This window comes from Thalassophryne amazonica, unplaced genomic scaffold, assembly GCF_902500255.1.
Source record: "Thalassophryne amazonica unplaced genomic scaffold, fThaAma1.1, whole genome shotgun sequence".
Taxonomy (NCBI): Eukaryota; Metazoa; Chordata; class Actinopteri; order Batrachoidiformes; family Batrachoididae; genus Thalassophryne; species Thalassophryne amazonica.
The window spans coordinates 1-56132 of NW_022986390.1; the positions used below are offsets into that span (position 1 = coordinate 1).

The 56132-nt window shown below is 41.6% G+C and overlaps 1 protein-coding gene across 1 annotated transcript; it reads left to right on the forward strand.

Annotated features, from left to right (window-relative positions):
* Nucleotides 1–19453: 19453 nt before the first annotated feature.
* Nucleotides 19454–40586, forward strand: cmtm3 (CKLF-like MARVEL transmembrane domain containing 3; the record flags this gene model as incomplete). Its single annotated transcript, XM_034165658.1, has 4 exons — nucleotides 19454–19801; nucleotides 40017–40172; nucleotides 40273–40368; nucleotides 40469–40586. Coding segments are annotated over exons 1-4 (487 nt in total), but the record flags the coding sequence as incomplete, so codon positions are not given.
* Between the last annotated feature and the right edge of the window lie 15546 nt (nucleotides 40587–56132).

Here is a 56132-nt window from a genome sequence, read left to right on the forward strand (position 1 = left end):
ACACACACACACACATTCTCTCTCTCTCACTCACACACACACACACACACACACATTTTCTCTTTCTCTCTCTCTCTCTCTCTCTCTCTCTCTCTCTCTCTCTCTCTCTCTCTCTCTCTCTCTCTCTCTCTCTCACACTCACACTCACACACATACACACACACACAAACATTTTCTCTCTCTCTCACTCACTCACACACACATTCTCTCTCTCTCTCTCTCTGAAGGTGGTGTGAACATTGTAATATGTACATAATGTTCTTTTGTCAATTGAAGAATTTTTTCCACGTTTTTAAAGAGTGTAAATTTGGTGATATTTTCTGTTTTGTTAAGGTCGGTGTCATTGTGAACCCCAGGATCTGTTTGTCTGAAGATAATGGCAGTTCAGTACAGTTTGGTGTACTATGTGTGTAATTGGTGTCAAATGGTGAAATGTTCTTTGCTCAAGAACTTGAGTGTTGTATTTGATAATGTTCCTTTCCAAAGTAGAAATGGGGCCTAATATAGCTGTAAATGGTTAACTTTATCTGTAAAACTGCTGATTTTGAGAAGGACATGAAATGATTATTGTGGAATTGTAGTAATTTTCCGACTGTTCACTTGAATGCCTGTACTGGACAAGGCAAGGGAATCTATTGGCACAGCAGCCCCACCAAGACTGTTTTTCACCAGCCGCCACTGGGTGTCTCTCATTCTCATAGGCTGAGGACAGAGACATGAATGTCCCTGCTGAGATAAGGGAATGTCTCTACAAGTTCAACACAAAGTGTTCGCTCACTGTCACAGATAGAATTAGTCCTTTTCCACCTCAAATCAGACTTAAGTCTGAAGTCCTTGTTGAGGGGTAGCCTGTCTGTTACGCACCCCCACCCCACCCGGTCCCGCGCACCAATGAGCCACTTGGAGATAGCTTTCTCGGCATCTTTACGAGTGATTTGGCTGTCATGGCGTTTTTCTTCAAGCCTCCTGCAAGGAACACACAGAATGGTCACTTACTTCATATGTGCCAACACAACTCTCAGCCAGGACTGTAAAGGCAACTATGTTAAGAAAAGCACTATGGGCAATTCCATATCAGTTCTACACCAAAATCTTGATTTTGACACCATAGTCCTCAGTTTTTTGTCCAAACATTCCTGCATGTCTTATCAGAATTAAACCAAAATTTCAGTTTCATATACGAGGGCTGTCAATAAAGTATAGGTCCTTTTTATTTTTTTCAAAAACTATATGGATTTCATTCATATGTTTTTACGTCAGACATGCTTGAACCCTTGTGTGCATGCGTGAGTTTTTCCACGCCTGTCGGTGACGTCATTCGCCTGTGAGCACTCCTTGTGGGAGGAGTCGTCCAGCCCCTCGTCGGAATTCCTTTGTCTGAGAAGTTGCTGAGAGACTGGCGCTTTGTTTGATCAAACTTTTTTCTAAACCTGTGAGACGCATCGAAGTGGACACGGTTCGAAAAATTAAGCTGGTTTTCTGTGAAAATTTTAACGGCTGATGAGAGATTTTGAGGTGACACTGTCGCTTTAAGGACTTCCAACACAGCGAGACATCGTGCAGCGCTCTCAGGCGCCGTCGTCAGCCTGTTTCAAGCTGAAAACCTCCACATTTCAGGCTCTATTGATCCAGGACGTCGTGAGAGAACAGAGAAGTTTCAGAAGAAGTCGGTTTCAGCATTTTATCCGGATATTCCACTGTTAAAGGAGATTTTTTTAATGAAAGACATGCGGACGGGTCCGCGCGTCGGGACGCAGCCGGCGCGGTGCGGCGGCACAGGAAAAACACCGTGTTGATAACCATTTGTAAAATCCAGGCGGCTTTTGATGGCTTTCAGTGGAGTGAGTATATGAGAAATTGTTTAACAGCTGGACATGTTCCAACTTGTCCTTAAGGCTTCCAACAGAGGTGTTTTTCCTGTGGCGGAGTGTCGCGGCGGCTGCGAGCCGACGCTGCAATCCGCCCGCACGTCTTTCATTAAAAAAATCTCCTTTAACAGTGGAATATCCGGATAACATGCTGAAACCGACTTCTTCTGAAACTTCTCTGTTCTCTCACGACGTCCTGGATCAATAGAGCCTGAAATGTGGAGGTTTTCAGCTTGAAACAGGCTGACTACGGCACCTGGGAGCGCTGCACGACGTCTCGCTCCGTGGGAAGTCCTTAAAGCGACAGTATCACCTCAAAATCTCAAAACATATGAATGAAATCCATATAGTTTTTGAAAAAAATAAAAAGGACCTATACTTTATTGACAGACCTCGTATTGTTTCGTTTGAGATGTGACTCTTCAAGAATGGATAAACATGTCCTAAAAAAAATTCTGAATGCTGAAAATTCCAGTATTTTCTCTTTTAATGCAACCATTTTTTCCTAAAAATTTGAACACTGGGGCAGTACCCTGTGTAGTTCCCACTACTTAAAGACTTATTCATCGAAACAAATCCATATTTTTTTTAAAGCAATAAAAAAAAACTTTGTTCTTATATGATAACAACTGTGGAGCACTCACATTTTCAAAACCCCCACCGACCACTGAAGGACACAAGGGGGCTCACTCCCAGCCGGGCGCATGCCAGTTTGTATTCCCCGTGCCCCACCTCGCTGGAGGAGTTTCAGTCATCCAGGAACAGTTTAGGGAGAAATCCAGATCAGTGTTGGAGGTTACAAATTGGCCGATTTTCGATTATGACTCGGGAATTCTCACGCTTGTCTTTACCGAGGGACTGGAAGTACGGAAGCACATTGTACGAAGTGATTACACACACACACACACACACACACACACACACACACACACACACACACACACACACACACACACACACACACACACACACACACACACACAATAAATTAAAAAAATAAAAAATAGCCTGATCTCATAATTACGAGATCCTGAAGACGTAATTATGAGATCTTTTCTCGGAATTACGAGATCAGCGGTCAAATGTTTTTTTTTATCCAGTGAATGCAATACGCTTCCATAACTGACAGCTGTGGACAAATTGTTTATCCCAATACTGAAAGAGCGCGCCGCGCATGCGTACTTGTAATGCTGAAGTGGCTTATTCACCGTTTATATCCACCAAATTAACACAAAAAACAAAACAGCTTTCTACTCTTTCTACTCTTGTTTCTCTCTCTTTAAAGCACACAGAAGATTGAGAACACACAAGATTTTTTGAACAAGATCAAGGACCTTCAGCTGGAGGCAGATGAACCTATGGTGTCATTTGATATGACATCGTTGTACACCTGCATCCCCACTGCTGAGGCCGTTGCAGCTGTGAGGCAGAGGCTGCTGGAGGATGTGTCTCTACTTGAAAGGACCAAAAGACACCAAACCACATCTGCCATCTCTTGGAGATCTGTCTTAACACTGTGTATTTCCTGTTTAGGGGGAATTACTACAGGCAGATCCATGGTTGTGCGATGGAGTCTCCGGTATCCCCCATTGTGGCCAAACTGTAGATGGAGCTAGTGGAGAACAGAGCCTTGGAGTCATTCACGGGCATCGCGCCCAGTCACTGGTTCAGATATGTCGATGACACATGGGTTAAAATCAAGCAGCAGGAAGTGGAGGCCTTTACAGAGCACATCAACTCGGTGGACTCCAATATCAAGTTCACACGTGAGGATGCCAGAAACAACCATTTAGCCTTCTTGGACTGTGATGTTATGATTGGAGAGAACAGACAGCTCCAGACAGGGGTTTACAGAAAACCCACTCACACTGACCAATATCTGCTCTTTGGCTCAAACCACCCCCTTGAACACAAGCTCGGGGTGATCAGGACTCTTCAACACAGAGCCCTGCAGGTGCCCACAACTACAGAGGGAAGGGCTAAAGAACAACAACATGTCTGGGAAGCCCTCACAGTATGTGGGTACCCACGATGGTCCCTGGATAAAGTACAGAAGTCCCAAAGAACAAAGAGACCAGACAGACAGGAGACAAAGCCAAGAAGAAGGGCAGGGTCTGTCCTTTATTTAATAGGAGTAGGGGAAAAACTGCAGAGGATCTTCAGACAGTACAAAATCCCAGTTTACTTTAAACCTGTTAACACCTTGAGACAGAAATTAGTTCACCCTAAGGACAGTATCCCTAGTTACAAACAGAGCACTGTAGTGTATTCTATCAGATGTCAGGAAAACTGTAATGAACACTACATAGGTGAGACTAAGCAGCCATTACACAAAAGGCATCTCCACCTTAAAGACACTAACCATACGTTTGAGGACAAGGAAGTTAAAATCTTAGCCAGAGAAAGGAAATGGTTTGAGAGAGGAGTGAAGGAGGCATTGTATGTGAAACAGTTGAAACCCAGCCTTAACCGGGGAGGGAGTCTGAGACATGCTTTGTCCCCTGTTTACAATGGGGTACTCGGGTCAAAGCAGTTTCAGTCTTTTGTTCATGTAATGAGTCATTCACGTCATCAGGAGAGTCGTCAGGAGAGGTGTCAGTCCAATCGTTAGGGGGGACAGCTGCCCTGTCTTTAGGAGGGTGCTAACTAGAGTACAATAGGTGCTAATTAGAGTAATTGTTTAGACACTAGCCTATAGCAGTCTGCCTCTCGGTAGGAGTTTTAGGTTTAAAACTCCAGCTTTTGTGGCTTCTGTTATTCTTCTCTACAAGAGTCAAGACAGAAGTCAGACCACCAGAGCAAGAATTTTAGCTGAGGAAGCTTCTGCGATTTGAAACGAAACGTCCTCGTGTCAAGCAACCCAGTCCAGTCGAAGATTCAAGCTTCTCTACTCTCTTTAAAGCAGTAACTCCAGTGCTCCTCTCTCTGCTCTGAAATGCCGCGCAGGAGAAATAAAGACAATCCGGTTGGCTGTGGATAGTCACATGGGTTACGATGCAACGTGACAAAATAAGAATAAAATAAGAAGAAAATAAGAGTCAGAGAGAGTGGCGACATGACGAGTCAAAAAAATCCATCACCTGACTCATGGTGCCATCTTGGATTCAAAATAGCATTCGCTGTTAATGTCTCTGCATGTAAGTCCAGCTATTTTATTTATTTATTCGCTGAAAATGATGGGTTGTTGTGCATTTGGATGCACAAATAGACACAACAAGGGCTTCAAGCTGTACAGATTCCCTTCAGATCCAAACAGAAGAAAAATTTGGGAAAATAAAGCCAGCCATGTGGGATGGAAGCCGACTTCATCGTCAAAGCTTTGAGAGGTAAATTTATTGTTCAGTCCATGTACAGTAAAACTCAACTAAACCGTTGTCATATAAATCAGATATTTGCAGTCACCGGACAAAAAAGTCACACCGTTTTTGTATTGTTTTCCATGTAATAAACATCGTATACAACTGATTTTGTACAGCGGATTTTTCACTCACATCCGATAAAATGTCCCGTCCAATCACAGTGTATTTCCAATAAACCCCTTGCATGTGAGACTGTAGACATTTATGTTATTAAAAGCCCGACCGTTTATTTTTTTCTCACCGTGCTCAGACTCGGAGCTGGAGCCTGACGTGCTCCTGTTAAATCTTCAGACACAGTTCACACTTTGCTGCTTTCAATCCTTTGTCTCTCATCATATTTTAATAGTTTTTAGCACGCAGATAATGGATAATGGATGGATGATAATGGATCAAATACATTTGGCAGAAAAAATTTCAGAGGAAATTTTGACCCGGTCATTAATGAGGCGCCCATCCCGATGAAGGATTCCCATAGCTGTTCGGCACCTCCTGACTGTAACTAATCCATCACATGCATATGGCTCACATCGGATATATGTCCTGTCCGATCACAATGTATTTCCATTAAAAACCCAGAGCAGTCTGGACATGCAGAGGTACAAATTAAATTTCAGCTCTGACAGTCGCCGATTTGTGGAAAGTGGGATCGGAGTCATTTCTGTGGTTAAAAGTCTGACCATTTATTTTTTTCAAACCGTGTTCAGAGGAAAAGAGGAAACTGTACAGTTTACCTTTGATTTGGAGGTGGTGATTGTAGAAAGAAAAGCTTGTTGAGGGTCAGATTAGTCCATAATAAGCATAATCCAGAGACGGAGAACTTTAAAACTGTCACACACGTCATAGCATGACACGGAATTACAGAGCAGCAGCTGCATAAATCAGGCTTTAAATTAATTAAATAAATCATCATAAATTGTAAATTTATGTAAATTTGATAGCTTAACTATGTTTATATTTATTTTGATAGTACCTGTACCTGGATGTGTTGCTGTATGTGGTTAAAAGATTAAAAAAATGTTGAAAACATTAAAGGTCCATTCAGTGTAGCTGAACCCAAAATGGCGCCATGTTCTGAGTTGACGCCACTCTCCAATCAAGGCACTCTGGGGGGGTTGCCATTTTAAATAATAGAATAAAAACAACATGAATTTATAAATTTTTAACCATGTAACTGCTTCAATTTCAATTTTCAATTTATTTTCATTTATATAGTGCCAAATCACAAAAGAGTTGCCTCAAGGCGCTTCACACAAGTAAGGTCTAACCTTACTAACCCCCAGAGCAGCAGTGTTAAGGAAAAACTCCCTCTGAGGAAGAAACCTCAAGCCTGTTCCAACTCCTGGTTCGCCCGCTCTGCCTGGCCGTTCGTCTGTGGGTGATACCCGGACGAGAGACTCACGGTGGCCCCCAGTTCCTTACAAAAACTCCTCCAGACCTGCGAGGAGAACTGGGGACCACGATCCGAAACAATGTCCGATGGTATCCCATGCAAACGCACGACGTGGTGGACCAGGAGGTCTGCTGTCTCCTGGGCCGTCGGGAGCTTCGGGAGGGCCACGAAGTGGGCCGCCTTGGAGAACCGGTCCACTATCGTGAGGATGATGGTGTTACCCTGGGACGACGGGAGGCCCGTGACGAAGTCCAGGCCGATGTGAGACCAGGGGCGATGAGGCACAGGCAGGGGCTGGAGGAGGCCCCTGATCTTGTGATGATCCGCCTTGCCCCTGGCACAGGTGGTGCAGGCCTGGACATAGTCCCGGACGTCGGCTTCCAGTGACGCCCACCAGAAGCGCTGCTGGACTACTGCCACGGTCCTACGCACTCCGGGATGACAGGAGAGCTTGGATCCGTGGCAGAAGTCCAAGACGGCAGCTCTGGCCTCTGGTGGGACGTAAAGTCTGTTCTTAGGACCGTTCCCCGGGTCCGGGTTCCTGGTCAGGGCCTCCCGGACGGTCTTCTCCACATCCCATGTGAGGGTGGCCACGACAGTGGACTCGGGAACGATGGTCTCGATGGGGTCTGACAACTCGGCCTTGGCTTCCTCTTCGTGCACCCGGGACAGTGCGTCGGATTGTTGGTTCCTAGTCCCAGGATGGTAGGTGATCCGGAAGTCAAAGCGTCCGAAGAACAGGGACCAGCGGGCTTGCCTGGGGTTCAGCCGCTTGGCGGTCCGGATGTACTCCAGGTTCCGATGGTCCGTGAAAACCGTGAAAGGCACCGTAGCTCCCTCCAACAGGTGTCTCCACTCTTCAAGAGCCTCCTTAACCGCGAGGAGTTCCCGATTGCCCACGTCATAGTTGCGTTCAGCGGGGGTCAACCTGCGGGAAAAGTAGGCACATGGATGGAGAACCTTGTTGGACTCCCCGCTCTGGGACAGAACGGCTCCTATCCCTGAGTCAGAGGCCCACCTCCACTATGAACTGGCGAGTAGGATCAGGCTGCACCAGAACTGGTGCAGACGAAAACCGGCGTTTCAACTCCCTAAACGTGGCTTCGCACCGATCCGACCAAGTGAAGGGGACTTTAGTGGAGGTCAGGGCAGTCAGGGGGCTAACAACCTGACTGTAACCTTTAATGAACCTCCGGTAGAAATTTGCAAAGCCGAGGAACTGTTGCAGTTTCCTACGGCTTGTTGGTTGGGGCCAATCTCTCACCGCCGCAACCTTGGCCGGATCCGGGGCGACGGAGTTGGAGGAGATGATGAACCCCAGGAAGGACGTGCGGTGGAACTCACACTTCTCGCCCTTCACAAACAACCGGTTTTCTAGTAACCGCTGCAGGACCTGATGTACATGCTGGACATGAGACTCAGGGTCCGGAGAAAAGATGAGTATATCATCCAGATATACGAAGACAAACCGGTGCAGGAAGTCCCACAAGACGTCATTAACCAATGCTTGGAACGTCGCGGGGGCATTAGTGAGGCCGAACGGCATGACCAGGTACTCAAAATGACCTAATGGGGTGTTAAATGCCGTCTTCCATTCGTCTCCCTTCCGGATCCGAACCAGGTGGTACGCATTCCTAAGATCAAGTTTGGTGAACATTTTGGCTCCATGCAGGGGCGTGAACACCGAATCTAACAGGGGCAACGGGTATCGATTGCGAACCGTAATCTCGTTCAGCCCTCTGTAGTCAATGCATGGACGGAGTCCGCCGTCTTTTTTACCCACAAAAAAGAAACCCGCACCCATCGGGGAGGTGGAGTTCCGAATCAACCCGGCGGCTAAGGAGTCCCGGATGTAGGTCTCCATCGATTCGTGTTCCGGACGTGAGAGGTTGTACAATCTACTGGACGGGTACTCAGCGCCCGGAATCAAATCGATGGCACAATCGTACGGTCGGTGCGGGGGAAGAGTGAGTGCCAGATCTTTGCTGAAGACGTCAGCAAGATCGTGGTACACCTCGGGCACCGCTGTCAGATTGGGGGGGACTATGACCTCCTCTTTAGCTGTAATTCCGGGTGGAACCGAGGATCCAAGACACTCCCGGTGGCAGGTTTCGCTCCACTGCGTCACCACCCCAGACGGCCAATCAATCCGGGGATTGTGCTTCACCATCCATGGAAATCCCAGAATCACTCGGGAGGTAGAAGGTGTCACAAAAAACACGATCTCCTCCCTGTGATTCCCAGACACAACCAAGGTTACTGGCTGTGTCTGATGTGTAATTAACGGGAGTAGAGTGCCATCTAGTGCTCGTACCTTCAATGGTGAAGGCAGGGCTACCAGAGGAAGCCCTACTTCCCTGGCCCATCTGCTGTCCAGCAGATTCCCTTCTGACCCCGTGTCTACCAGTGCTGGGGCGTGAAGGGTTAAATCCCCACTCAGGATCGTTACTGGGATTCGTGCTGATTTATGGGTTTTCCCTGTGTACATATTATGGCCCACCCTTAACCCAGTTCCTAAGGATGGGCGTTGGAGTTTGATCGTTTGGGGCAGTCTTTTAACATGTGCTCACAAGAGCCACAGAAAAAAACACTCCCCGCGGGCCAGCCTCTTTTGTCTGACATTTGATTTTAATTTGGCCCTGCTCGTGTCCATAGCTTCGTCAGCAGGGGGAGCTGTTGCCACACGGAGCCCTCTGGCAGTGGAACGTGGGGAAGACGACACCCTTTCGGACCCGGAGGAGAGAGGGACGGCTTGTGCCCGACCACGCCCCCCGGCCTGCTCCCGACGGTGTTCATTCAACCGGTTGTCTAAACGTATAACCAAACTGACAAGCCCATCGAAGTCTTGCGGTTCGTCCTTAGCCAGTAAATGCTCCTTCAGAACTGGAGACAGTCCGTTTATGAAGGCGGCGCGGAGCGCAACATTATTCCAGCCGGACCTCGCAGCCGCGATGCGGAAGTCGACTGCATAATCAGCTGCGCTGCGCTTCGGCGCCCCTGTCTCATTGACAGCAGCACGCTCGAGGCGGTCTCGCCTCTGTTGGGATGATCAAACACCTGTTTGAATTCCCGTACAAACCCAGCACATGACGTCAGGAGCCACGAATTCTGTTCCCAAAGTGCCGTAGCCCAAGCGCGTGCCTCACCTCGAAGCAAATTAATCACATAAGCCACCCGGCTGGCATCTGATGCGTACATAACTGGACGCTGTGAAAAAATGAGGGAACACTGCATTAAGAAGTCTGCGCACGTTTCGACACAGCCTCCGTACGGTTCTGGAGGGCTTATGTAAGCTTCAGGGGACGGTGGGGGGTTTGTTGAACGGCCAGTGGAACGTCTATCTGTGGCCCAGAGCCAGCAGGAGGAGTCACTGCAGCAGCGCTCGAGTCGCGCGCTTCCACTCTGGCGGTGAGAGCCTCCACTCTCCGATTGAGGACTGCATTCTGCTCAGTTACCAGATTTAACTGAGCGGTGAAAGCGGTAAGGATTTGCTGCAGATCACTTTCCACGCCTCCTGCTGACGCCTGCGCTCCTTGTTCTCCCATTGGCTGTTCAAGCTGTGGTTGACGCCCCTCGGGATCCATGACGAATGGCCGAGAAATCCTGTTGGGAAAGGGTCGAAACACGGACCCGCAACAGGGGGCGCAAATGAACGGACAATGAATAAGACAAAGAGTAACAATTTAATGTTGTGAAACGCACAACTAGATACAGACACAGATAATGCCAATTGTACACAAGGTGACGTGCGGGCAGGCTCGAAGATAGGAGACCTCTGGCGATCGGAGAGCCGGGACCCACACAGCTTCCACCACCAACGGCCTGAAGAACACCGGAGCCGCCAAGTCCTGAGTCCCCAGGTGGTCACCGTCTTCTGTTGCAGACCCTGGTACTGCTGGCAGAAGATGACAAAACAGTTATGGTGAGTGTGTATCCACACACCCAGTAATCCTTCTTCTACAGGTCTTCGCGGAGGGAAAACCTCCACCTCCGATACAGACTCACCCGTGCAGCTCCTGACAGTTGCTCCTTGGATGGAGTGAGAGGCGAAGACGTCGCAGACTCACTGCACGCCAATCCAATTACAGACTTCAGGAATACGGCTGCACACAGAACAATAATTAGTCTTCAGAAAGTATGAAATGCAGAGAATTACCTTCGACGGTAGTTGATTTCTCGGCGAGGAGGTGGAGTAATGATCCGGCTTTTGTAGAGATGGTGGGTGACAGCTGGTGTAAACGAGTGACAGCTGTCACTCTCTGTCTCGGCGCCCTCTCATGCTTGAAGCCCGCACTCCAAGCAGGGCGCCGACTGGTGGTGGTGGGCCAGCAGTACCTCCTCTTCAGCGGCCCACACAACAGTTGACCTATTGTCTTTCACTTGTAATGTATGGCTGTTTTGTATTAACAATCTTTTATCTAATGAGAGTTTTGTAAACCAGGGTGCACAACCTCCTTAAATCAACCACTCAAAATAAGCTCAAAATTGATACTGACTTAATAAATTAAACTTTGGCTAACATTATGCTGTAAAAAAAAAAATCACCTGTTTATAGTCCAGGTAGTCTGTGGCTATACCCCAAACAAATTGCAACAGTTTTTGCATATACATTTCCCGTGTCTAGAAACATGCAAAAGAAACATATATAAAGTTTATCCTGATACACTGAGTAGAACACAATGAAATTTACATCTGATGGCTGGCTGTTTTCACCCTATCAATTATCAGACTATGTACTTTTGTTGCAGATCAGACAGAACTGGTTGAAACTTTGTGTAAGGTCACCCATATCATTTCTGATTCTCTTTTTGTTGTTACTAACCTGCTTCTTTAAAATTATTTGTTGAAGTTGTTTAGAAAGTGTAGAAATTTGTTTGTGTTATTTACCTCTTTTCCAACTTGCCCTTTTTGGTTTCAGTTGTTAATAAAGAAGTTAAATATTGTTAAGTATGTCATGGAATGTAAGTGGTTTCATTTTAAACAGAAAATAAATACATATAGATCAATCAATCAATCAATTTTTTTATATAGCGCCAAATCACAACAAACAGTTGCCCCAAGGCGCTTTATATTGTAAGGCAAGGCCATACAATAATTATGTAAAACCCCAACGGTCAAAACGACCCCCCTGTGAGCAAGCACTTGGCTACAGTGGGAAGGAAAAACTCCCTTTTTAACAGGAAGAAACCTCCAGCAGAACCAGGCTCAGGGAGGGGCAGTCTTCTGCTGGGACTGGTTGGGGCTGAGGGAGAGAACCAGGAAAAAGACATGCTGTGGAGGGGAGCAGAGATCGATCACTAATGATTAAATGCAGAGTGGTGCATACAGAGCAAAAAGAGAAAGAAACAGTGCATCATGGAAACCCCCCAGCAGTCTACGTCTATAGCAGCATAACTAAGGGATGGTTCAGGGTCACCTGATCCAGCCCTAACTATAAGCTTTAGCAAAAGGAAAGTTTTAAGCCTAATCTTAAAAGTAGAGAGGGTGTCTGTCTCCCTGATCTGAATTGGGAGCTGGTTCCACAGGAGAGGGGCCTGAAAGCTGAAGGCTCTGCCTCCCATTCTACTCTTACAAACCCTAGGAACTACAAGTAAGCCTGCAGTCTGAGAGCGAAGCGCTCTATTGGGGTGATATGGTACTACGAGGTCCCTAAGATAAGATGGGACCTGATTATTCAAACCTTATAAGTAAGAAGAAGAATTTTAAATTCTATTCTAGAATTAACAGGAAGCCAATGAAGAGAGGCCAATATGGGTGAGATATGCTCTCTCCTTCTAGTCCCCGTCAGTACTCTAGCTGCAGCATTTTGAATTAACTGAAGGCTTTTTAGGGAATTTTTAGGACAACCTGATAATAATGAATTACAATAGTCCAGCCTAGAGGAAATAATGCATGAATTAGTTTTTCAGCATCACTCTGAGACAAGACCTTTCTGATTTTAGAGATATTGCGTAAATGCAAAAAGCAGTCCTACATATTTGTTTAATATGCGCTTTGAATGACATATCCTGATCAAAAATGACTCCAAGATTTCTCACAGTATTACTAGAGGTCAGGGTAATGCCATCCAGAGTAAGGATCTGGTTAGACACCATGTTTCTAAGATTTGTGGGGCCAAGTACAATAACTTCAGTTTTATCTGAGTTTAAAAGCAGGAAATTAGAGGTCATCCATGTCTTTATGTCTGTAAGACAATCCTGCAGTTTAGCTAATTGGTGTGTGTCCTCTGGCTTCATGGATAGATAAAGCTGGGTATCATCTGCGTAACAATGAAAATTTAAGCAATACCGTCTAATAATACTGCCTAAGGGAAGCATGTATAAAGTGAATAAATTGGTCCTAGCACAGAACCTTGTGGAACTCCATAATTAACTTTAGTCTGTGAAGAAGATTCCCCATTTACATGAACAAATTGTAATCTATTAGACAAATATGATTCAAACCACCGCAGCGCAGTGCCTTTAATACCTATGGCATGCTCTAATCTCTGTAATAAAATTTTATGGTCAACAGTATCAAAAGCAGCACTGAGGTCTAACAGAACAAGCACAGAGATGAGTCCACTGTCCGAGGCCATAAGAAGATCATTTGTAACCTTCACTAATGCTGTTTCTGTACTATGATGAATTCTAAAACCTGACTGAAACTCTTCAATAGACCATTCCTCTGCAGATGATCAGTTAGCTGTTTTACAACTACCCTTTCAAGAATTTTTGAGAGAAAAGGAAGGTTGGAGATTGGCCTATAATTAGCTAAGATAGCTGGGTCAAGTGATGGCTTTTTAAGTAATGGTTTAATTTAACGGAGAGAAAGAGTCTAACCAAATACAGGCATCACTGAAAGCAGCCAAAGATAACGATACGTCTTTGGGATGGTTATGAGTAATTTTTTCTCTAATAGTTAAAATTTTGTTAGCAAAGAAAGTCATGAAGTCATTACTAGTTAAAGTTAATGGAATACTCAGCTCAATAGAGCTCTGACTCTTTGTCAGCCTGGCTACAGTGCTGAAAAGAAACCTGGGGTTGTTCTTATTTTCTTCAATTAGTGATGAGTAGAAAGATGTCCTAGCTTTACGGAGGGCTTTTTTATAGAGCAACAGACTCTTTTTCCAGGCTAAGTGAAGATCTTCTAAATTAGTGAGATGCCATTTCCTCTCCAACTTACGGGTTATCTGCTTTAAGCTACAAGTTTGTGAGTTATACCACGGAATCAGGCACTTCTGATTTAAAGCTCTCTTTTTTTAGAGGAGCTACAGCATCCAAAGTTGTCTTCAATGAGGATGTAAAACTATTGACGAGATACTCTATCTCACTTACAGAGTTTAGGTAGCTACTCTGCACTGTGTTGGTATATGGCATTAGAGAACATAAAGAAGGAATCATATCCTTAAACCTAGTTACAGCGCTTTCTGAAAGACTTCTAGTGTAATGAAACTAGATATATAGATATATACTTACATTTCTCTTTCAATGGCTGGCAGCTGCTAGCACCAGGAAAGATGACGTGACAGATGCATTTGATTATGAGCTTTGCCATCATCAGCTCTATTTGACTCTGTAAATATCCTGAGACCAGCCAACAAATCTACACTCAGAGATGCATTGTGGTCCCAAGAGGTTGCTGCTTTGTGTTGGCCAACTGAGGCAATCCAGTTTTGGATGGTGGGGCATTGTTGCGTCAGATCCCTTGGACAAGAGGTGCAACATGAGAGAAGATCCTTGAGCAGTATAAACTCTATGTCCTTCAAGGGTATGTTTGATGGTTACAGTGATGCCGCAAGCACCAAAGACTGTGCATATCTGAAAAGAAGCGGTAGTAAAGTTGGAGCAGCAGTCCATTTCATCCCAAGCACGACCCTTCAGATCAAAAAGGAAGAGTTCCTCTCCAACAAAGAGAACAAGCAGCGGTTTCTAGCATTGCTGTCCCAATCCCTGGAACAGATTGACTGTGAAGTTCACCAGGCAAAGCGAGATGCTGATCTACTGATAGTCCAAACAGCCATAGCATCAGCAGCAAGGCAGAAGACAGTTCTTATTGCAGGTTATACAAAAAAAAACAACAAAAAAAAACACCAACTAAGTACTTTTCTATTATTATTGATTGTACCCCTGACACTAGCCACATTAACAACTTGTCATTGTCTTGAGCACGGGTGGGCAACTTGTTCCAGAAAGGGCCAAGAGGGTGCAGGTTTTCTTTGCAGCCACAGACTCCACCAGGTGATTTGACTCATTAACTGACTCCATCTGCTCAAAGTGATATTAATCAGTGAAATCACCTGGTGGAGTCAGTGGCTGCAAACAAAACCTGCACCCTCTTGGCCCTTTCTGGAACAAGTTGCCCACCCCTGGTCTTGAGCATAGTAAATTGTGAGTCATCAATAACTGAACATTTTGTAGGGTTTTGATGATGTAAAAGACACTACTGGAAAGGGTCTATGTGACACTCTTTTGGAGAGATTGGCCATGTTAAATTTGAACCTTTTAGACTGTCGTGGACAGTCTTATGACAATGGCAGGAACATGATGGGTCATAAGCAAGGTGTCCAAGCAAGACTTTTACATCCTAATGAGAAGGTCCTGTGTGTCCCATGCAGCAGTCACTCCCTGAATTTTTGTGTGGCAGATGTAGCAAAATCCTCAGTGATACTGTATCTATTTCCTTTTTTGGTGTTCTCCAGAGGCTGTTCAACACTGGGCAGTTTTACAGCAACATGTTAAACAGCTAACAGTAAAATCTCTCTCACTGACCAGATGGGAAGCCAGGATTGACAGTGCCAATGTAGTCTGTTCCCACCTACCAGACATTATACAGGCAATGTCTGCTCTTCAAACCATCTCAGTGCAGAACAAGGACTCACAAACACTGTCAACAGCAACCAGCATCAAACAGAACTCTTGACATGACGTTTTGTGTTGTGCATAAATGTAGTACAATATACCTATTGTACCAGATTATCAATCAATCAACAACTTTATTAATCCCACAAGGGGCAATTTCATTTGAGCAGTCCGTTGAAGAAAAAAATAAAATAAAATAAAACAACAATATATAACAACAATAAAACTAATAAAAAACAAATAAAACTGATTTAAGAAGTTAAAATGAATAGCAAGAATAAATAATAAAAAAAGTGCACTCTAAGAAATAAAATGTTGAATTTAATTGATCAAGTTAAGGTAATTTTTTCCACATAAGATTGTCAATTAAGTGCAACACAATATTGGGATTTAAGTAATAATGTTTCATTTGATTTAATTAATGTCAGTGACAATGTTGTTTTGCACTTAATTAACAATGTTATGTGGAAAAATTTACCTTAACTTTATCAATTAAATTCAACATTTTATGCCTAAGAGTGTATGTTTCATTTCTAAGAGTGAGGGTAAACCTACAGAGCATTTAAAAGTCGAATTGCCGAAGGTATAAACAACTTTAAAAACCGGTTTGTTCTACACACCAGGGACGCATAATGGCGTCCTAAAGGAAGCAGAGAAAACTCTCCTAAAAGAACATGACTTGACATGGACAAGATGATTTCAGCCTTCCGGAGGATCTGTTGATTACAAAAAGAGTGTAAGTCTCTTTGTTTCACTCTGATCACTTTTGAACAAATTTTAACAATGTTGTTCAGGCTGTTTCTGTCTTTCGCTGAGAGGCTGTGAAACCAGCAGATAAATGAAAAGCACAGAAGACTCTCAATAAAAAACTGATAAAAACAACAAAGGATTGCAGGCCTGACAGAAAAAGAGTTCAGTTTATGGAGAAGATAAATTCTCTGCTGTCCTCGCTTCACAATGGCATCTGTGTTCACATCAAACCTCAGCTTGTCATCAAAAATAGTCCCCAAATACTTGTATGATGTGACAAGTTCCACTTTTTTATTGTGTATGATACTCACCTTGGACACATCCCTGTTACGTCTGAAGTCAATGATCATTTCTTTAGTTTTGGACATATTTAAATCCAAAAAGTTGTTATCACACCAACAAATGAAATCTGACAAAACAGCTCTGTGGTCTGATTCTGTACCGTGGAGAAGAGACAACAGTACAGTGTCATCAGCAAATTTAACCAAATAACTGTTGTCTTGAGAACTCCTACAGCTGTCTGTATACATGATAAAAAGGAGGGGCAAAAGAACGCACCCTTGTAGTGAGCCTGTGGACAACACAACAGAGGCCGAGAAGCAGCCACTTACAAAGACCCCTCTGCTCTCAGTCAGATAAAATATTAAAAATCCATAAAACAAGCTGGTGAGGCAGGTGGAAATCATCACACAGCCTTTGTACTAAAAGATACGGCTGTATCGTATTGAATGCAGACGAGAAGTCTGCAAACAAGAGTCTGGCATGTGCCTGTGGCTTCTCCAGATGCCTGGTAAGCAAACTGAAGTGTGTCCAGGGCTCCATCCACTGTTTCCAGTTAATCATGTAAGTTAGGTTCAACAGAGCTCCAGTGGCACTCTTGAAGTTTTGAAAAGTGAAACAAGTGCAGTCAGAAAATACCTGGAACAGTTCAGGCTGAGTGGCAGAAACCGTTGAAACTTTAATGACTCTTCCAGTAAAAGGCAACGCAAAACAACCCGACAGTTTCTGTATGAAAGCAGAGAGGAAAATCAGTCTATACAACCCCAATTCCAATGAAGTTGGGACGCTGCATAAAATGTAAATAAAAAACAGAATTCAATGATTTGCAAATCCTCTTTAACCTATATTCAACTGAATACACCACAAAGACAAAATATTTAATGTTCAAACTGACAAACTTTGTTGTTTTTGTGCAAATATTTGCTCATTTTTAAATGGATGCCTGCAACACATTTCAAAAAAGTTGGGACGGGGCAACAAAAGACTGGCAAAGTTGATGAATGCTCAAAGAACACCTAATTGGATACAGGTGAGTGTCATGATTGGGTATAAAAGGAGCATCCCCAAAAGGCTCAGCAGTTCACAAGCAAAGATGGGGTGAGGATCACCACTTTGTGAACAACTGCATGGAAAAAATAGTCCAACAGTATAAGAACAATGTTTCTCAGTGTTCAATTGCAAGGAATTTAGGGATTCCATCATGTACAGTCCAATCAGAAGATTCAGAGAATCTGGAGAACTTTCTACACGTAAGCGGCAAGGCTGAAAACCAACATTGAACGCCTGTGACCTTCGATCCCTCAGGCGACACTGCATTAAAAACCGAAATCATTATGTAAAGGATCTTACCACGTGGGCTCAGGAACACTTCAGAAAACCATTGTCAGTTAACACAGTTCGTCGCTACATCTACAAGTGCAAGGTAAAACTCTACCATGCAAAGCGAAAGCCATACATCAACAGCATCCAGAAATGCCACCACCTTCTCTGGGCCGTCATACATCAAGCAAGAATGGAAAAGAAATCCACCTACAAAGCTTCAACAATTAGTGTCCTCAGTTCCCAAATGCTTATTGAGTGTTGTTAGAAGGAAAAGTGATGTAACACAGTGATAAACATACCACTGTCCCAGCTTTTTTGAAACATGTTGCAGGCATCCATTTCAAAATGAGCAAATATTTGCACAAAACAACAAAGTTTATCAGTCTGAACATTAAATATATTGTCTTTGTGGTGTATTCAATTAAATATAGGTTGAAGAGGATTTGCAAATCATTGTATTCTGTTTTTATTTACAACGTCCCAACTTCATTGGAATTGGGCTTGTACTCCAGAGGAACACGTTGATAGAGATTCTTTCCTTCCCGGTAGTGGACACAGCCCTTACCAGCCTAAATGACAGATTTTCCAGACTTGAAGATGATTAGAAGATCTATGGCTTTCTTTATGGATTTATTTCTTTATGGCTTTTTATTCAAAAGAAGAAATGTCAGCTGCTATTCAGTGTGGCACACTCACAGAAAAGTGTAAAAACCCATAAGAGGCCATTTATGATATAGATTCAGAGAATTTGGTGCTGGAAGTCAGAGCTGCTTGTTATGCCTTTCCTGATAATCCAACCTCCCCATGGGAAATGCTTAACTACATTTACAAGGAGCAGCTTTTGGATCTTTATGGTAACCTAAGCATTGCCTTTCATCTGCTGTTAACTCTTCCAAACACTAGTACCTATGGGGAGAGAAGCTTCTCAACCCTAAAACTCATAAAAACTTACCTCAAGTCCACCATGTCCCAAGAGAGACTTTCAGGACTTGCCCTCATTTGAATAGAGAACAAAATGAGAAGGTCTTTGGATTTGGATGACATGGTAAACAGCTTTGGCACAAGCTAAGGCTTGTAAGCATCACTGGTAAACACAAAGTGTATTTTGCCAACTTTGCACTGTTTTGTTGTTAAATAATTTACATTTTTATTGTTCTGGTTTTGATTATTGTATTACTTTTCAGAATTTCCATTTAAAATTCCACATTTAATGTTTACATTGAAAAAAATGCTAATGTGTGCTTTGGGAATAAAACCAAGGTTTTTATTATTGTTGTTCTCAAGTTAAAGTTCTGTATTTTTTTTATTTATTTTTTTTTATTATTATGGCTAGCTACATTTGGAAAAAAAAATGCTGATGTGCACTTGGGAATAAAAAAGTTGATATTTTACATTTTTGTCAGTGTTGTTTTTATTCTATTTGTATGATGAAAGCTGGTCAGAGGGCTCCCCCCCCCCTTTTTTTGCCCCTCCTGTTTGAAAGGACAATGGGCGTGGTCAGTGTTCACAAATCAGAAACACATCTTCAGACAGTAGGAGACAGAAAGTGTTTATATATACTGAAAAGCTGCTTATACCCCTTTAAGGTTCCCACTTTGAGTTTTCAGAGTTTGGAGAAAATATTAACGCCGTGTGACGTCATGTGCGGCGCCTTTGATTGAGTGCTTTGTCGTCTGCAGCTGCACACGCGCATCACGTTTCACATCTGGACAAAGCAGATGTTGCGCTTTTGGGAGCTCGTGCTGTTTCCGCGATGTCATTGTTTCCGTTTCCACCTCCGAAGCAGCCACACGCCTCCTCACATCTCCGAGTTTTATCCCAAACTAACCCTCCGTTTAGTTTGTCTGAGGTTAGAAACAAACAAACAAACAAACAATGGGAGACATCGAGGCTCCCACCTCCGGCCGCGAGCGCCAAAGTGTTTTATTTTCTATTCTTCCGAGCAAAGAGTTCGCCTCTTCGAGGAAAGGAATGCTGCTTATTGCTGAAGTGGTAAGAAAATCAACACAAACGTACTGATGGAAGCAGTGAAACTGCGACACACTTTGTCAAACGGAGCTGCTTTTTTTCCCCCACAAATATATTTCTATTTCCACTTTATTCATTTATTTACTTATTGAGACTTCGAGGAGTTTAGACTGCCATTAAATCAGAACAAATAATAATTGTGTTTCAATGCAAAAACAGTTTTCTGAAAACTTTTTTTAACTACTCTCTCTGACCAAACTAGGAAGAGAAAATGCCGCTTCCTGCAGGAGGAATAAGAGCTGAATAGACACAATCAACAGGAAAAGAAAAGTTTTTCAACTGCTCGCTTGTCATTTATCAAGGAATTTCTTCCACGTACCGTTTGAGTATGAAGAGATGCTCATAACCTGCGCCATTTGGCAGAGGTTATGTTTTCACCCGTTTGCTTGCTTGTTTGTTTGTTTATATGTGAACAGCCTGTAACCCACAATTTTTCATATATCGTTATGAAATTTTTGCTGAAGATTCATATCTTGATAGGCAATAACTGATTAATTTTTTAAAGGTCATAGGTCGAAGGTCAAAGTCAGCACAAATCTTGGACAACTAGAACAATCCCTATCTTTAACACTGAGTGAATTTTCAAAAATTCATAACTCAAAAAAGATCACATTTCTTTCATATGTAGGATGGTATCTTTTATCGACTGACAAAGTTTGATCCAGAATGCAGATTTTGTGGCCATTTAAATATAACATTGACCGTTACCATGACAATCGGTCCAGAACAGTATCACATTTGTTACAAACCAGAAACCTAAAAACACAATTAAAAACCTGTTCAGATCAGCTTTTAATATAGGAAATGATTGTTTTTTATCTTGTTTCTATGGCGATTTAAATTGTACTGTACAGCGTTTTTGAGTGTTTTGAAAACCACTTTATAAATAAACTGTATTATTGTTATTAGAAAAACCAAGTTGGACATGAACATACTCCATAAATATCTGAACAGCATGGGAAAAAACACAGATTGAAAGTTTACCAGCTAAACTGACCACCCTTTAAACAAGTTCTTCATGGAGGTGAAGAAAACAAACAGGTCTGACTACAAGCCCAACACCGTCAGCAGCTTAAATATTCAGACAATACCGTAAGTTTGCATATATACGAGGGCTGTCAATAAAGTATAGGTCCTTTTTATTTTTTTCAAAAACTATATGGATTTCATTCATATGTTTTTACGTCAGACATGCTTGAACCCTCGTGCGCATGCGTGAGTTTTTCCACGCCTGTCGGTGACGTCATTCGCCTGTGAGCACTCCTTGTGGGAGGAGTCGTCCAGCCCCTCGTCGGAATTCCTTTGTCTGAGAAGTTGCTGAGAGACTGGCGCTTTGTTTGATGAAAATTTTTTCTAAACCTGTGAGACACATCGAAGTGGACACGGTTCAAAAAATTAAGCTGGTTTTCAGTGAAAATTTTAACGGCTGATGAGAGATTTTGAGGTGATTCTGTCACTTTAAGGACTTCCCACGGTGCGAGACGTCGCTCAGCGCTCTCAGCCGCCGTCGTCAGCCTGTTCAAGCTGAAAACCTCCACATTTCAGGCTCTATTGATCCAGGACGTCGTGAGAGAACAGAGAAGTTTCAGAAGAAGTCGGTTTCAGCATTTTATCCAGATATTCCACTGTTAAAGGAGATTTTTTTAATGAAAGACGTGCGGACGGGTCCGCGCGTCAGGACGCAGCCGACGTGGTGCGGCGGCACAGGAAAAACACCTCCATGTTGATAACCATTTGTAAAATTCAGGTGGCTTTTGATGGCTTTCAGTGGAGTGAGTATATGAGAAATTGTTTAACAGCAGGACATGTTCCAACTTGTCCTTAAGGCTTCCAACGGAGGTGTTTTTCCTGTGGCGGAGCGTCGCGGCGGCTGCGAGCCGATGCTGTAATCCGCCCGCACGTCTTTCATTAAAAAAATCTCCTTTAATAGTGGAATATCCGGATAAAATGCTGAAACCGACTTCTTCTGAAACTTCTCTGTTCTCTCACGACGTCCTGGATCAATAGAGCCTGAAATGTGGAGGTTTTCAGCTTGAACAGGCTGACGACGGCGGCTGAGAGCGCTGCACGACGTCTCGCACCGTGGGGTGTCCTTAAAGCGACAGAATCACCTCAAAATCTCTCATCAGCCTTTAAAATTTTCACTGAAAACCAGCTTAATTTTTCGAACCGTGTCCACTTCGATGTGTCTCACAGGTTTAGAAAAAATTTTGATCAAACAAAGCGCCAGTCTCTCAGCAACTTCTCACACAAAGGAATTCCGACGAGGGGCTGGACGACTCCTCCCACAAGTAGTGCTCACAGGCGAATGACGTCACCGACAGGCGTGGAAAAACTCACGCATGCGCACGAGGGTTCAAGCATGTCTGACGTAAAAACATATGAATGAAATCCATATAGTTTTTGAAAAAAATAAAAAGGACCTATACTTTATTGACAGACCTGTGTGTATATATATATATATATATATATATATATATATATATATATATATATATATATGATCTTGATCTGTTTTGGTTGTTTTAACTGATTTTACTTGTTTTATTTAATTTTTTTTTGGGGGGGGGGGCTTGTATTTTATTTGTACTTTGTGGTTTGTTACCTTTTATATGTCCCCTTGTGTACAGCACTTTGTTTCAGCTGCAGCTGTTTTTTTTAAAGTGCTTTATAAATAAAGTTGATTTGATTTGATATATATATATATATATATAATAGCCATATAATAAACAAATTACTTAGTTACTGTAGTGTTATTCTTCAGTGTTAGTATTATTCAACCAATAGAACCTCTTTTGAAAAATATCAGAGTTCTTCTTTAAGAATGCAGAGTCAGAGTTTTCTCTAACTTGGCAGGTAAAGTCAGCTTATGGACGGGAAGAAGTGATTAAATTTTTGTTTTTATTTTTTTGCTGGTATTGGTCAAAAATTTTCAGTCCCATACTTAGGATAGTATATAGTGAAGTATATAGGAAAACAACTCATTTTATGGCAATGAGTTCAGGTATTTTGTTTGTGAAGACGGCTGTTTACCAGCGCATGTGACATTTTCTCCATTTGGCTGATAGTTTAAAACAGGCGTATGGTGTCACTGTGAGCACTTTTGATTGGGTGTTTATTATTATATTCTGTTTTTGTTCTCTTTTGTAATCCTTGGTGGTCTCAGCTCAGGACCCTGTGGTTTCTACAGGATGAGACGCCCCTGTCGTTTAATAGAGAACACCCTTCAGAGAATTTGGGCTGGTTTCTGGAACTCAAACATGTCGATCATTCCATGAATTCTCTTGAAGCGGGTGCTCATCATTTTCTTGTTTAGTCACAATGCTTCTGCTCCCACTGGTGGTGTTTTGTGCTTCATGCACCCTATTCAGCTGCCTTAGATTTACATGTCATATTTGCTCAGTTTTTCTGCAAATTTGGCCTTTGAATTCTTCTTTGATTTCAAGTAGCTATTATGTCAAAACCAAATGGAATATGTTTAGAAATATGGTGACCTCAGATACATTTACTCAAAAACTTTCTTTTTTCACCCGCAGTATTTCTGTGCACCCCTCGATTACACAGGACATCCTGCAGAGAGCCTGGACTGAATTAGGTTATTGCACTGATGTTTGCTGAGTAACAGGCGAGGCGCACATTCTTACACATTGGTGGCTACAGTTGCATGATCTCATAAAGTTTCATGTGGTATCAGTTGGTATCACAGACACTTGATGTGCACCCTGCCCATTAGTCAGCAAACATCAATGCGGTAATCGGTATCAGGTCATTTGCCCCCATGGACACATACCACTTAGGGCAGTTACCAGCTAGGATAATTGCCACCCAGTCAGTTGTCAATTGTATTATAGTTATTTTATTTTGCCTCCAAATTGGCCTGACTTAGGAATGGTCATGGAAGGGTTATGGATATATCAGGGTATACCAGTAAAGGATGCAGCAGCCAAAAGCTCATACATTTATATCCTTAGTCAGTGTTTATTCACATTAAGACAAAGACAAACTTCAAACACTAGGCAACTTGGCATCTACAAATAGTCTTTGCAACTGCGAGACTGCCCGTTACTTAGTCTGGTCACTGGTCATAATTGTGAGGCTGAATCCATGTTGGGACTGAAATAAGTAATCATAAAAGTGAATTCCAAGGTGACTGTATTTCTGAAACTTTAAATGCATGAAAACATAATAATTTTGGGACTGTGTAAAAGTTGTTGAAATTCTTAGGTAGTCTTAGATCTGAGTTGTTCGTTAGGTGTGATTCCACTGCATGTATAGTGTCAGCATTTGCACAGAAATTCTGCATTTGAGAAAATAAAGTTTATGGGTTAATGTATCTGCAGTCACCATATTTATAGACATATTCCAATAGGTTTTGATATTATAGCTACTCGAAATCAAGGAGTGCTTTTGTGCTCACCTTGTATAGCACTTTACATTGATGCCTCACATTCACCCATTCATTCTCTCACACACACACACACACACACGCACTCACATACCGATGTTAGTGTGCTGCCATGCAAGGCGCTCAACTGCACACGAGGAACAACTGTTGTTGTGTTTTTTTGTAATATTTAGTATATGTGGCAGCAAGTACTTGGCAGCCTGATAGTATATGGTCAATCATCTCATCAGATTCACTGCAGAGTCTGCATAGGGGGCTGATCTTTTCATTTTTTGGTAATTTTGTTCAGGTAAAGCCCGTGTCACACCATCATGGATCAATGAAATGCACGAGGAGCTGATACAAATCTTATATTCACGATTGTGTTCGTTTTTGTTCTACAAACGTCCTTTTTCCATCCGCAATATGAGTTCCTTGTCAGCTGATGTCCACCAACTCCGTCAAAAAGTTTTGTGTGTGCTCAAAACTTTGAGTGGACATTAGGCGAAGAGCTTTCCCACTGCCTGCATGTTTGTTTACCATTATGTCCTCTACTTGTTATTTACTTTTGTGATACTCATGCGTTTATATCCTGTGGCTGTCCAATTATTCAGCCTGGGCTTCTGATTGGCCAGAGCTCCGGTGCGGAGTGTGAATTCTATACGAGCGGAGAGAGGACAGTTCTCCCAATGCAGCAGCATGTAGCACGGCTGTTCATTTAGCCGAGGTCCATCCATCCATTTTCTTCCGCTTTATCCGGAGTCGAGTCGCGGGGGCAGCAGCTCAAGCAAAGCCACCCAGACCTCCCGATCCGTGTGCTTTTTTTTTTCTTGTCTGGATGTCAGAGTGCATTTGGTGGATTCTCTTGGCGCAGAGGCGTTGTTAAGTTCTTTGATGTCCGTCACTGCTGCAGCTGCACTGAACGCCAGCACAGCTGTCAGCTCACAAACGTAGTAAGGAAGTATGACATCATGTTCCCCGAGCAAGCCGGATTCTTTCCACATTTGTGATCAGACCTCATCAAATCCAGCAACTCCCAGCGCATATATATGTTTTGAAACCTGGAAAATCATTCTGCTGAAAGCCATTCTCTGTATTGCAAGTAGAAAAGTGATGTCATCTGTCCGTAAGAGCCCAAAATACACTGGAGATGCTACTTTGCTGCCTGCCAAAATATTTAAATATGTAGCTAATCCATGTGCTCTATCCGTCACAGTGTGACAACATCTTAAGGTTGTATGCAGGGTTGGGAGGGTTACTTTAAAAATGTATTCCGATACAGTTACTAGTTACCTGTTGAAAAATGTAATCAGTAACATAATCCAAGTACCATAATATTAAAGTAATGTCATTTGATTACTTTCAGTTACTTCTGGATTACTCCAATATCAAATATGCTAATACAGACAAAAGAAACTAAATATAAATAGTCTTGACCACATAGTACAGTTTATTAAGCAAAAACTAAAAGTGTTTCTTTTACATGGCATGCTCTGTTTTACTTCACATTATGAATTAAGAGCACCACAATATTGTTTTAAACACACCCAGTGTTCATCTGCTAAATTTTCAACAAAAAATGCCAAACAAATGAAGGATAATGAAAACTCAGGCGGTGAGCGGATGAATTTGTAATTAAAAGTGGCAGAACAATATACGAAACAAAAAAAAGTCTACTACTTGTTCAGTAAAATTATCTTACTTTAGTCTTTCATGTAGCAATTGCACCATGTTTAACATATCAGTCCACTTATTGAACTTTCAAAATAAGAACAAAAGCATAATGAAAACCATTAAGTAAATCCTGTCAGTAAGGAGGTGTGGTCGCCATTTTAATTCCGGGCAAGTTAGTGATTTGCGTGCATAAAGTTCAAGAAACAGGTGGAATATGCCGGAAAGCTGCGCATGTTGCAAAGCCACAAACGGAGGAACAAGGGAGACAATATTTCCTTCCATAAGTAAGTGGTTTGGTTTTTCTTGTCACTTTGTCCGTGATATTTGGATGATAAACAGCTGTGTGTCTCCTGCCGTGTTGCCCGATGACACGGACCATTAACTCTTCACTTATGTCTAGTTGATATTTTCCACTGCTAGACCAATGTCTAGTTAAAATACTTGTCGTTAGTGATTAAAATTGTTCAACAAGACACGGGATTTTTTTTTTAAATTTGCACCTTAAAATAATGAGATTATAATGACCCGCGCTGTGCCGCTCACAGTCACACCCACACATAGAGATGTGTACCCACGCCACTGACTTCATGAATGGAACTCCGTCAAAAAAGGATAATTGTGTAAAAATATATATATAAATGTATTGTAATGGTTTTAGGAGCCGCGCTGTGTTGAACAGAGCAGCTGCTGCAGGACGCCTCAGCTCAGCAGCTTGAACAGCGCAGAGCCGTGTAACTTTCAACACTAATATTTGGGAATGTGTGTGTGTGTGTGTGTGTCAGAGTAAGTGTAATACTTTCCTGACATAATTTAATGTAATAAAATTTTACTGGCTCGATATCCAGGTCAAAATGGCATTTTTTAACATGTATTTTGCGAGCATTTTTCTGAGTATGTTCATTCGCAGATCTCCATTGAAAATGCATTAATATCCGGGTACTTCATCAATATTTTGCCCGGTTAGGAGACGTCATGTCGCTGTCCATGAAGGGACGTTTTCGTTTCAAAGAAAAAAAAAATTATATACAGATAATATCCTAAAATGCATTAAAATTGTAATCCTGCGAACTAATCCCCATTTTTACTAAATATACCTGTAATCTGAATACATCTTTTTTTCTGTAACTGTTGCGGAATACAGTTACCTTTTTTTTGTATCCTAATTGTGTAACGCCGTTACATGTATTCCGTTACTCCCCAAGCCTGGTTGTATGGTCAGGCTTTGATCTTAATGAAGGGGTTTTCACCCAGGCTGCCATACAAGCTAGAACCACCTCTGATTATTATTGTTGTTGTTATTGTTGTTGTTGGTAGTAGTACTATCACAAACTAAGCCACTAATAGAAGCATCATAAAAAGTAAATGGTAATAAATAACTTTAATAAATAAAAAGTTCTGATGCCTGGGCAGTAAAAACGTATTATGGAGTCTCTTCATTGCGTCATGTGACTTTCTGTCGCTGCCAGGCTCGGACTGATAATCTGTGATTTTGGGCATTTGCCCGGTGGGCCGCTGCACATTTAGACCTGCGTGGGCCGGCCTTCCCATATTTATAGAGATTATGGAAATATACAGTGTTCTCGAACCGCGCGCTGCTGTCAACACGAGGAAAGTCCGTGATCGGTGAAGCTACAGCATTTAATCGGCACAGCTGCAGAGCCACTTCCTGAATTTGTGTCAAAATAAAAGTTCTGTAGTGTTTCATACACGGCACAGTCTTATTCTAGGTTTCAGTTTTGTTTCCGTTTGATCACACAATGGAGACTTACATCAAGCACAATGATTGACATTACCAACAGCCAGTGACAATGGAGAAGCATACAGGGTGGCCAATCAGATTGCAGGAAGAGCAGGCGGCCGCTCCCGCCCCTGTGAATGGACTGACTCCTCGGCGCCTGGACCTCTCTCCGCTCTTCTACTGATAGAAGGTTGGAATCGTTTCTTTTATCTTAATTAACTGTGCTTTACTTTTGTTAATCTTTAAATGCAACAGCTACGGACTTCAGCTCCTTAATTTGCTGCTGTGTGAATCCTAGCCGTGGTTACACATTACCCCTCTCACTCACTCACACACACACACACACACACTTTGGAGACACAAAAACTTTTTTCCGCTTGTGTGCATTTGCTTCCATTTTGTCAGACCCGGCGCCAGAAAAAAAAAAATTAAGGGGGCGATGAGTTTATCACAGGGGGCGGGGTCGCCCCCACCCCCCCAAAAAAATAGTGCGCACCGGAGGAGACCTGCGCTCCTGGAAAGCTCGTGTATTTACGCTGCACCGTTCTAAGAGACTGACCAAGAGTGAAGAGTGATGACAGTATTTTTTTAAATTATTATTTGAACGTATAAACCCTCGGTCAAGTGATCTCTTGCATACCACAGAGCCGGTGTTCTGTCGAGATGAGGTGCGCCAACTTTTGACACTCTGAGCTGTGATGTACCTTGGCATTGTCCAATAGGAACGACACGTCAGGCCAAAACACGGAAGACTCGTGGCAGAAACCACTGATCTCTACAAAATGGATTGGACCAATCGGATTGGTGCAGAAACCACTGATCTGTACAAAACATTAACGTGTGACAGGACTGCTCATTTATAGAGCAGTTTTCTGAAGAAAAATCATTGGAAATGTTTTTTTGTTGTTGTTACCTCAAAATTTCTGATTACTGTTAAAAACGTTTAGAACACTTTTAATTAAAATAGGTAAATAAATCAATAAATGGTTCTTTAGAAACCTTTCATCTGTATTAAAACCACCTGTTATTTCAGATTAGATAATTTCTTGTTTAACATAAGGAACCTCAGTCATTTATTTTTAGACAAATAAAATAACATGGAAACTTGTATATTTTTTTGAAGTCTGGTAGATTATTTATATCTTATTTCAACCAGAAACACAACACTAAATAAATACAAGTGTTTATTATAAATGCAAAAGGAAATAATTTAACAATGACTGCAGTGTGATTGTAAAGTAGGATTTCTGTGACATAAACCTCATGATGTTTTATATATATATATATATATATATATATATATATATATATATATATATATATATATATAGTCATTTAAACTTGTAATTTCATCAAAATATGTAATTGCCTTTAATGTTATCAGGACGCCCCCTCGTGGCGCCGGGTCCACATTTTGTACTATGATCAAGGTGAAATGACAGTGAAAGTGTGTATTTAGGTGTGTGTTCATGGTGTTTAGGTGTATAGTATTTGTTCATTGGGGGTTCGGTATGGACGGGTGGGTGTGCGTGTTTGGGGTGGATTCGTCGGGCCAGTAGTGGGCTGGTCCAGAGGAAAAATTCCAGGGCCGAAATTTGTTCCCAGTCCGACCCTGGTCGCTGCTGCTTCCTTCACACTGTTGCCATAACGTGCACCCTGAAGCTCGGCCTTTGGTCTGTGCAGCCGCCTGCACTCTGACACAAAGCAGCTCCTCTGCTGCTGCTCCGCATGTGACTGTGATCATTAAATCTCTCAGAGCAGCTCCGCTGACAACAGGAAAAGCCTGCAAAGCATCACAGTGTGAGTGCTGCTGCATGCAAGAGTTTGTGCATACAACAGCTTTGTAGTTGAGTTAGAATGCTTTATGATACTACAAAATTAGAGTAAGACCAGTGTGTGTGTGTGTGTGTGTGTGTGTGTGTGTGTGTGTGTGTGTGTGTGTGTGTGTGTGTGTGTGTGTGTGTGTGTGTAGAATGTGGAATCCAGCCACGGTGGAGTTGTCATTTTGACACGCTTCAAAACCTTACGGGCTGTTTTATCAGCACAGCACCCGGCCTGTGAACGAACCCTTTAGACACAAGGCCTCCTGGAGAGTGTGTGTGCATGTCACTGTGTGTGTATTATATATGCATCGTGCGTCAGACCACCCTGTGCTTGTCTCATGAGGATTCTCGGCCTCAGCCACGACCAGGCAGGTTGAGAATGTGAGATCACAGCTGTGGTCTGATAAAATTACATTTTTGAAGTGCACAAAATACTTTCACATGTTAATGGCACACAACACACAACAAATATTGGCCCAAATATACTGTAAGATGAGCTGTTTTGGGGGGAAAATAAAAAAAAAATACTTAATGAAGAACAAGTCTTGTTTTTAAGTAATTTCCAGTTGGGATTAAGAAAGTATTTCTATTTAAAAACGAAAATACATTTATTTGAAAATAATGGGGGGGCGTTGTAAGCATGATTGCATCAAGCAGTTGTGCAATAAACAGTACAATCGGGATTATTTTAGTCCTCATGTCATCAATCAGGCGTCATGACATAAGATCAGTGACATAGTTTGAGGACCTTTCTGACGGATAAGTGCCCAAAGCATCACCGGAGATTCCTGTGAAAGAATGATGAAAGCCACTATGGAAATTTTAAAATCTTAAAAAAAAAAAAAAAATCTTTTAACTGTTTTGATGGTCAGAAACAAATAGAAACAACAGTCCCTGTTAACATAGTCTAGTGAAAAACTGGATGCAGAACACAAAAAAAGTGCTGCTCCGCTTTTTCCTGGTGTAACAGGTAAGGAAAGTGAAAGTAGAACAGGGCACAGCGTGGTGTGATTCTGCTGTTCTCTTTTTTCACAACAGAATAGACAGTCAGGAATAGATGTAAATCTGATGTAGAAAAAGGATTGCAAGGACTTCTGGGAGAACTGTAAATCATTGTGATTTCTTGAGTTATTTTTGAATGTTTCGTGCTAGTTCTTGTGGTGATCTTACCAAATATATGTTGATAAATAATTGTCTTAAAAAGCAGACAAGTGCATTTAAGCACCATAAATGCAAACTGTACTTAAGACCATGACATTGCTCTTTTATTGAGAGAGGCGCATGCCTTTCACAGTTGTTTGGCACAGTTATTTTTGCAGATGTATGATATTTAAAAGTCTACCATTCAAATATAACATGACCCCATAATCAAGTTGCTGGACAATATAGCCATCCTGTACACAGATACTGTGAGGGCTGTGAGTGTTTCTCCAGAGAAAAGTGATGTTCATCAGGGATGTGTTCTGGCCTTCAGGTGAATCGTCCTACTTTGTCAGAACATTCTACTATAGGTTGAATGTATATGTACATTTGTTGACTGGCTTACAGTAATTATAAATTCAGTCATTTATCCAGTATCTGCTATTTTGAACGATGTACAGTGGATCCGGAAAGTATTCACAGCACTTCACACATTTTTCCATTTTGGTAAGCGGCAGCCTTATTCCAAAATGGATGAAATGCTTTTTTTTTTTCCTTAAAATTCTACACACAATACCCCATAATGACAGTGTGAAAAAGGTTTTTTTTTTTAACAAATTTGCAAAAATTAAAAAAAAAACCTTTTTCATGTTATCATTTTGGGTGTTGTGAGTAGAATTTTGCAGGAAAAAATCCATTTTGAAATAAGGCTGTAACATAAAATGTGAAAAAGTGAATTACTGTGAATACTTTCTGGATGCATTGTAAAACCATCAAAACTGCAATGTAGGATTAATCTAAACAGAACTTTATTGGCAACACCAAACGCACAAGGTCCACAAAGCTAACACCATGCATACGCAAGTATGCTAATATAGAGAATGTCAATTCAGTGACTCAAAATCAAGTATTAAAGCAGAACAGAAATGCCCACGGATTATTTATAACATGAATAAACACAAAATGCGTTCTTTCGATAGTTCAAGAAACACTAAAGACCATAAAACATCTACAGAAAACCTTGTTTTAGTCGTGGTCTGAGAGGCTTTGACATCGACCAGCTACCTCCATTTAAGCAGGTCAGGCGGGTAACATCACTGGTTTTGAGAAGATGAGCCTCGTTCTGAGATTCCCTGCCAGAGGCACCAACAAAGAGTTTATATATGACTACAAGAGTCCACACTCCCAATGCTGCCCACTAAACGTGAATGTCCCTTCACGGACAACGACATGACACCTCCTAACCGGGCAAAATATTGACGAAGTTCCCGGATGTTAATGCATTTTCAAAGGGGATTCGGGACTGAACACACTCAGAAAAATACTCACAAAATACGTGTTAAAATGCCATTCTGACCTGGATATAGAGCCAGTAAAATTAATGAACATTAAATCATGTCAGGAAAGTATTAAACTTATTATCCAGGGTTTTCATGTATCCCATAATCCCTTGCGCGCCAGAGAGTTGCTGCAGTCAAAACAACATAGCGAATCCACATGATGACAATTGTAAATTAATATTATACTACAAAAATGTATTTTTTTAATGCTTTTCATCACATTAATAAGAGACTGCTGCATGATACCCTGAAAACTTGCTAAAACAATTATAACGAATAATCCGTGTGTGTTACGTTTAATCTGCGTGGAATTTAATAAACGGAAACTGAATTTCAGACATATTATATATATATTAGTCTGGAACAAAGAGGACAAACAGTGTTGTAAAGAACAATAATAAAGCAAACTTCACTTTCCCCTAGAACGACATAATCAGGAAGCGACCGTCGCTCACAGCAGCTCCCACTGAAAATAACGGAGAGACAGCCTATGATTCTCGCATGTTTACATAAAGCAAATGCAGTAACAACATCTAAAAACCCAGAGAATATATTCACGAGAGTTTTAGGCACAATATAAAAATAGTTTTATGTTGCGATATTAATGGTGTTGTCCGTGTGCAGCGGTTAAAGTGGAGCCAGATCAGAGCATCTCAATGCAGTTCTCAATGTTACTGAGATCTCGCAGCGCAGCGACCTCTCTGAGGTTTTGCGGGATTTGAAACCTGAAAAGGGCGGATAACACAACACTCACACATTTTGAAATGTTAGTGTTGAAAGTTACACGGATCTGCTCTGTTGAGCTGAAGCGAGCTGCTGCTGCTGTTTTCAGCATAAAGCGGCTCTTAAAACATTACGAAACATTTATATATATATATATATATATATATATACTCAACAAAAATATAAACGCAACACTTCTGGTTTTGCTCCCATTTTGTATGAGATGAACTCAAAGATCTAAAACTTTTTCCACATACACAATATCACTATTTCCCTCAAATATTGTTCACAAACCAGTCTAAATCTGTGATAGTGAGCACTTCTCCTTTGCTGAGATAATCCATCCCACCTCACAGGTGTGCCATATCTAGATGCTGATTAGACACCATGATTAGTGCACAGGTGTGCCTTAGACTGTCCACAATAAAAGGCCACTCTGAAAGGTGCAGTTTTGTTTTATTGGGGGGGATACCAGTCAGTATCTGGTGTGACCACCATTTGCCTCATGCAGTGCAACACATCACATCTCCTTCGCATTGAGTTGATCAGGTTGTCAATTGTGGCCTGTGGAATGTTGGTCCACTCCTCTTCAATGGCTGTGTGAAGTTGCTGGATATTGGCAGGAACTGGTACACGCTGTCGTATACACCGGTCCAGAGCATCCAAAACATGCTCAATGGGTGACATGTCCGGTGAGTATGCCGGCCATGCAAGAACTGGGACATTTTCAGCTTCCAAGAATTGTGTACAGATCCTTGCAACATGAGGCCGTGCATTATCCTGCTGCAACATGAGGTGATGTTCTTGGATGTATGGCACAACAGTGGGCCTCAGGATCTCGTCACGGTATCTCTGTGCATTCAAAATGCCATCAATAAAATGCACCTGTGTTCGTCATCCATAACAGACGCCTGCCCATACCATAACCCCACCGCCACCATGCGCCACTCGATCCACAACATTGACATCAGAAAACCGCTCACCCACACGACGCCACACACGCTGTCTGCCATCTGTCCTGGACAGTGTGAACCGGGATTCATCCGTGAAGAGAACACCTCTCCAACGTGCCAAATGCCAGCGAATGTGAGCATTTGCCCACTCAAGTTGGTTACGACGACGAACTGGAGTCAGGTCGAGACCCCGATGAGGACGACGAGCATGCAGATGAGCTTCCCTGAGACGGTTTCTGACAGTTTGTGCAGAAATGCTTTGGTTATGCAAACCGATTGTTTCAGCAGCTGTCCGAGTGGCTGGTCTCAGATGATCTTGGAGGTGAACATGCTGGATGTGGAGGTCCTGGGCTGGTGTGGTTACACGTGGTCTGTGGTTGTGAGGCTGGTTGGATGTACTGCCAAATTCTCTGAAACGCCTTTGGAGATGGCTTATGGTAGAGAAATGAACATTCAATACACGAGCAACATCTCATACAAAATGGGAGCAAAACCAAAAGTGTTGCGTTTATATTTTTGTTGAGTGTATATATATATATATATATAAAATCATGAAGGGGTCTGAAATTTTCATCTTAGGTGCATGTCCACTGTGAGAGACATAATCTAAAAAAAATAATAAAAAATCTGGAAATCACAATGTATGATTTTTTAAATAATTTATTTGTATGTTACTGCTGCAAATAAGTATTTGAACACCTGTGAAAATCAATGTTAATATTTGGTACAGTAGCCTTTGTTTGCAATTACAGAGGTCAAACGTTTCCTGTAGTTTTTCACCAGGTTTGCACACACTGCAGCAGGGATTTTGGTCCACTCCTCCATACAGATCTTCTCCAAATCTTTCAGGTTTCAAGTTTCAGCTCCTTCCAAAGATTTTCTATTGAGTTCAGATCTGGAGACTGACCAGGCCACTCCAGGACCTTGAAATGCTTTTTACGGAACCCTCCTTAGTTGCCCTGGCTGTGTGTTTGGGGTCATTGTCATGCTGGAAGACCCAGCCATGACCCATCTTCAATGCTCTTACTGAGGGAAGGAGGTTGTTTGCCAAAATCTCGCAATACATGACCCCATCCATCCTTCCTTCAATACGGTACAGTTGTCCTGTCCCCTTTGCAGAAGAACACCCCCAGAGTATGATGTTTCTACCCCCATGCTTCACAGTTGGGATGGTTTTCTTGGGGTTGTTCTCATCCTCTAAACATGGTAAGTGGAGTTGATTCCAAAAAGCTCTATTCTGGTCTCATCTGACCACATGACCTTCTCCCATGCCTCCTCTGGATCATCCAGATGGTCACTGGTGAACTTCAAACGGGCCTGGACATGTGCTGGCTTGAGCAGGGGGACCTTGCTGCCCTGCAGGATTTTAAACCATGACAGCATCATGTGTTACTAATGTAATCTTTCTGACTGTGGTCCCAGCTCTCTTCAGGTCATTGACCAGGTCCTCCTGTGTAGTTCTGAGCTTTCTCAGAATCATCCTTACCCCACAACGTGAGATCTTGCATGGAATCCCAGACCGAGGGAGATTGACAGTCATCTTGTGTTTCTTCCACTTTCTAATAAATAATCATAACAGTTGTTGTCTTCTACCAAGTTGCTTGCCTGTTGTCCTGTAGTCCATCCCAGCCTTGTGCAGGTCTACAGTTTTGTCCCTGGTGTCCTTAGACAGCTCTTTGGTCTTGGCTATGGTGGACAGGTTGGAGTGTGATTGAGTGTGTGAACAGGTGTCTTTTATACAGGTAACAAGTTCAAACAGGTGCAGTTAATACAGGTAAAGAGTGAAGAATAAGAGGGCTTCTTAAAGACAAATTAACAGGTCTGTGAGAGCCAGAATTCTTGCTGGTTGGTCAGTGTTCAAATACTTATTTGCAGCAGTAACATACAAATAAATTATTAAAAAAATCATACATTGTGATTTCCAGATTTTTTATTATTATTTTTTTTAGATTATGTCTCTCACAGTGGACATGCACCTAAGATGAAAATTTCAGACCCCTCCATGATTTCTAAGTGGAAGAACTTGCAAAACCGCAGGGTGTTCAAATACTTATTTTCCTCACTGTGTGTATATATATATATATGTATACATATATACATATACGAGGTCTGTCCAAAACGTATTGTACCTTTTTATTTTTTTCAAAAACTATATGGATTTGAATCACGTGTGATTACATCAGCCAAGCTTGAACCTTCGTGCGCATGCGTGAGTTTTTCCACGCCTGTCAGTTGCGCCATTCGCCTGTGGGCAGGCTTTGAGTGAGTACTGGTCCACCCCTCCCGTCAGATTTCTTTTGTCTGAGAACTTGCTGAGAGACTGCCGCTTTGCTCCATGAAATTTTTTTCAGAAACTGTGAGAGACCTCCAGGTGGACACCATTTGGAAAATTTAGATGGCTTTCAGCAACAAATTTATGGGGATTACACAGATTAAGGAGTGCTCCAGCCGGTTTAAAGACCGCCCACAGCATCTGAGAGCGCGGCGCGCTCCGAGCGCCGATCGACAAGCTCAAACCCCACTCAAACAACCAGATCATTTCCAACATGAAGGCTTTGTTGATCTGGGACGTCATCTAACTTTCACAAAAATGGCAGAAGGCGTGGACATCAGCACTTTTTCGACACATTCTACTGTTACAGGAGTTTTTTGTTTTTTTTTCATGGAAAGAAGCGGAGGATTGCGCCACCATGCCGCTCATGGTGCGGGACAAAACCACCTCCGTGTTGGTCTCACAGGACGGCTTTCAGGTGGCTCAGACGGCTTCCGGTTGCTTTTCAGTCGTGTGAGTATCCGAGAAATTGTGCATGAGCTGGACATGCCCCAACATGTCCTGTGAGGCTTCATCACGGCGTTGCTTTGCGCCATGTGGCTCCGCCGCGATGCGCGGAGTTCCTCCGCTCCTCTTTCCATGACAAAAACTCCTGTAACAGTGGAATGTGCCATTAATTTCTAAACTGGACACTGTCTTGATCCGGTATGTCGTCTGACTAGCACAGGAATTGTGGAAGACGTGGACATCAGCACTTTTCTGCCATTTTTGTGAAAGTTAGACGACGTCCTGGATCAACAAAGCCTTCATGTTGGAAATGATCTGGTTGTTTGAGTGGGGTTTGAGCTTGTCGATCGGCGCTCGGAGCGTGCCGCGCTCTCAGACGCTGTGGGCGGTCTTTAAACTGGCTGGAGCACTCCTTAAAATGTGTAATCCCCATAAAATCGTCGCTGAAAGCCATCTAAATTTTCCGAATGGTGTCCAGCTGGAGCTCTCTCACAGTTTCTGGAAAAATTTGATGCAGCAAAGCTCCAAATTGCTCAGACATCTATTCGCAATAAAAATCCGACGAGGGGGGTGGACCACTATATATATATATATTATCCTTTTTTGACAGAGTTTCATTCATGAAGTCAGTGGTGTGTGTGCACAGCTCTTTGTGAGTGGCGTGTGTAAGTGTCATCCATGTCCTTGGACGACACAGGCACGGGCAGGAAACATACACCTGTTTATCATCTGAAATGTCATGGAGAAAGTGACAAGAATAACCAAAACCACTTACTTATGGAAGGAAATATTGTCTCCCTTATTCCTCCATTTGTGGTTTTGCCAACATGTGCAGCTTTCTGGCATATTTCACCTGTTTCTTGACGAGACAAATAGAACTTCGATCAGCGAGTTCAGTAAACTGCACTGGTCCCCAGCAGCGGAGACTCCAACCAGTGATGTCAACCAAAAGTGCCCTCCACTTCAGACAATGGCCATTTACATGTCAGTTTAGCTGCAAATTTGATTCAAATAATATTATCTACACTGCTCTCAAACATTCTCCAAGTGTATGAATAACACTTAATTTTTACCAAGGAATGCACAAACAAATTCCTCAAAATGGGTTTCTGTTTTCCTTTAACTTTTATGAAGTGGGAATTAAAAAATACTCACAGCTGAAAATGAAGTTTTTGTGTTGTATGTATGCACGCTAAGCTTTGGTAGGCTATGGACAAGGTGTTGGGTTTGGGTTGTAAAAAACAGCAACTTATTTGTTGAAAACTAAATGGTGAGATGCTAACAGGCTAATGATAGCATGAGCTCAGTGCCGCCATTTTGAGCAACAGGATTTATAATGTGCTTAAAAAACATACAGTTACAGTTGTACTTAGAAAAATTTTGCTGCACATCTTCAAGTAATTCACATCTTATCTTAAAAATGAAAATCTAGTTATGTATGTTTATTTGAGGTTTGCACCAGACTTCAGTGTCCACATTATAAACTTGTAATACTGTGAGGTAACTTCAGTTGCCCCTTGAGTGCATCATCAGTTCTTGTTAATTGCCAAGTTTCTGTCTCGTGCAACAATGCCAGCGCCCCTGTTCTCTCAGAGTTAACGACATTGATTTGCTGAATGCATGCTGCAGGGTTTGTATTTGGCTGAAACATACTCTATTCAGAACAGAAATATCAAGCGTTTACGGTCAAGGAGATGAACAGAAACTCATTGCTATTCTATTAATATTTTGTTTCCAATTATATAATTTTCAATTAAACTACACATTACCGAAAATATTTCAAACACAAAAATTCAAAAAATATTGAGAAAAGCTGTAAAGAGCAGCTGCTGCTGCACTTTACATCAGCCGAGGGGAGATGATCCTCAGTCCAGCGTGGGCCGGGATTGAAACAAAGACGACATGGCGGTGTCTGTGATTACAGAGTCTGATGTTGTATGTCCAGCAACTCCATAAAAGAAGAGCGTAAAAGTTAGGCACTCATTTTACAAGTCTTACAACCAGCAATACTTAGGTTTTTGTTGCACACGTGCAGCAGGTTTGAGCCTCCTGGATTTGTGTATGAGGCAGCTGGCATACATTTGGCTCATAACCCCCCTGTCACAGCAGTATCTCCTTACAGGAAACAGACCCGAAGCTGTCAGGGAGGAGTATCTTTTTCTTAAAGGGAGAATTCCATTTACACTGAAATGTGTGTTTGGATCAAGCCACATCCTCCCGTGTTAGAAAATCAGGCTAACGTGGGAGTGCCAAAACTTGAATGGCCACTCAAGACTGACTCCAGAAGTGAGTCATTCCCCACAGAGCCCCATGTTAAAATCCACAACTTTACAGGAGAAATAAACATATTTGCAACATGTTACAAAAAAAAAACAAAAAAACAGTTTTGATCTCTATGGATAGTTTCTCCATTCATCACAACTGTATGGTTGGGGGGGGGTGTCATTTTTCTATATTTCATTTTATATTTTATATAACTCATCAGTTTCAAGTTTTTTAAGGCAGGAAGTTAGTAATAATTAGGGACATGGTTGCTTTGAGTGATATCCGTGTGAATCTGTTATTGAGGTAATATGCCAGTGTTGCAGACCGAATGGTCTGCCCCTAAAAATCAGTCCACCTTTTGCATCTGCACATGCATCATTTCGGACCACAGCCGCTCATCTGAGACGGAGTCTCTTCACCCAAAGCAATCAAATGGATTTATGGGATTATTAACCATCAGATGATAAAAGTAAAACCTTTTAAATCATTCTAAAGTCAGTTTTAAGTAGAAACGAGGCCATTTTAAGCAGAAACAAGGCAAAATTCCATGACACTTTGAAATGTCTGATGCACAGTGAACGCATCAGCTAGCAGCTTGTTTAGCCGCGGCGCTCTGATCACTTCCGCCACCTTTTATGATGAAATAATGCTGAATTTATGTGGAAATGCCTGTTGTACTAAAGCTTCAGATATCTGTCACTGAGATACTGTAGATGATGACTGGTGTGCAAGCAAAAACGAGGTGTTAATCCGTGAACCGCGTCATCAGGGGGGACCGAATTTTAGGAGGACCGTTCGGTCTGCTACACTGGTCATGCTTAGTTGTCCACCCCAAGCTACCTGTTAGGAAAACCACCGCCCAGTCCACAAAAATATGCATCAATTCAATTTATTTACGTAGCGTGTAATTGAATTAATGAAACATTCAAACCAAAGTTAGCCTGTTAGCCTTACATTCTTTGGAAATTGTGAGATGGTGGGCATGTTCAGGCTTCATTTGTCCTGCTCAGATCACATTGGTCTTGCTCACACATCATCTCTTTACCAATTTATGGGTTGGCTGGGAGTTGGGCAGAGTCAGTCACTGCATTGAAGACTGCATTTGGAGCTGCCTTATTTGAGCTGCAAAACTGCTCTTCAGAAAACCTAAGGGTGACATCACAGAGGGTTTGTCCAGTGTATATATACTGTCTTTGGTTTGGATTCAACTGACGTAAAATAAAATGTCATAAGTACATAAGCACATGGAGTAGGCACTCATGATCAAAAGCTGTAAACTTCTGTATTTCCTCTGTTGGTTGAATAAAAAAAAAACAACTCATATTGTGTTTGTGTGTTTTCTTTAATCACTTGCTTTCAGGCTCTTTCCTTCATATCGTTTGTGTGTTTCGCCGCGTCCACAGCAGCAGCCTTTGTGACAGCGCCGTTGCTAGAGCTGCTGGCAGCTTTGTTCCTGTTGTTCGCGTACTCCACCAAATTCAACGAGAGGTTCAAAAGCTTCCACTGGCCTCTTATGGTGAGAGCAAGAGTTCAAAAAAGTTACATCAGACTGAAATAAAACCTGTTGTATTGGGGAAAATGTTCTAAGAGATTTTTTTTTCTGCAAACCCATTCAGGATTTCCTCAGATGTGTGAGTGCCTCCATCATCTTTTTTATCATCTCCATAATTGCAGTGTCCAAATATTTGGATGGATCCTCCAAAGCTGCTGGGGTAAACTCGACTTTTAGAACCTGCTGGCATCAGCATAGCGGGTTCTCAGGTTTTATCTGCAGCTTTTCAGATTTATGATTCAAGCTCTTTCTCTTTGCAGATATTTGGCTTCATTGCGACCATCGTTTTTGCTTTTGACTTTTACATCATTTTTAACGACCTTGCAGATTTTCTCAAACAAGGAGGGGAAACCACTGAGGAGCCATCGAGGCCGCGAGGTAAACTAACCCTCTAAGAATCCCCCCATCTGTGCTTCAGCTCTTATAAAAACATTATTTGTCATATGTTGACCTACATTGGATTTTAGTGCACATGGAATAAAAGAACAGGTGCAAATCCATTTCTGGTCTTGCACCCAATAGTTTTGCAGCTGCACATACTCGTAATTTGGGGCACATGTGGGTGTTCTTCATGGCAGATCAGAGGAGCAGCAGGTTTTTAATTTAATGCTTGTGTTGAAACCCACTCAGTCCACCTTTTATAGGAAACGCAAGAGCACAAATAGGCATTGAAACAATTGGTTTAAATTGATAAGGCTGTCTGTAGTAGGTGAGATTAGTATTTCTTATTAATAACACCAGTCGGTGGCTTTCATAGACTATTAGAAGTGGTACATGTACCTGTGTCTCATTTTATGCACATGTTCTGCAATTATTTACATTTGGGCCCTGGCAAGGGCCATGACCCCCTTTCTGACATAATTACATAGTTAAACAATAAAGAAATCAAATTTACTAAATTTTTGTGAAATTGACACATTTTCAATGTATTTTTTCTTCTGAAAAAAGCAAGATAGTTCAAAGTTTGACACTCATTGTGAAAGAGAATCGTCTGAGGTTTCAGAAAATCACCTTGAATCTGTTCCTACCTCTCTCCTTCTTGGAGTAAATCACCATTACAGTTCGTGATTACAGTGTCAATATGCCCACCAAACTCCATAATTATGACCTAGGGTCTGCTAAGATTTTCAAATTTCAATGATTTTAATGCCAGTTAAGTGTTGTATTAGTATTACTATTACACTGAAAAAGAGCATGTTTGAATCAACTTAAAAAAGTGTTACAATTTGTAAAAAACCTGAATGAATTAAGTTGTTTGAACTTAAGTTTGAAAGTTAAATCAACTCTAACTTACAAACTTACGTTCAAACAACTTAATTCATTCAGGGGTTTTTTACAAATTGTAACACTTTTTTAAGGTGGTTCAAACGTTCTTTTTTCAGTGTAGGTGGTGTAACTTGAATATTGACTTTAGTCTTTTTAGAGTTCCTATCAAATTTTATAATCCTTAATGTATGGGTTTTACTTGTACAAGCTACAAAAAAGTAAGCATTGTCAAGTTCTGCTCAATTTTTCTGAAAAGATTAAGAAGCCAGATGGTAAAAATTAGCAAGGGAACAACAATAGGACACCGTAGTCTCGCTTAAACCCTGCGTGATATTGCGGGATTTGACCACTTATGGGGGCTGCCGCTGCCGTTGTACAATATATACACAGCATAACTTCACATGGAAAAATGGCGTAGCTACTGTTTTGTTTTCGGCTGCAATCAGCGAAGCAGTCACGAAAGCTCTTTTTTTTAATCGGTGGAGAAGGGAAGACTAAGCGAGTGGGAGACGTCGTGTCAGTAAGTGTTAGCCTACACAGCTAACCAGAGTAGCTCCGTTCTCTCGCCTGCAAAACTGCCTCGACATGTTTGAGCTCTGGGTCATAAACAAACCGCAACACAGGTCCACTTTCCCACTGCATTGTCACTTTTTCCTTTGCATTTTCACTTTATTTGCGTGTAATTTGCCCAAAAACTCAAAGAAAATGTTGTGTTTTTCCCTGGAAGTAGAGAAATGACATATTTTATCCCTTTAATGCCCACCCTCAAACAAGACTGTGCTGCTCAATTAAAACTGAATTAAGATTTAACATTTCATGGCCAGAACATTGTGTAAAACCGAAGGGGAGTCAGTTTTACAATCTTTGCAATCCTTATAACAGATATGAATGAATGAATGAATGAATGAATGGATGAATTTGATTTATTCTGCACACAGATGAACAATAACAAAAACTCATAAAAAGAACATCTTAACAGTGTACCCATGTGGCCGAAAGGGAGTAGGCAGAAGCGAAGCTTACAAATACCCTCCTCTTATACCATATAAAAAAAGAATGTATGCATACCAAAGAAATGTGCACAAAATATATATAAATACATGTTATGATGGGGCAAGCTGACCTGCAAAACTGGTTTAGTCCAACACAAACACTTTGAGGAAACTGAATACCTCAAACCAATTAAGTTGATTCAGATAAATCAGGTCAGGTTTGGCACCATCTCCTTGGTCTTTTCCAGTTGCTGTGGTCCTTTATACAGAGGCACCTGTGTGCTGGATCACACCCAAAGTAACAATCGACTGACAGAAAGTCATCCCTGCAGTACCTAGGTCTCTTTGAAAGAGACCAAGTACCAAAAACATCTAGTCGTCACTTTAGGTCACTGCTTCAGAGGGAGTTTTTCCTTACCATTGTCACCTCTGTGCTTGCTCTAGGTTGGTAAGGTTAGATCTTACTTGTGTGAAGCACCTTGAGGCAGGTTTGATGTGATTTGATGCTATATAACCTAAATAAATTGAAATTGAATTGAAACCATCATAACCAAGGTTATTCAATGCTAATCAAATAAAAGTGTGTGTACTTTATTTAAGTGGTTGTTGATCTTTGAATTATTTGAGTGAATGTAATTGATTTAAGGTCTGTTTGTGTTGAACTAATCAGGTTTTAATCAGTGTTTTATAGTCTCATACGGTAACATATATGGACGATGTCATTCACCCTCTGCACACTGTCATCAGCAACCAGAGGAGCCTCTTCAGCCACAGACTGCTCCTGCCCAAGTGCAGGACCAACAGACTGAAAAACTCCTTTGTCCCTCAATCTGACTGTACAGCTCCTCACTCAGGGGGAGGAGGAGTAACAGGAAGATAGAGGACGGGAAGGAGAGGAACAGTAGTAGCCAGTAAACCAGTAGTGAGCAGTATTTATATTTGCAAATTGTTTTTTACTTTCACTTTTGATACTCTGTGTGCTTCTTAGCCTGTGTGCTGCTGTAGAGGGTTTTCATGTGACGTATCGGTCACATGATTTTGTGCCCCGCAGCCATTCTGGATTACGACGTGGTGGCCGCTGTGATATGCTACATACATTTGGCGAACAATTGCAGAAGCTTCAACAAAAGTCAACTTTTGTGCTGTCGTCGGTTGTTCAAACAGAGGTGATAAAAATGAGGTAGGTTGCTCATTTTACGGGCTACCAGCAGTTAATGTGCATCAAGCAGTGGAGTGTTACGAGCTTTCTAGGTGACACAGAGACCTGGCTCAGCAGATCTGAAGGAAGCTTTAATATGGCCAGAACCAAGCAGACCGCCCGTAAATCCAAATCCAAAGCCGCAAGCTGCCCTTCCAGCGCCTGGTGTGAGAAATTACTCAGGACTTCAAGACCGACCTCCGCTTTCAGAGCTCCGCTGTGATGCTCTGCAGGAGGCCAGCGAGGCTGACCTGGTCGGCAACTTGCGGATCAGTAGCTCGGTGGATTTCTGATAGCAGCGGATCTCTCTCAGTACCACGGTGCCGCACCTGTAACGGTGAGGCTTCTTCACACCACCGGTAGCCGGAACACTCTTCTGGGCAGCATTTTCTACACACCTTTCATTGGTTTTAAAATTTTACTTCCTGTTTTTTTTACTCCTTGCTTGCCTCTACTGGTGGTTGGCTCTCACTGCGGTATTGTATCACTTCCTGTTCCGGAGCACAGCGGTGTTTTTCTGTATCTGTTAGCTGTTTAATCTGCGCAGTTAGATTGATCTAGTTATCTAGATTACGATTTGTTTCCCAGTGTAATCTTTACGTGCCTTAACTAAAGCACTCCTTCTGCTGAATCACCTCTAAATTATTTACACATTATTCACTTTGCGTGTTTTTAGGAATCCGCTAGCTTAGCGTAGCTACTAGCTCTTAGCCGATTTAGCATGGCGGCTGTCTCTCCCGCACTTTTCTGCTCTGGGTGTGAAATGTTTAGTTATTCCTCGGCCTCCTTTAGCAGTAACGGTACTTGTAATAAGTGTAGCTTATTCGTAGCTTTGGAGGCCAGGCTGGGCGAATTGGAGACTCGGCTCCGCACCGTGGAAAATTCTACAGCTAGCCAGGCCCCTGTAGTCGGTGCGGACCAAGGTAGCTTAGCCGCCGTTAGTTACCCCCTGGCAGATCCCGAGCAGCCGGGAAAGCAGGCTGACTGGGTGACTGTGAGGAGGAAGCGTAGCCCTAAACAGAAGCCCCGTGTACACCGCCAACCCGTTCACATCTCTAACCGTTTTTCCCCACTCGACGACACACCCGCCGAGGATCAACTCTGGTTATTGGCGACTCTGTTTTGCGAAATGTGAAGTTAGCGACACCAGCAACCATAGTCAATTGTCTTCCGGGGGCCAGAGCAGGCGACATTGAAGGAAATTTGAAACTGCTGGCTAAGGCTAAGCGTAAATTTGGTAAGATTGTAATTCACGTCGGCAGTAATGACACCCGGTTACACCAATCGGAGGTCACTAAAATTAACATTAAATCGGTGTGTAACTTTGCAAAAACAATGTCGGACTCTGTAGTTTTCTCTGGGCCCCTCCCCAATCAGACCGGGAGTGACATGTTTAGCCGCATGTTCTCCTTGAATTGCTGTCTGTCTGAGTGGTGTCCAAAAAATTAGGTGGGCTTCATAGATAATTGACAAAGCTTCTGGGGAGAACCTGGTCTTGTTAGGAGAGACGGCATCCGTCCCACTTTGGATGGAGCAGCTCTCATTTCTAGAAATCTGGCCAATTTTCTTAAATCCTCCAAACCGTGACTATCCAGGGTTGGGACCAGGAAGCAGAGTTGTAGTCTTACACACCTCTCTGCAGCTTCTCTCCCCCTGCCATCCCCTCATTACCCCATCCCCGTAGAGACGGTGCCTGCTCCCAGACTACCAATAACCAGCAAAAATCTATTTAAGCATAAAAATTCAAAAAGAAAAAATAATATAGCACCTTCAACGGCACCACAGACTAAAACAGTTAAATGTGGTCTATTAAACATTAGGTCTCTCTCTTCTAAGTCCCTGTTGGTAAATGATATAATAATTGATCAACATATTGATTTATTCTGCCTAACAGAAACCTGGTTACAGCAGGATGAATATGTTAGTTTAAATGAGTCAACACCCCCGAGTCACACTAACTGTCAGAATGCTCGTAGCACGGGCCGGGGCGGAGGATTAGCAGCAATCTTCCATTCCAGCTTATTAATTAATCAAAAACCCAGACAGAGCTTTAATTCATTTGAAAGCTTGACTCTTAGTCTTGTCCATCCAAATTGGAAGTCCCAAAAACCAGTTTTATTTGTTATTATCTATCGTCCACCTGGTCGTTACTGTGAGTTTCTCTGTGAATTTTCAGACCTTTTGTCTGACTTAGTGCTTAGCTCAGATAAGATAATTATAGTGGGCGATTTTAACATCCACACAGATGCTGAGAATGACAGCCTCAACACTGCATTTAATCTATTATTAGACTCTATTGGCTTTGCTCAAAAAGTAAATGAGTCCACCCACCACTTTAATCATATCTTAGATCTTGTTCTGACTTATGGTATGGAAATAGAAGACTTAACAGTATTCCCTGAAAACTCCCTTCTGTCTGATCATTTCTTAATAACATTTACATTTACTCTGATGGACTACCCAGCAGTGGGGAATAAGTTTCATTACACTAGAAGTCTTTCAGAAAGCGCTGTAACTAGGTTTAAGGATATGATTCCTTCTTTATGTTCTCTAATGCCATATACCAACACAGTGCAGAGTAGCTACCTAAACTCTGTAAGTGAGATAGAGTATCTCGTCAATAGTTTTACATCCTCATTGAAGACAACTTTGGATGCTGTAGCTCCTCTAAAAAAGAGAGCTTTAAATCAGAAGTGCCTGACTCCGTGGTATAACTCACAAACTCGTAGCTTAAAGCAGATAACCCGTAAGTTGGAGAGGAAATGGCGTCTCACTAATTTAGAAGATCTTCACTTAGCCTGGAAAAAGAGTCTGTTGCTCTATAAAAAAGCCCTCCGTAAAGCTAGGACATCTTTCTACTCATCACTAATTGAAGAAAATAAGAACAACCCCAGGTTTCTTTTCAGCACTGTAGCCAGGCTGACAAAGAGTCAGAGCTCTATTGAGCTGAGTATTCCATTAACTTTAACTAGTAATGACTTCATGACTTTCTTTGCTAACAAAATTTTAACTATTAGAGAAAAAATTACTCATAACCATCCCAAAGACGTATCGTTATCTTTGGCTGCTTTCAGTGATGCCTGTATTTGGTTAGACTCTTTCTCTCCGATTGTTCTGTCTGAGTTATTTTCATTAGTTACTTCATCCAAACCATCAACATGTTTATTAGACCCCATTCCTACCAGGCTGCTCAAGGAAGCCCTACCATTATTTAATGCTTCGATCTTAAATATGATCAATCTATCTTTGTTAGTTGGCTATGTACCACAGGCTTTTAAGGTGGCAGTAATTAAACCATTACTTAAAAAGCCATCACTTGACCCAGCTATCTTAGCTAATTATAGGCCAATCTCCAACCTTCCTTTTCTCTCAAAAATTCTTGAAAGGGTAGTTGTAAAACAGCTAACTGATCATCTGCAGAGGAATGGTCTATTTGAAGAGTTTCAGTCAGGTTTTAGAATTCATCATAGTACAGAAACAGCATTAGTGAAGGTTACAAATGATCTTCTTATGGCCTCCGACAGTGGACTCATCTCTGTGCTTGTTCTGTTAGACCTCAGTGCTGCTTTTGATACTGTTGACCATAAAATTTTATTACAGAGATTAGAGCATGCCATAGGTATTAAAGGCACTGCGCTGCGGTGGTTTGAATCATATTTGTCTAATAGATTACAATTTGTTCATGTAAATGGGGAATCTTCTTCACAGACTAAAGTTAATTATGGAGTTCCACAAGGTTCTGTGCTAGGACCAATTTTATTCACTTTATACATGCTTCCCTTAGGCAGTATTATTAGACGGTATTGCTTAAATTTTCATTGTTACGCAGATGATACCCAGCTTTATCTATCCATGAAGCCAGAGGACACACACCAATTAGCTAAACTGCAGGATTGTCTTACAGACATAAAGACATGGATGACCTCTAATTTCCTGCTTTTAAACTCAGATAAAACTGAAGTTATTGTACTTGGCCCCACAAATCTCACAAATCTTAGAAACATGGTGTCTAACCAGATCCTTACTGTGGATGGCATTACCCTGACCTCTAGTAATACTGTGAGAAATCTTGGAGTCATTTTTGATCAGGATATGTCATTCAAAGCGCATATTAAACAAATATGTAGGACTGCTTTTTTGCATTTACGCAATATCTCTAAAATCAGAAAGGTCTTGTCTCAGAGTGATGCTGAAAAACTAATTGATGCATTTATTTCCTCTAGGCTGGACTATTGTAATTCATTATTATCAGGTTGTCCTAAAAGTTCCCTAAAAAGCCTTCAGTTAATTCAAAATGCTGCAGCTAGAGTACTGACGGGGACTAGAAGGAGAGAGCATATCTCACCCATATTGGCCTCTCTTCATTGGCTTCCTGTTAATTCTAGAATAGAATTTAAAATTCTTCTTCTTACTTATAAGGTTTTGAATAATCAGGTCCCATCTTATCTTAGGGACCTTGTAGTACCATATCACCCCAATAGAGCGCTTTGCTCTCAGACTGCAGGCTTACTTGTAGTTCCTAGGGATTGTAAGAGTAGAATGGGAGGCAGAGCCTTCAGCTTTCAGGCTCCTCTCCTGTGGAACCAGCTCCCAATTCAGATCAGGGAGACAGACACCCTCTCTACTTTTAAGATTAGGCTTAAAACTTTCCTTTTTGCTAAAGCTTATAGTTAGGGCTGGATCAGGTGACCCTGAACTATCCCTTAGTTATGCTGCTATAGACGTAGACTGCTGGGGGGTTCCCATGATGCACTGTTTCTTTCTCTTTTTGCTCTGTATGCACCACTCTGCATTTAATCATTAGTGATCGATCTCTGCTCCCCTCCACAGCATGTCTTTTTCCTGGTTCTCTCCCTCAGCCCCAACCAGTCCCAGCAGAAGACTGCCCCTCCCTGAGCCTGGTTCTGCTGGAGGTTTCTTCCTGTTAAAAGGGAGTTTTTCCTTCCCACTGTAGCCAAGTGCTTGCTCACAGGGGGTCGTTTTGACCGTTGGGGTTTTACATAATTATTGTATGGCCTTGCCTTACAATATAAAGCGCCTTGGGGCAACTGTTTGTTGTGATTTGGCGCTATATAAAAAAATTGATTGATTGATTGATTTAGTAGCGAGCTGCTTCCTCTAAGCTTTTCCTCCAGTGGATTTACGGGCGGCCTGCTTGGTTCTGGCCATATTAATCTTACGCTGTGAAACTGCCAGCCACTTTGTTACATTGTCATTAAATTCACTATCCAGTACAACATACGGATCCACTAAACCAACTGCTCCACACTGATCACAATAAACAGCTTTATCTCAAGGGTTTAAAGCCTTGTAGTAAGCTGTCATTATCTCCATTTTCTTTCACGCGCCAGCCGCGTAGTAATCCACGATGGAGATGGGAGCAAATTGGTCATGTGATTGAAAACTCTCTATACAATGCTGCTGGAACTTCAATTTCCCTGAGGGAGTCTTCCCAAGGGATTAATAAAGTTCTATCTAATCCAGAGGTGGTTTCTCTAAGACTGCAAGGGACGCTCAGCTTCCCCTAAAATGTCAAAAAATTAAGTGGTCAAATATGTACAGTTTGTCAGCATTTCATTGACTATAGGTTAGAACACATTCATCTTGAAGATGAGTTTGTTCAGAATCAGATACTGATCACAAATCGACTGACTCTATTTTGTTAACTTCTCCATAAATCTTTTTCTCATACAGTCTGTGGTCAATGAATTTGCCCGTAGAAACCGAGCATCCGTTCACTTCAATTGGACGACCTGGAACAGTTTTTTTCATTGCTTCGAAACTCGATGGTCATTAGATAAATGCCATGATTTTGTCCCGCCCCGGACGCTGAGCATCTCTGGGGGTGAATGGAGCTGTGGGCAGGCCTGGATGCTGGGCCTCTGCACAATGATTGGACGAAGTCGAAAGGCTTGACAGCTATTTTGAGACATAAGACATAAGACATAATTTGCATATTTTTGCATATTCATGAAATTTTAAATTTATGCCAAAGTGTTTTGTGTGCGCTATAAATCTGTATGTTTTAAAGTTGCACATTAGATACCATATGTTTATACAGTGCTACCAAACTAAAAAACAAATGAAAAAAAAAACTACTACACTTTGCACCGCAGCCAAACAAAATGAGTCAAACTCTGCAGAAAGACAATAGAAATGACGAAACTGGTGATTTGGATGCAGGAACATTTACATATCGCAGACACCAGCTACTGGATTAGACGTAATGTGAGATCCAGGTGAGTTACTCTCTATTTCGTTCTTCAGTAAGTTAGTGTTTAAGGTCGTTGCACGTTCATTAACGTCCCTGTTCGCAACAGAACATCAAAGTATTCATGATTGCAAGTCTATCCAGACACGTGGTAATAATTAGTGGTTGCGGATGTATTTTATTTACATGGGCATAATTTGGTGGGGGATGGGGGGACATGTCCCCCCCCACACACACACCTTTTCAACCAGGGGGGACAGAATATGGTATGTCCCCCCCACCTTCTGACATATGTGTGTACTTGAAACATGCTATGCCACTCTTATGTGCAAAACCATGTCAGAATAGTATCTCTGTTTCTGCTTTGTATTTTTAGCAGCACTGACTTGTTTACAACACCTGTTTCTTGTTTGTCACATTCGGAATTTTCTGAGACTGCATTTGCCCAGATTTGAAACCAGAAATAGTTGCCTCTAGGGACTAGTGTCTACACATAACTATCAATGGACAATATGCTAATTTACTAAATTCTGAAAATTAGAAAATCAAATCAATTTTATTTATATAGCGCCAAACCACAACAAACAGTTGCCCCAAGGCGCTTTATATTGTAAGGCAAAAGCCATACAATAATTACAGAAAAACCCCAACGGTCAAAACGACCCCCTATGAGCAAGCACTTGGCGACAGTGGGAAGGAAAAACTCCCTTTTAACAGGAAGAAACCTCCAGCAGAACCAGGCTCAGGGAGGGGCAGTCTTCTGCTGGGACTGGTTGGGGCTGAGGGGAGAGAATCAGGAAAAAGACATGCTGTGGAAGACAGCAGAGATCAATCACTAATGATTAATAGCAGAGTGGTGCATACAGAGCAAAAAGAGGTGAATAAAAAGAAACAGTCAGTGCAATATGGGAACCCCCCAGCAGGCAGCATAACTAAGGGATGGTTCAGGGTCACCTGATCCAACCCTAACTATAAGCTTTAGCAAAAAGGAAAGTTTTAAGCTTAATCTTAAAAGTAGAGAGGGTGTCTGTCTCCCTAATCCGAATTGGGAGCTGGTTCCACAGGAGAGGAGTCTGAAAGCTGAAGCTCTGCCTCCCATTCTACTCTTACAAACCCTAGGAACTACAAGTAAGCCTGCAGTCTGAGAGCGAAGCGCTCTATTGGGGTGATATGGTACTATGAGGTCCCTAAGATAAGATGGGACCTGATTATTCAAAACCTTGTAAGTAAGAAGAATAATTTTAAATTCTATTCTGGAATTAACAGGAAGCCAATGAAGAGAAGCCAATATGGGTGAAATATGCTCTCTCCTTCTAGTCCCCGTCAGTACTCTAGCTGCAGCATTTTGAATTAACTGAAGGCTTTTCAGGGAACTTTTAGGACAACCTGATAATAATGAATTACAATAGTCCAGCCTAGAAGAAATAAATGCATGAATTAGTTTTTCAGCATCACTCTGAGACAAGACCTTTCTAATTTTAGAGATATTGCACAAATGCAAAAAAGCAGTCCTACATATTTGCTTAATATGCGCATTGAAGGACATATCCTGATCAAAAATGACTCCAGGATTTCTCACGGTATTACTGGAGGTCAGGGTAATGTCATCCAGAGTAAGGATCTGGTTAGACCCCATGTTTCTAAGATTTGTGGGGCCAAGTACAATAACTTCAGTTTTATCTGAATTTAAAAGCAGGAAATTAGAGGTCATCCATGTCTTTATGTCTGAAAGACATTCCTGCAGTTTAACTAATTAGTGTGTGTCCTCTGGCTTCATGGATAGATAAAGCTGGGTATCATCTGCATAACAATGAAAATTTAAGCAGTGCTGTCTAATAATACTGCCTAAGGGAAGCATGTATAAAGTGAATAAAATCGGTCCTAGCACAGAACCTTGTGGAACTCCATAATTAACCTTAGTCCGTGAGCAAGACTCCCCATTTACATGAACAAATTGTAATCTATTAGATAAATATGATTCAGACCACTGCAGTGCAGTGCCTTTAATACCTATGGCATGCTCTAATCTCTGTAATAAATTTTATGGTCAAATTTTATGGAAAAGGAAATCAGAAAAGCTATCTGGATCTGCAATTATTGCTTGATCTCCAAAATCAGTCTGTGCAAGCAAAATGATGTTCAGTATGAGTGTTGTCATTAGTACCACTTCGAAAATTAAATTCATGATAAGTAATTTATCCTAAACTTATGATGTTGTTTTTTCAAACTTATGCAAAAACAAATCTTGAGAAAAAAAATACATTATGTGATAGTTAATAATTATTAAGAGCCTGTTCTTTCATATTCATGAAGACATTTTACCACAGTGCAGTTTTTTTTTTTTTTTTATGAAAACTCAACCTATCATTCTTTTTGAGTTCTACACATGTGGTGATACTATATTTACACCAGGATGTTAATAAAATCAATGCTGGCTATTCTCAGAAAAAAGTACTTATATCCACAGTTTCAAATGGCATAAGTCAAATGGTGTCCACTTTATGGTCTTCTCAAAACATTAAAATTACTGTTCTGGATGCTCAGAATGCATCTGAGCTTATCTAGAAACCGTTGGCTTCTGGGGGCCTAAAGCGGCCCCCAGACCCCCGGCCTATGGGCTTCAGCCCTGCGGACCTCGCACTTTGCCCCCCCCCCCAAATTTCTAGTTCTAAATTGCACCCTTGTTTATTTATGAAAATTAGTGACAGAGAAACTGAAGCGTTTTGAACCACTGAACCAATATGAAGCAATGGCTCAGTGATTCAAAGCTTTTGATACAATTAGATATGGCGACATCTGCTGGCCAATCTTTAACATAACAATTACCTGGAACAATAAAGCGCAAGATGTCATCAGTCAGGCACTGTTATGTATGTATAATAATAAAGGTTTTATGTGCTCCTTAAAATTTTTGGCAGTATTTTTGTTTAAAAACGTTAATACTATACTTGTGTTATCATCCCTGAAGGAGTCTTCCCAAGGGATTAAGAGAGTTCTAAATAAGGTTTCAATCTAATGTGATTGTGCCATCATAAAATACTGTATGTAATGGAGATATAAATTGTCAAATGCTTGTGCAACTAGAGACTGTTACGACCATTTTACATATTTTAATTTACATATAAATAAATGGACAAATTTTATGATGTAAGTCGACAATCAGCTTCCTCTCTTTGACAGACCAGCGGCTGCCACTGATCTAATCTAATCTAATATACACAAGTCCTGTTAGTGCTGTGTGGCGCAGAGGCAGACTGTCTGACTTCTTTCCTCTGAGCTCTGGAATTCTTTTTGGATGTGTTCTGGCTCCTAATCAGTGCTGGCGTGGACTGGAGGTCGGACAGGGTCGTGGACACTGGCACCCTCGGTACCTTTGTCGGCAAGGAAAGGTTTACTGACCTCGGCTTTATGGACAGTGATGTGGAATCAGTGGATACTCATGTTCATTCATTCACCTGGACTCATGCTGCCTTCACATGTTGACTGCAGAAAAACCATCATACTGATTATCATAGTAGAATGTCATCTGTCATCTGCAACAGCAAACTGTGACAGTGTGACACGCAGTCATTATTCAGTGTTAATGACACAGACAATAAATTACTTCACTGAAAGGTACAACAGAGTTTTAGAGGTTTCCACAGTGCTATATTAAAACAGGAAGTCCTGACTGTGATGGCAGCTGATAAAGTTCACTTTATTTATGTGGTTATAGATGAGTTTCTCTCTGTAACAGTGATGTGGGTCAGGGTTTGTTAAAACCCGCACTCACACAACCCATAGAAATATATATAACCTTAACCCAAAACCCAACCCAACGAAAAAAAGGCAATGGGTCTGAACACACAGTCTCTCTCTCTCACACACACATACATTCACATGCAAAACCATGGCATCTGGCACCTTAAAAAAGGCTACAGTTTAGTTGTTTTTTTAGTCAGCCTGTAAATGTCTTAACATTAACATTTCACAGTTTGTGAAATGTAGGTTACGGTACTTACAGAGAATTTAATAAGCAGTGCAGAGTGCACCCTGAGCTTTAATGTGTAAAACGCTGTATCTATCAAAAAAGTAAATTATTGTCCCTGTTGTCAGAAAACTCACCAGGCTGGACAGAGACAAGAACAGGAATTTCCAACTTACACTGAATGCATCACAGGGAATATATATATATATATATATATATATATATATATGTGTATGTATGTGTGTATGTATGTATGTGTGTATGTATGTATGTGTGTATGTATGTATGTGTGTATGTATGTGTGTATGTATGTATATGTATGTGTGTATGTATGTATGTATATGTATGTGTGTATATGTGTGTATGTATGTATGTATGTATGTATATATATGTATGTGTGTATGTATGTATGTATGTATATATATGTATGTGTGTATGTATGTATGTATATATATGTATGTATGTGTATGTGTGTATGTATGTATATGTATGTGTGTATGTATGTATGTATGTATGTATGTGTATGTATGTATGTATGTATATGTATGTATGTATGTATGTATGTATGTATATGTATATGTGTATATGTATGTGTGTATATGTATATGTGTATATGTATATGTGTATATGTATATGTGTATATGTATATGTGTATATATATGTATGTATGTATGTATATATACGAGGGCTGTCCGTAAAGTATAGGTCCTTTTTATTTTTTTTCAAAAACTATATGGATTTCATTCATATGTTTTTACGTCAGACATGCTTGCACCCTCGTGCGCATGCGTGAGTTTTTCCATGCCTGTCGGTGACGTCATTCGCCTGTGAGCACTCCTTGTGGGAGGAGTCGTCCAGCCCCTCGTCGGAATTCCTTTGTCTGAGAAGTTGCTGAGAGACTGGCGCTTTGTTTGATCAAAATTTTTTCTAAATCTGTGAGACACATCGAAGTGGACATGGTTCGAAAAATTAAGCTGGTCTTCAGTGAAAATTTTAACAGCTGATGAGAGATTTTGAGGTGATTCTGTCGCTTTAAGGACTTTTCACGGTGCGAGACGTCGCGCAGCGCTCTCAGGCGGCGTCATCAGCCTGTTTCAAGCTTAAAACCTCCACATTTCAGGCTCTGTTGATCCAGGACGTCGTGAGAGAACAGAGAAGTTTCAGAAGAAGTCGGTTTCAGCATTTTATCCGGATATTCCACTGTTAAAGGAGATTTTTTTAATGAAAGACGTGCGGGCGGATTGCAGCGTCGGCTCGCAGCCACCGCGGCGCTCCGCCACAGGAAAAACACCTCTGTTGGAAGCCTTGAGGACAAGTTGGAACATCTCCAGCTGATAAACAATTTCTCATATACTCACTCCACTGAAAGCCATCAAAAGCCAACTGGATTTTAACAAATGGTTATCAACACGGAGGTGTTTTTCCTGTGCCGCCGCGCCGCGTCGGCTGCGTCCCGCCGCGCGGACCCGTCCGCACGTCTTTCATTAAAAAAATATCCTTGAACAGTGGAATATCCAGATAAAATGCTGAAACCGAATTCTTCTGAAACTTCTCTGTTCTCTCACGACGTCCTGGATTAATAGAGCCTGAAATGTGGAGGTTTTAAGCTTGAAACAGGCTGATGACGCTGCCTGGGAGCGCTGAGCGACGTCTCGCACCGTGAAAAGTCCTTAAAGCGACAGAATCACCTCAAAAACTCTCATCAGCTTTTAAAATTTTCACTGAAAACCAGCTTAATTTTTCGAACCATGTCCACTTCGATGTGTCTCACAGGTTTAGAAAAAATTTTGATCAAACAAAGCGCCAGTCTCTCAGCAACTTCTCAGACAAAGGAATTCCGACGAGGGGCTGGACGACTCCTCCCACAAGGAGTGCTCACAGGCGAATGACGTCACCGACAGGCATGGAAAAACTCACGCATGCGCATGAGGGTGCAAGCATGTCTGACGTAAAAACATATGAATGAAATCCATATAGTTTTTGAAAAAAATAAAAAGGACCTATACTTTACGGACAGCCCTCGTATGTATGTATGTATGTATATATATATATATGTATGTATGTATGTATGTATATATATATATATGTATGTATGTATGTATGTATGTATATATATATATGTATGTATGTATGTATGTATGTATATATATATATGTATGTATGTATGTATGTATATATATATATGTATGTATGTATGTATGTATGTATATATATATATATGTATGTATGTATGTATGTATATATATATATATGTATGTATGTATGTATGTATATATATATAATATTTGTT